The sequence below is a fragment of the Oncorhynchus masou genome, chromosome 31 (genome assembly GCF_036934945.1).
Source record: "Oncorhynchus masou masou isolate Uvic2021 chromosome 31, UVic_Omas_1.1, whole genome shotgun sequence".
Classification (NCBI taxonomy): Eukaryota; Metazoa; Chordata; class Actinopteri; order Salmoniformes; family Salmonidae; genus Oncorhynchus; species Oncorhynchus masou.
Genome location: NC_088242.1, coordinates 51,263,233 through 51,335,321, shown reverse-complemented (window position 1 = coordinate 51,335,321; position 72,089 = coordinate 51,263,233). Strand labels below are relative to the sequence as shown.

Sequence of the window (72,089 nt, the reverse complement as noted above, 5' to 3'; positions counted from 1 at the left end):
GAACAGAACACCCAGGTTGGAGACGGGGGAGAGAAAGAAAAAAAAAGAAAAGGGAAAATGTGTAGGACAAGAGATCCCGGGAGCATAAAGACAGAGAAACATAAACAACACTTATATTACTTCCTCCCTCTCTCTCTCCTCCATCCATCCACCCATCCATCCATCCCCAGTCTCTGACTCCTGTAGAGGAATGCCAAACACACGCCTGCTCTGCGTCACTAATAGCTGCCTACCTGATGCCCTGCGGGCTCCTTGAAAGTCACATTTTGACATGTAAACATTCGCTTTTGAATGTGAATTCAACATTTGTGGGTTCCCAGAAAGGCTTTATTTTCTTCCCATTTTCCACCCCTGTGATAGGCTTGCATCTGGGTCTTGGGGTCTACAGAGACTATAGGACCTGCTCTCCCAATCACAATCCCTCCTCCATCCTTCACACCTCATTGGCTCTCAACACACAGTATTGTTACAGTAAAAGGTTGAATAGGGGTCACATCCTTAAAGGGACTTTTAGGTTTAAGAATGACCCAGAGCATGTGGTAACTTAAAGGATATTGATGAAATCCAAAAGACCCTCAGACTACTACTGCTCTTACTCTAAGTGCATGTCACTCACTACCTCATCATCCTTAGCTAACTAGCTGAACTAGCATATCCCTGAGCTGGCCTTCTCCGCACGTCATTGTAAATAAGAAGTTGTGTACATGAATTCCCCCAATGTATACGCTCTAGAGGATGCTAGGAGACATCAGTGTTTTCCCACGGTAGTAGGAGAATCATCCAGTCATCCTCTATGACCCCAGACCCCTGACCCCTGATGCTCCAGAGACACCTCAGACTGTCCCCTCGTGAGAGCCATTCACTGATAACAACCGCTACTTGATTTACACTGACCCAATGCCGCAAGCCCCATAGCCCCCAGAGTAGTCCTTTGAAGCTCTGATAGCTAGAGTATTTAGGCTCTCAACAGCTGATAGTGCCGGTGGAAACGCAAGGTGCCACTGGCATGAGACAGGGTGTTGTGGCTTTGTTGTGTTGGTGTTTCTCTCGAGATGTTTGTCACTATCATGGTGAGACTCTGGAGGTGTGACATTATTGGAAAGCTGGAGCAGTGGGTACAGTAGGAGATGCAAGGGGCGCAATGTTGATTTTAGAAGTGGGGGGTGGCATCTAAAGCTAAATTCCTGCATTTCTTCACAATCTAATATGACCCATGGCCCTTCTAGCCTTCTCTATTTTCGAAAAACAAAAAGGAAGCAAAAAATGCCCACAGTCACGAAGCTAGGTTAGGAGAACGTTATTAAATATGTCTAAGTGATTGATAAGACTGAACTAGATCGCAGATCAAAAAAACGATTCTTGCGTTGCAGATTTAACCAATCGCCTAACAAATGAACAACTCTTACAAATAAAGTACAAATACTGTTGATTGTCTTTATTAAGAAATCCTCTCATCAAATGTCATTTCAGACTGCCTAGTCAATACATTAACTCTCTCCCCAATACAACTTCCTTCCCATCTTTTTTTTTATTTTTATGTGTCAAGGGAAATGTTTGGAAAACAGAAGTTGAATAAAAACAGACATGCACCTACACATTAACACACCGAAACAGTACACCCTCCATATAATTCATAGCCCTAATAGTACCGTAGAGCTTGTTTCACTTGCACACAATATAGCTGGGTCAACTCGTCCTGACCCAAGGGGTCCACCGACACACCACACTCTGCTTTAGGATCCGAGTGAAACATTCATTATGGGTTTCAGTGTGTTAGGCAAAGGCTGGAGTGGCAACCAACAATACAGCAGACCCCCAGGGCCAGAACTGAGCAGCCCAGCAGCTAGGGATTGCCTAAATCGTTTTTTTTGCTTGATGTGGGCATGTTTTCAATACTGACTCCTTTTGTCGTACAGTAGTCCACATAAGGCATCCAGATCTTATGAAATATACCCTTCATCTTGTAATATCTTGTAATAAATCAAATCTAGTGATACATTTCTTCCATCCATTGTGGGGGGATAAGCAACCTTCCAATTAATGGCAATGCATTTCTTACCCGCAATAAAAGGTAGGTTACACAGATTCTTCTGATAAGAGTCTCCAGTATCAACATTTCCAAGCAAACAAAAACAGGGGGAAGGGAGAATCTGTAGACATGCTGAGATGAAAGAACATTCTCTTTGCCAGAATTCAGCCAGCCTTCACAAGACCATAACATATGCAAATATGTTCCCTTTTGTGTTTTACATCTCCAACAGAAGAATTACATTTCTGAGTGCATGATATTCAGTTTCACTGGCATATACAGTAGTACATTTTATAGATGGACTTAAACTGCAGTAATTTATGTCTGATATATTCTGAACATGACTGGGCATTCTAACATATCTGTATCCATTCATCATCATCATCAATAGCGTCTCCCAGGTCTTCCTCACATTTTTGTTTTGCATGTTTTGTGTCATTGGGAAAAGCCTCTATCAACCCTTGATAAAGTTTGGAAATCAAATTCAGAGGTTTGTCAGACTGCCTTAAAATAGTTTACATCTTTGAAGCGTCTTGTTTGTCCAGTGTTTGCTGCACAGAGAGAATAAAGTGTTGCAAAAGTTCACCTCTGCGCTGTCACAGACTGGTCTTCCCTTGCTGCCTGACCCTGCTGAGACCCCTGTCAACATTTGAATCTGCTCAGGTGAAGCATGACAAATAACTACCTTGGTGTACATTGATATATTATATTTTCCATGAATAGAATCAATGATTCAATAATTTAAATTACCATTATTCCCAGATCCTAGACTATAGCTTACCCATCAACTCAAGATGGAACTTTGTATCCATTCACTGATTCACTATAGCTCAACTGGCTGTGGATGCTACTAGCTACTAGATACTAGCTACTAGTTCATTCACTTCAGTCAAGAGGGGATGAAACATTAGCTAACGTAACATATCAGTTACACTACTAGATCAGCACTGGGAATAAATACTTATTTTTTCTGTCAAACAGCAACTAGATCTAGATCAGTCAACTAGAGCCAGCTAGATCAGTCAACTAGAGAGTAGCCAGTTTCTGCTCTGCTTGCTTTTAAAACGCTGAGAAAAAGCGCAATACAGACAGCAGCTGCCTCTGTTCATCTCTCTCATGCTGGTCCTATACAGCAACCTTTCAAAAGCTTTGCCTTCACATAGCCTGTCCGCACGCTCTGCTCTCCCCATGTGGTTCTAAATCCAGCAGGCTGAAACTGGAAAACAGCCTACCTATCCACTTTTAGGGGTCCGCATGGTCCTAAAGCACACCGGTGCAGTGTTTTGTATCACAGTGCAACGATAACATTTCAGAATGTGTGTGTGTGCCGGTGGGGGGGGGGGGGGGTTCATGTCCCCTTCATCCCCAGTGAAAGTTGTGCCCTGGGAGCTGCTATAACATGTTGGCATACCTATGTCAAAACTATTATAAGGGGAAAAGGATATGAATGTGATAATCAACAATGACGGAAGTTGTGCTAGTTGTGCTAATTGATGTGACATTGAAACCTGTAACGTATATAAACTATAAACACTCATCTAATTTGAACATACTATAAACCCCAAAATAATCAAACACGAAACAATCAATAAATCAATAATCAATATTACTATACATAATGGGGGACTTAAGCAAAAACTTACATAACTGATTTAAAGTCTGTCAGAGGTCTTTCAAGACCCTATCAAGACAACACATGCCCTTTCAAGGGATGCCATATGACATACAAACCAGGTCTCTTTTAAAGAGCCCAAACAGCATTACTGTCAAACTCTCTGTTTACACTGTGTGTTTTAAAGACCTCAAAGTTTCCCCACATGTGAGGCAGAGAGCGGCACTGAGGGGAAGTCGGGCCAACTTTATGGGCGTCTCTCATGACAGGAGCGCTGCTGTGTGTCCCAAGTGCCACCCTATTCCCCATTAAGCACACTTATTTTGACTATAGGCCCTGGTCAAAAGAAGTGCACTATGTAGGGAATAGGGTGCCATTCGGGACCCGGTCCTGGTTGGCCCATTAGGGGCTGTTAGCTGTTAAGTCAACATGGTGGTTTTTAGGGTCCTGACATCCAGGTTGACCCAGACTAACCCTTTAACTGGACACAGTCATCATGCCCAGGAAACCCTTGTCTGTTTTAAGGTTAGACTGAGATTGCTTCAGCATGGGACTGTGTGTGTACACTGGCCACTTACTTACTATGGCCTGAATGAGGGAATGTCCATCTCAGAGAATTCAACAGCAACAGCAACATCAGGGACAGTAGGATGATGCTGTGTTGATCCTCTCTGTGTCAAAGTCGCCCTTGTAACCTCGAGGGTCTATCCTGGTTTCATGGATGTCCCTTCTCCATGTTCTAGACTCCCATGGGACTAAGAGTTTCAGCCAGAGAATGTTGCGCCTTATCTAGCACCATTTGTAGAGGCCATCAACTTGGACTAAGCTTGTAACCTATGCCTACACAGAGGGTTGAGGGGGCGTGTAACCTAGCTATGCTTACAAGGAGGGTAGCCTTTCTTCAGGTCTCCTCCTTCTTCAGGATTTTATTATGACATCTGTCCCCCATCACATTCCTAAACACTTTCTCCACCTTCTTTCCTGTGTCAGAGAGGGTGTGTGTGTGTGTGTGAGTGCCTGAGTGTGTGTGTGTGTGTGTACTTTGGGATACTATGAGAAGTGAAAGTACTTCACACTTCTTTATTGACCGTAACATTGTTTCAATGTTCGTTCTCATTTGGCCTCAACCTTTGGATCCTAAATCTTAGGATCCCCCAGGCAAGGAATAGGTTCCTCAGTAAAAAGTCACATATGTTGTTCCATTTGCTGAATCTCACTCATCTAGATTCAAACAATGTCATATGCAATGAAAGCATGACTGACAGTGGTGATAAATGGGACTCTGCAGAGGGTCCGCTCTGGAGGACTCCGTCGACCGAAACCGTTACACAGGCTGCTTGAGGACCACTCCCTCCCTCCCTTTTACCTCTGACTGTCACCCACTGCTGCCACTCCATCATCCAGCGGACACACACACACACACACACACACACACACACACACACACACACACACACACACACACACACACACACACACACACACACACACACACACACACACACACACACACACACACACACACACACACACACACACACACACACACACACACACACACACACACACACACACACACACACACACACACACACACACACACACACACACACAAACACGGGGTAGAGGTGAGGTCCTAATACTTAATACTTACACATAATATTCTGCTGTCTTTCATTTTCTAATTCCACCCGATGCTTTCTTCGTTGTATTACAGAGATACAGTGTATTGGCTAAAAGTGCTAAATTCATGCGCAGGATAGTGCAATAAGCATAAGTCCAACATTACACAATCCCAGAGAGAAATGACTCACAGATGACTCATATTTCTTTATTTATTTTTTCTTTGTTATTGATTATTGCATTGTCGGGTTTTGAGTTTGCAAGAACGGCATTTCACCTCACTTGCGCGTGTGACGTTAAAACTTGAGTTTCTGACAGACACCTTGTCAGCAAATGAAACTCAGTCAAGTACGTAAGCGGCAGAGATCAACATTTTGTGTGTAATGAGTCACTTGGGATTACTAATATTACTTACTTTTCCAGAGATGCAGGAGCTGTAACAGTGAGGATGTGTGATTCTGAGCATATCATAATATATAATATAATATATCCCATTTAGCATATCATGAACGGACAAGAAACTTGTGCTGTACTGTCAAAATGTTAGGACTGGGGGGGTGGAGATAAACCCAAGCCATACACCCAATTCAGCCAAGACTCTCTCTCTCTCTCTCTCTCTCTCTCTCTCTCTCTCTCTCTCTCTCTCTCTCTCTCTCTCTCTCTCTCTCTCTCTCTCTCTCTCTCTCTCGAGCCTTTTAACAATGACAGCTTTGTCAAAGGAACTCAAAGGAGGCAAAAAAGAAGTCTGTATACCCCTGTCCCGGTTTCTGAAGTGTGCCTCACCCCCCATTTCCTCTCCTCCTCTCACACTCTTTCTAAGTCTTCCTTCTTCTCTTTCTTCGTCAGCATTGACGTAATCTCGAAACAAGCCACAGAGGCAGCTGCTCCTCGAGGCACTTCTCCCTCTCCCTCTCTCTCTCTCTCTCTCTCTCTCTCTCTCTCTCTCTCTCGCTATATCTGTCTTACTCACTTTCCCTGCCCACTCCATCTTACACTTTCTGTAGCTTTTCTCTCATTCATTTCATAGATGTATACATTTCCCATGGCCTCACAAAGACCATCTTATTCACATTATTACACATCACGTTATGACCCCTGTTTTGTTTTGGGACTGACTCTTATAGTCTAGACAGATGGTAGATGGAAATGTACCCAATGTACTGAGAAACCCAGCAGAATTCTCTCCTGTCCACTAACACTGTAGATACGATAGATAGATAGATAGATAGATAGATAGATAGATAGATAGATAGATAGATAGATAGATAGATAGATAGATAGATAGATAGATAGATAGATACAATAGATAGATACAATAGATAGATACAATAGATAGATAGTTTAAAAACGTATTTCCATTGTGGTCCTCTACACAGTGGACCTAGCATTCTAGGCATACTTTGGTTACACATAACTAATAACAAAACAAAGGAAAGGATGACATTGTCACAGCCTCGAGCATTGCATACAGACATGAAAAAAAGTACCAGTCAAAAATTTGGACACACCTACTCATTCAAGTTCTCTTCAAAACGAAGAAATAACACATATGGAATCACGTAGTAAGTAAAAAAAAGTGTTAAACAAATAGATATTTTAGGTTTGAGATTCATCAAAGTAGCCACCGTTTGTGTTATGTGTTTGTGTTATGACAAGGTAGGGGTGGTATACAGAAGATATCCCTATTTGGATAAATGACCAAGTCCATATTATGTCAAGTGCAGTCGCAAAGACCAAGAAAGCGCTAGGATGAAACTGGCTCTCATGAGGACCACCACAGGAAAGGAAGACCCAGAGTTACCTCTGCTGCAGAGTGTAAGTTGATTAGAGTTAACTGCACCTCAGATTGCAGCCCAAATAAATGCTTCACAGAGGTCAAGTAACAGACATATGTCAACATCAATTGTTCAGAGGACACTGCGTGAATCAGGCCTTCATGGTTGATTTACTGCAAAGAAACCACTACTAAAGGACACCAATAAGAAGAAGAGACTTGATTGGGCCAAGAAACACGAGCAATGGACATTAGAATGGTGGAAATCTGTATTTTTGTCAGATGAGTCCAAATTTGAGATTTGGACTCATCAGAGACGCAGAGTAGGTGAATAGATGATCTTCGCATGTGTGGTTCCCACCATGAAGCACGGAGGAGGTGTGATGGTGCTTTGCTTGTGACATTGTCAGTGATTTATTTACAATTAAAAGGCAGCAGCATGGCCAGCATGGCTACCAGCAAGGCTACAACAGCATTCTGCAGCCATACCATTTTGGTTTGTGCTTAGTGGGACTATCATTTGTTTTTAACGGGACAATGACCCAAAACACACCTCCACGCTGTGTAAGGGCTATTTGATCAAAACGAGAATTATGGAGTGCTGCATCAGATGACCTGGCCTCCACAATCACACGACCTCAACCCAATTGAGATGGTTTTGGATGACTGAAGGAAAAGCAGCCAACAAGTGCTCAGCATATGTGGGAACTCCTTCAAGACTGTTGGAAAAACATTCCATGTGAAGCTGGTTGAGAGAATGCCAAGCATAAGCTGTAATCAAGGTAATGGGTGGCTATTTTGAAGAATCTAAAATACACAATTCATTTGGATTTGTTTAACACTTTTTTTGGTTACTACAGGTGCATTCCATATGTGTTTTTTCATATTTTTTATGTCTTCAAAATGTAGAAAATATAAAAAATAACAAGAACCCTTGAGTGAGTAGGTGTGTCCAAACGTTTGACTGGTACTGTACATTCAAAATTACTGTCCAGACTTTTTCGTCATTTTGTTGCGTTACAGCCTTGTTGTTTTTTTCCCCTCATCAATCTACACACAATACCCCATAATGACAAAGAAAAAACAGGTTCTTACCAGATAGATTCTTACATTAAAAACACTCAATATCAGAGTCTCTGGAACTGGTTTTGTATTGGTGAACATTTAATATACAGTGTAAGTAAAACAATGTGATAGGTACCTGAGGGCTGAGTAAGTAACAATTCTATGGACCAGACCAAGCTTTCCTCTACAGATAGCCAGCCTGATTAAAATGCTCGACCTCCAGAAGAGTACGAGGGGGAGTTTAAGTCCAATTCTCAGCAGCTTGTTTTGGCTGGTCTGTAGCTTATTCTTTAAATGACACTGAACTAGCACTCCTGCCAATGTCTTTAGGGTGTCACTATCAAGATATTTTGAGGTCTGAGTTAGGAATGAAAAGTGTTGCTTTACCTTTGTTAAAAGCCTTTAGGGACATAGTCTCACCAGTGGCTTGTGAAAGTACTCACCCCCCTTGGCATTTTTCTTTTTTGTTGCCTTACAACCTGGAATTAAAATTGAATTTGGGGGGGATTGTATCATTTGATTTACACAACAGGCCTACCACTTGGAAGATGCAAAACATTTTTGTTGTGAAACAAACAAGAAATAAGACAAAACAACTGAAAACTTGAGCATGCATAACTAACTATACACCCCCCAAAGTCAATCCTTTGTAGAGCCACATTTTGCAGCAATTACAGCTGCAAGTCTCTTGGGGTATGTCTCTACAAGCTTGGCACATCTAGCCACTGGGATTGTTGCCCATTCTTCAATGCAAAACTGCCTTCAAGTTGGATGGGTTCCGCTGGTGTGCAGCAATCTTTAAGTTATACCACAGATTCTCAAATGGATTGTGGTCTGGGCTTTGACTAGGCCAGTCCAAGACATTTAAATGTGTCCCCTTAAACCACTCGAGTGTTGCTTTAGCAGTATCCTTAGGGTTATTGCCCTGCTGGAAGGTGAACCTCCGTCCCTGTCTCAAATCTTTGGAAGTCTGAAACAGGTTTCCCTCAAGAATTTTCCTATATTTAGCGCCATCCATCATTCCTCCAATTCTGACCAGTTTCCCAGTCCCCGCCGATGAAAATTAGGGATGTTGTTCTACGGGTGATGAGAGGTGTTGGGTTTGCGCCAGACATAGCATTTTCTTTGATGGCCAAAAAGCTCAATTTTATTCTCTTCTGACCAGAGTACCTTCTTCCATATGTTTAAGGAGGCAATGGCTTTTTTCTGGCCACTCTTCCGTAAAGCCTAGCTCTGTGGAGTGTGCGGCTTAAAGTGGTCCTATGGACAGATACTCCAATCTCTGTTGTGGAGCTTTGCACCAGATCTTATTTGGGGTCTTTTTTTCATTTCACTTCACCAATTTGGACTATTTTGTAAATGTCGATTAAATGAAATCCAAATAAAAATCTATTTAAATTACAGGTTATAATGAAACAGAATATGAAAAACACCAAGGGGGTGAATACTTTTGCAAGGCACTGTACCTATCCAATTCACACCCAAGGCAGCTGACTGAGGTTTTTTGTGTAACCCCTGAGTTGCCCACTTTGACACTAAAACCGGGGAACCAAATTTTTCTGCATTTTTCCAAGATGCAGAGAAACGTTTGTTATATGAAAGCCATTTACTGATATTGGATAAGTAATGATCAGTAATGATCTCTTCTACTGAGACTTTATTCTTATGGGACACAGTAGAGCCGAGCTATCCGTATACAAAAACAAATACGAGAGCAGGCTGATTTCATATCGTTAATGTACAGTAGGAAGAAAAGTGGGCCAAGGACGCTCCCTTGCGGGACCCCACAAATAATCCCCTTTGCACTAGAATGTTTTCCATTAGTATCCACCATTTGGTCTCTACCTGTTAAATAGGATTTACTTCAGTCAATAACCCTGCTGTTAAAACCAAGGATAGCGTCTTCTGTTCCCATGATTCCATAGGGTATTGGGGCAGTGGACCACACACAGGGGACTCTAGATACATCATTGTCTGGGTCAGGCTGGTCCATACAGACAATGTGACTACGTTTGACATCCGTCACAAAGACAGGGTGTGAAGTCATTGTTTCTCCCATCATAATTGAGTCCTGACATGATTTTCGATGCACTGCTAAAGCCTCATTATAGTCCAGTCTGTCATAGTGCCGGGGCAGCAAGCTCATATTCAGGTTCATAATAAAAGAAAAATGTTCTCCAAACAACAATTGGGGAAGATTGAGGAAGAGCTGAGCACTTTGATCACAATGCCCATCCCTGGCTTGTTCTCTGGGAACAATAGCGAGCTACTGATGGTAGAGGAAGGAGGGTGGGTGCTGCCACAGAAATCAATAGAACATTATAGTGTATCTCAGTGGGGGCACTCCTCTCTGTGATCTATAGATGGAGACCTTTGTGGCCAAGGTCGGGACAGACAGCATTTGGGGACACTGCCTTTCAAATGGTACCGTCAATCATTGCAAAGTTTTTAAGCTGTCATAGCTAATTACAGATCCCATGGCACGCAGCTGTTGCAAGGGTAGTGGTATTATTCCCTGGATAAATCCTCAAATTGATCAACATACTACAAGCTGCATAGTACCAGTGTTGGTGGTAATGCATTACAAATGAACGTGTTACAGTAATAATATTACTTTTTGCGGTAACTAACAATATGACCGAGTTACTGTTCCAAATTGATTAACAATATTACAGTTACTGTTATCATCCCCTTCCTATTACAGTTATTGATCCAAATAGATATTTGTGATGATTATTATTCCCTCTCTGTTGGCACAATATTTAAAATCCCCCACCCCACCCCAGATTCTGATTGTTTTTGTCCTCTTACCAAGTTCCTGCTTACGGACGCAGAAATACTAACTACTTTAGTGAGGGAGATGAAAAATGGTGGAAGCGTCATTGACTTTCTCTGTTCTCCCAATACTTTGATAGGACAAAATGACAAGAATATAACTGTAAAATATCAACTGTGCCCACTGCTCAGGCGATTAAAAAACCCTCTCCACTGCAAGAAACACGGCTTCCTACGAAGGCAACACACCAGCACAAAACCCAGAGACCTGACCACTGCTGCTTAAGATGTCGGTAGGCCTACCTCGTCCAAACAACCAAGCCTTGATTTTAATCGTTCAGGAGGACAGGCTGTAACCCAGGGAGAGCTGAACAAGCGTGTAGCTGGGTATGTAGTAGAGGAAATGCTGCCCTTATCCATGGTAGAATCGCCCTATTTTTGTGTCTGTCGTTATTAGGCTACTTGTGTTGGTGTATAGGCCTATTTAACGTAACTTTGACATTGTTTAGGACAGGTGTAATGCAAAAGTAATATAACAAGTAGTGTAACTAATTACTTTAAGTAATTTTGTTATTGTTGAAAGAAGTAACAAGTAATAGGCAATATATATTTTTTAAATTGTAACGACCCCAACACTGAATTGTACATACTACATAGGCTACCAAATAAGCTACCAATGGGCTAATTTGCATTGTTCCACTCTAAAATCACAAAATAGTTAGTTATTACATATATAGAAAATGAAAGTCTCAACTAAAGAGTGGGGTGACTATAAGTTGCAGATGACAACAAGGGAAGAAGGGGTGTGTGGGGGGTAGAAGAGAGGGAATGGGGAACCTGAAGAAGGGGTGCTTGTGGTGGGGTTGAGGGGGAATGGAAACGGGAGCATCAAATAGCTGGCGCCAGCGGCTGCTGATGCCTGCATGCCTCGAGAAGATTTAGTGTTGAAGCAGGGGGAGGCCGAGCATGAGCCCATTGGGCCTGTGAATGTGGGGCTGTTCATGGCTGATTTCATGCCTGGTTGATCAGAGGCTGCCGGGCCAGGCCTCACGACAGCTGCAGGGCCCGCTGGCCGCCCGCGCCACAGCCCGGCACAAAGGCAGCACAGCACACAGCACAAGAATGGTTGACAGGCTGTTGTTAACGACGGCAACTGTGTGAGGTATGTATATCAGGTCGCTAAATACTGGCAGTGTTAATCAGGCAAAGCGAGGGGAGAGGGAGCAGAGGGAAAGAGAGAGGGGGTGAGATGATGCCCCCTATCTGAAGCGTTGTTTTACTGCAAGGATTGTACTACACAGAGGTTTCATTGATGGAATAATATGACGTTCTCAATAAAATATACAAGTGTTTTTATTTTGTCTCCCAATATTTTATCCACCACCTGATATTATCATATTAAACCATCCCTTTCACAAGACCGAATAGAATAGGCCTAATTCTCACATTCATAGTCTGCGTGCGCCTTGAAGTCGGCAGCAATAGGGTGAACTTTCGGGTGTGATGTATTGAGTTTTATTGGACTGAAGGAGGTTTTACAAGTGACTGGAAGTCTGAGACAAGGCCATGTTGTCCATCTGGTCAGGAGTTTATAAGGACAGTGCTCAGAGAGAAGAGGTAGGATTCTGAATGCCAAGCCACAGAACCACAAAACCTTGACCCTGACACCTTGACCACTCGTCTCCCCCACGGTGAACACAGGCCAGAGGAATGTGTGGTTCCAGGGGGATGTGTGCACAGTGGGCCAGTCTGGATGGCTCTTAGGGGAGCTATTTCAGGTCTTCTATATGCCTCACCAGTCACTGCTACAGGGGGTGTGTCAGCCAGAGCGATGGACACAGCAGCATGATTAGCATTCTGCCGGTCGGGAAATCTTTAGGTCAGAGACGGCCATCCCTTTTCAGGCCCTCTGTCTGCAAGCCTCTCCACTTCCTGGGTCCTACACTCTTAGGAATAAGGGTTCCAAAATGTTTTTTTGGCCATCCCTGTTTTTTTGGCCATCCCCATAAGAGAACCCTTTTTGGTTCTACGTAGAACTCCATCTGTTGAAAGGGTTCTAAATGGAACTCAAAAAGGTTCTACCTGGAACCAACAGGGTTCTAACTAGAACCATAAATGTGCGATTAAATGGGTTTTCCTATGGGGAAAGACAAAGGGCCCTTTAGGTTCTAGATAACACTTTTTTACACTGAGCTGAAATTATTATCATCTCTATAACTAAAGCAGACAATCTGACCAGTCTGATAAGAATCACACCAATTACTCCTCATGATATAATTGAGATAATCAGATAAGATAATAGCATTCATTACTATACTTCTCTACAACGTTCTCATGCAACACAAGCATACCAGATGAGCTAAATGACTTCAAGGCAAGCAACACTGAAGCATGCATGAGAGCACCAGCTGTTCTGGACGACTGTATGGTCACGCTCTCCGTAACCGATGTGAGTAAGACCTTTAAACAGGTTAACATTACCAGAATGTGTACTCAGAGGATGCGCTGACCAACTTTTCAACCTGTCCCTGACCGAGTCTGTGATGTACTGGGCCATACACACTACTATCTGTAGTTCGGCCTTTAGTCAGAGGCCGCACAATTGCCATACCAGGCGGTGATGCAACCAGTCAGGATGCTCTCGATGGTGCAGCTGTAGAACTTTTCTTATTCATCTGCATTGCTTGCTGTTTGTGGTTTTAGGCTGAGTTTCTGTATAGCAATTTGTGACATCTGCTGATGTAAAAAAAGTCTTTATAAAAACATTTGATTGATCGAATTTGATTGTTTATTATCTATGCATAGTCACTTTACCCCTACCTAGACTGTCACGTTCTGACCTTAGTTCCTTTGTTATGTCTTTTGTTTTAGTATGGTCAGGGCGTGAGTTGGGTGGGTTGTCTATGTTAGTTTGTCTATGATTTTCTATTTCTGTGTTTGGCCTGGTATGGTTCTCAATCAGAGGCAGCTGTCAATCGCTGTCCCTGACTGAGAACCATATTTAGATGATATTTAGCCTGTTTTCCATTGTGTTTTGTGGGTGGTTATTTTCTGTTTAGTGTTGTGTTGCACCTTACAGGACTGTTCGTTGGTTGTTTATTGTTTTGTTTTCAGTGTTCATTAAAAGATTTAAAATATGAACACTTACCACGCTGCACCTTGGTCCTCCTCTCCTTCCCCAGACGACAAGCGTTACATACACGTACAAATTACCTCAATTACCTCGACTAACCTGTACAGCCACACATTGAATCAGTACCGGTACCCCCTGTATACAGCCTCATTATTGATATTTTATTATTACTTTTTAAAATGTTTTACTTTAGTTTATTTGGTAAATATTTTCTTAACTCTTATTTTTCTTAAAACTGCATTGCTGGTTAAGAGCTTGTAAGTAAGCATTTCACAGTAAGGCAACACCTGTTGTATTCGGCGCATGTGACAAATCAAATTTGATTTGAAATCTTCAGTCTCAAATGCATTCTTGTGTCACACTGCAGCTGATTGTCATCAGGTGCTACACTTTCCCACCATTGCCATGACATCAATTTGACACATCTTGCTTCTAATCAGTGTGCACATGTTTAGGAGAACATCCCATTCTCAAAATAAAGAGTGTGAAATCTTTAAACGTGAACGTTCAGACAGACCTGTGTTGTGTGTTGCACTGTCAGTGACACAGCAGGCTACTGTCCAAGCCGGGGTGGGATTAGGATAAGGAATTAGCAGGAACGTCATGGCACGATATTATCCAAATACTTAGGTGACGATACAATATTTATTGCGATTCTCACGATTCTACATCCGATCCCTGGTTGCCATGGTGCCGTAAGACAGCCTAAACAGAGAGCTCTGTAAATATTGTTCATATTTTAGATGTTTTTTTACGTGTTTTTTTTTTCAAATTTGTTGTTGATTGAATATATCTGGTGGTTTTTACCCACAGAGTTGTAGGACTGGTGGCGGGTTGACTTGTCTGGTTTGGCTAGCTAGCTAGCTAGCTAATGTTCGCATTTAAAAGATGCGTCTCAGAACTGGCTGCTTCTTAATCAATGAGACCTGACTGCATTATGGAAATGTCAGAGAGCGCGGAGTGAGGATGACTGCTGCTCTGGACTGATGTGAGGTGTGCTTTCCTGCACTGTAGCGGCAGCAAACCCATCACCCAAGTGGGTGCTACATGTGACTTGTGGAGGAGCATGAAGTCCAGGCTACAGAGAGGCTGACCTGAGGATGACATCAGGGCCAGCAAGCCAACTCGGTCACCATCACTTGGCATTACCACCATCAAACCATCATCTAACTCAGTTTAGGAGCCTGAGATCGCTTATCTACTGAGGGAGTCCTGCTCAATGGCTATGACAATGTCGTCTTGTCCTTTGGTATGCTAAGTGTTATATGTGTAACCAAAGTCTGCCTAGTAGGTTTGGCCTACTGTGTAGCCTGGGACTACTATGCTTATGTTTGTCCATTTTTTTACTATTTATTTAAGAGGACCAAAATCAAAATGCATCTTAAAACTTTTTTTGTGTGTGTGTCATCCTCAATGATTTTAAATGTATATCCGCATGTGTTGTATTTCAAATTATCATATAAATCTATCAATCTGTATGTCTTGCGATTCGATACTGCAATTCTTTTTTTGCAATTTTATGTTCCAAACATATTTTTCATTAGATGTCTGCTGCAGAGAGACAAGAGAGAGCATGAGAAAATGGGTTTCGATCAGTCAGGGAAATAACAGTGCTGAAAACATGTTGGCTCAGTATTTAAACAGATGTTGGAGAACAAGCTGTAGGAGGAAAAATCACATAGTTTTGGTGTAGGTACAGCTGACCAGCTGAGAAGCTGTACCCCCCAATCGATTCTTGGGAATCAAAATATAGATATAATACCGTCAAAAATCATATGTACGGGGAGCACGTGATGCCGCAGAGCTGAGCAGACGTTGACAAACCGAGCTCTTCAAAGTTATTCTATTTTTACCTAAATAACAACGTTGAAACAATATTCTAACATCGGCTGATAAATTGTCAAGTACTTACCTTCCCAAAGAGCCATGGACCTCCGACCGAGAGGCAAGAAGGACGACCAAAACGTCGTTGATTCCCAAGATAACGATAACGCTACAGCTAGCAAGATTTGCATTAGCCCCCATAACTCAGACGACAGTTCCAGACTGTTGCTCTCAGCAGCCTCTTGCGAGCCTGCCGACATGCTGGCTACTCCCCTCCGGGAAATTCAGGATGGTAACAGAGGTCTTTCTCTGAAAATCGAAAAGAAATCGGCTGAACTCCATTCCTCCATTGACGACCTGAAATCCTCCATGAAAGATCTCCTTTTGAGAACGACTGAGGCAGAGTTGCGCATTAGCACAGTTGAAGATACCATCGCTAGACATGACCAGGTCTTGACACAACTGCAAAAGGACAATGCCTACCTCAAAAACAAAGTAGATCAGATGGAAAACCAGAGTAGACGTAGTAATATCCGTGTGGTGGGATTGAATGAGGACAGCGAGGGCCGTGACCCGGTCCGTTTCTTCACTCAATGGATCCCGGAGGTCCTAGGCATAATCAACTTCACCAAACCGCTGGAAATTGAACGCGCCCACAGAACATCAGCGCCGAAACCCCGGCCAGATGAGCCCCCACGAGCCGTCCTGATCAGGTTCCTCCGTTTCCAAGACAGAGAGAAGATACTTCAACTCGCAAAAGCCAAAGGGGACATCAGCATCGATGGAAAGAGGGTCAGCCTTTTCCCAGATATGAGCGCGGATCTCGCCAGACGCCGCAAGCAGTTCAGACCGGCCGCCAAAGCACTGAAGGAGAAGAACATCACCGGCTACCTCATCCACCCTGCGCGGATGAAAGTTCAGTACAAAGGCCGAAGCCATCTCTTCAACACACCGGGAGAAGTGCACACTTTTCTCAAAGAACTGAGCAACGTCTGAGCCAGGACGGTCTCTCTGGGGGATAAAACGCAGTTTGTTTGTTTTCTCTTATCCGGATTGAACTGCTGGTATCTCCCGGTCACTTTAATTGATTTGTACATTTTCAACTAACCGTATCTTCCTGGGGTGAGTTCTATTACATCTACAGGAGAGTATATTTTGGTTTAGTCCATATCTACTGGGCAAAGCAATAAGTGGGCTTAGGCCCACTGCTTTCCCCCTCATTTATGTTAATCTTTCGTAAAGAGACTCAAGCATCTCTTACCGTGGGCAGTAAATATTCAGCCATAAATATCTATTCACAACGTTTGTTTTCAATTTAGAGAGCTCGCAGGTTTTAGTTTACGCCAAGGTTTAGCTAGTAAGAGCAAGATGGAAAGCGAGCAGCAACGTATCTCTACAAGTGTATTCATGTTTGATTGTTGGGACTGTTGTTCTAGTCTGACAATCGGGGTGGGTGGGATTTTTATTATTTTTTCTTCCTTTTTTCTATGTTTATTGTTTCCTTCCTAAAGAGACACACAGGTCACTTTTGTGCTCAAACCAAAGTTGAAACATTTCCTAATTATCTGCATATGATAGATTTCTATTCAGTTACATATTTGAAACCCAACCTATGCTTAACCCACTAAAATATGTCACATTCAATGTAAAAGGTCTTAACAGCCCGATTAAAAGGAAAAGAGTCTATACATACCTTAAGAAATTAAAGGCTGACATTGTGTTTTTACAAGAAACACATCTTACAGCCAGTGAACACAAGAAATTGAAGAGGGAATGGGTAGGACAAGTTTTTGCATCCTCTTTTAACTCCAAAGCAAGAGGAACTGCAATTTTGATAAGTAGACACATCCCCTTCTGCGTCAACAACACCATCTCTGATCCCTCTGGCAGGTTTGTTTTGGTGCAGGGGCATATATGTTTTCAGAGTCTTGGACCCTATTGAATATTTATGCTCCTAACTTCGATGACCATATGTTTATTCAGAATGTCTTCCTTCAGGTTGCTCAAGCACCACCAGGATGGCTACTGGTTGGAGGAGATTTTAATTTTTGCTTAGATACAGTTCTTGATAGGTCTTCTGATAAACCCTCACTTCTTACCAAAGCCGGCAAGCTCACCATGTCATTCATGAAAGATCTCAATTTACTAGACATCTGGAGACAGTTGCACCCACATGATAGGGACTACTCTTTTTATTCACACCCACACAAGACACACACACGCATAGATAACTTTTTACTTTCGACACAACTGTTTCATAGAGTGTTAGATGTCGAGTATCTCTCCAGATTGCTTAGTGACCATTCTCCTCTGGTATTATCAATCTCCATTCCTACCAAGGTAAATGGAGCATATAGATGGAGACTAAATCCTACACTTCTAAAGCAACCTGAATTTTGTGCATTCATCAAAGAGCAGATCAATATTTTTACTTTGACAAACAAACCCTCTGCTCCTGACAGCTTCATTCTTTGGGACACATTGAAGACCTATCTGAAGGGACAGATTATTTCCTATACTAAAGGGCTGAAGAAAAAACATGGTGCGGAACTTATTGCCCTTGAATCTGAAATCTCCGAGCTAGAGAAAACCTACCAAAGAGGCCCGACTAAAGATCTATACAGGCTTTTGGCAAATAAAAAAATTAAATATAATATTCTGAACACATATCAAGCTGAGAGGGCCATCACTAAATCAAAACAGCGTTATTATGAGCTTGGAGAGAAAGCTCACAAAGTATTGGCATGGTAACTGAAAGCAGAGGAAAGTAAGAGGACAATTAATGCCATAGAAACTCTTACTAAAGAGATATCCTTCGACCCTACTGAAATGAATAATACTTTTAAGAAATACTATGAAGACCTCTACACTTCCCAATCAAGCGATGATCTATCAGAGATAGACTCCTTTCTCTCCTCTCTCAACCTCCCATGCCTGTCAGGGGAAGACAGCGAGCGCCTGAGTGAACACTTCTCAGTTCCTGAATTGTTGGAGGCCATTAAATCCCTACCTTCCAATAAATCTCCTGGGGAGGATGGCTTCCCTCCAGAGTTCTATAAAGAATTTGGGGAGCTGTTGGTCCCCTACCTTATGGAGGTACTTAAAAAAGCCAGAGAAGACAACTGCTTTCCAGAGTCCTTCTCTCAAGCAGTGATTACTGTAATTCACAAGAAAGGGAAAAACCCGCTAAAGTGCGCCTCCTATAGACCAATCTCTCTCCTTAACACAGATTGTAAACTGGTCACCAAGATGCTATCTAAGAGACTGGAGTCATGTCTTCCCCTGTTGGTCAACCCAGATCAGACTGGCTTCATAATTAATAGATTGTCCTCCAACAATCTCAGAAGGTTGTTTGATATAATTCATATTGCTAACAAAAACAAAATACCTAGTGTCGCAGTCTCCCTCAACGCTGAAAAGGCCTTTGATAGGGTTGAATGGCCTTACCTCTTTCGCGTCTTGGAAAAGTTTGGTTTAGGTACCGTGTTTGTAAATTTGATAAAATCACTCTACAAATCTCCTAAAGCTAGGATTGCTACCAATGGGATTACTTCCTCCTCTTTCCCTCTTTATAGGGGGAACAGACAAGGTTGCCCAATTAGCCCCCACCTCTTTGCCCTCGCCATCGAACCGTTGGCTGAGGCTATTAGAACGTGCCCTGACATACATGGCTTTGAGGTGGGCCCCCATACCCATAAATTATCACTCTTTGCGGACGACCTTGTCTTATTTCTAACAAACCCAGAACACTCCCTCTCTCACTTGCAGATCCTACTACAGTGTTATAGTTCTTTCTCGGGATATAAGGTCAATCTTGATAAAAGCGAAATCTTACCGTTGTCTGTATTTGACCATCATACCATCAAGCACAAGTTTCCTTTCAGATGGTCGCCTATGGGCTTCACATATTTGGGCATAATGGTGGATGGTAATCTGAACAATCTCTATAAACTCAATCTGGCCAGTTTGTTGCAAAAGGTGGAGGTTGACCTTTGTAAATGGATGGACTTACCTCTCACTCTACTGGGTAGAATCAATGTAATTAAAATGAATGTCCTGCCCAGGTTTCTATATCTGTTTCAATCTCTCCCTATCCCTGTTCCTGTATCATTTTTTTCCTCTCTCGACAAGCTGACCAGACGGTTTATCTGGCACGGCAAAACCCCTAGGGTTGGCCTGGATAAACTGACCCTTGATTACAGTCAAGGGGGCTTAAACCTCCCCAATTTTAGAATGTACTACTGGGCTGCACAGTCTAGGTTTCTGGCTCAGAGGTTTGACAAGGGTCCCTCTCCCTCATGGTTGAACATGAAAAGCTTGAGGTAAATGATGACACTGGGGCAGATTTGTTTTACAAATGGGACAGAAAATCTATAAAAACCATCACAGACAACCCTTTAATCATACATTCTGTCCTGGCATGGTGCAAACTGCATGAGCTGTTCGGACGAGGGGGATTCCTTTCCCCTAAAACCCCTTTATGGAACAATAGATTGATCCCTATGTTTTTCCAGAATAGTAACTTTAGACCATGGTCTGATAAGGGGATCACTCTTCTGGAACATTGTTACGAGGAGGGAGTTCTTATGTCTTTTGATCAGCTGAAACAGAAATACCACTTGCCTAACAGGGACTTCTTTAGCTAACTACAACTACGAAACTTTATTAGGGTGACTCTCAAGGGACAATGGAACCTACCTAAGATGTCACCTATTGAACAACTCTTCCACGCAGACCAACCACTGTTCAAGACCATTTCCCGTGTTTACAATGCTCTTATGTCAGGACTAACACTGCCTGGGCTAGATAAACCCCGACTTAGATGGGAGAAAGATCTGGGTATTGATCTTGATGAGGATCTATGGAGTGACCTATGCAGGGATGGGGTTACATCCACATTGAACTCCAGATACAGACTGATCCAGTTTAATTTCCTCCATCAGCTCTATATCACCCCATCTAGCCTGCACAAGTTCAACCCAGATATCTCCTCCCTATGTTTTAGATGTGGCTCAGATGAAGGAACATTTCTCTATTCCACTTGGCAGTGTTCAAAACTACACGGTTTCTGGCAGGGGGTATGCGATACCATATCCTCAATTCACGGGGTTGCATTCCCTTTAGACCCGGAGGTCTGTCTACTGGGTGTCTTTACTAACACCAATCTTAGGCAAAGCCATACTATAAAGCTAACTGAAATATTGCTATCGAATGCCAAGAAATGTATTGCCTTGAAATGGAAATTGGATTCCTCCCTGACAGTTGCAATGTGGCTTTCGGAAGTTAATAGTTGTATCCCTTTGGAGAAAATCACCTACTGCTTGAGGAATAAGTTAAAGACATTTTACAGAATTTGGCAACCTTTTATTGACTATATGGAGAATCTCCCCCCACATCTCATTGATTGAATCTATATATAATCCTCACATAATGTTTCACACGTAATGTATAATATGTAGCCTACGGCAGGTGATCCAATGTCTCGTTATTTTTTTTATTATTTTTTTTAATTATTTTTATTATTGTATGTTTGTTTATATAATTATTATTATAATTAATTTTTGTTACTGTCACGTTCTGACCATCATTCTTGTGTGTTTTCCTTGTTTTAGTGTTGGTCAGGACGTGAGCTGGGTGGGCATTCTATGTTGTGTGTCTGGTTTGTCCATTTCTATGTTAGGCCTGATATGGTTCTCAATCAGAGGCAGGTGTTAGTCATTGTCTCTGATTGGGAACCATATTTAGGTAGCCTGGGTTTCACTGTGTGTTTGTGGGTGATTGTTCCTGTCTCTGTGTTTTGCACCAGATAGGGCTGTTTTTGGTTTTCCACGTTTGTTGTTTTGTAGTGTTCATGTTTATCTGTTTTAATTAAACATGAATCAATATAACCTCGCCGCGTTTTGGTCCTCCTCTACTTCACCACAGGAAAACCCTTACAGTTACGTTCGTCTGTTACTGTCACTTTGTCCTATCGTTGTCTAATATCTTTTCACTTTTGTTTTGAATGTTCTTAATTGGAAAATGCAAAAAAAAAAAAAAAAATCATATGTACACTACCGTTCAAACGTTTGGGGTCAATTAGAAATGTCCTTGTTGTTGAAAGGAAAGCACATTTTTTTTGTCCATTCAAATAACATCAAATGGATCAGATATACAGTGTAGACATTGTTAATGTTGTAAATTACTATTGTAGCTGGAAACAGCAGATTTTTTTTTTTAATGGATTATCTACATAGGCGTACAGAGGTCCATTATCAGCAACCATCACTCCTGTGTTCCAATGAAACGTTGTGTTAGCTAATCCAAGTTCATAATTTTAAAAGGCTAATTGATCATTAGAAAACCCTTTTGCAAATATGTTAGCACAGCTGAAAACTGTTGTCCTGATTAATGAATCAGTAAAACTGGCCTTTAGACTAGCTAGAGTGTCCAGTTTGAGAAACAGACGCATCACAAGTCCTCAACTGGCAGCTTCATTCAATAGTAGGCGACTCCGGGATGCTAGCCTTCTAGGCAGAGTTGCAAAGAAAAAGCCATATCTCAGACTGGCCAATAAAAAGAAAAGACTAAGATGGGCAAAAGAACACAGATACTGGACAGAGGAACTCTGCCTAGAAGGCCAGCATCCCGGAGTCGCCTCTTCACTGTTGAAATTTAGACTGGTGTTTTGCCGGTACTATTTAATCAAGTTGCCAGTTGAGGACTTGTGAGGCGTCTGTTTCTCAAACTAGACACTCTAATGTACTTGTCCTCTTGCTCAGTTGTGCACCGGGGGCCTCCCACTCCTCTTTCTATTCTGGTTAGAGTCAGTTTGCACTGTTCTGTGAAGGGAGTAGTACACAGCGCTATACAAGATCTTCAGTTTCTTGGCAATTTCTCGTATTGAATAGCCTTCATTTACCAGAACAATAATAGAGTTTCGGAAGAAAGTTAGTTGTTTCTGGCCATTTTGAGCCTGTAATCGAACCCACAAATGCTGATGATCCAGATACTCAACTAGTCTAATGTCCAGGTTTATTGCTTCTTTAATCAGGACAACAGTTTTCAGCTGTACTAATATAATTACAAAATAGTTTTCTAATGATCAATTAGCCTTTTTAAAATGATAAACTGGGATTAGCTAACACAACGTGTCATTGGAACACAGGAGTCATGGTAGCTGATCATGGGCCTCTGTACGCCTATGTCGATATTCCATAAAAAAATCAGCTGTTTCCAGCTACAATAGTCATTTACAACATGAACAATATCTACACTGTATTTCTGATCTATTTGATGTTATTTGAATGGCCAAAAAATGTGCTGATTTTTTCAAAAACAAGAACATTTCTAAGTGACCCCAAACTTTTGAACGGTTGTGTAACTGTATTGTTTTTTCCCCCATACCTAGGTGAGACTTGACCCAATAACCTCTTGTGACCCGTATTCTCATGGGTACAGCTGAACTGTCATGATTTCTATATTGATACAGACTGACAGCCATACTGACGAATCCATCAAAGCCGGCCTCAAGCCCTCTTTGGGACCATCAGGCATGTTACATTACAGTAGCTGCTGTTAATACCATGTTATAGGCTTTTTAAAGATCATCTGATATTTTAACCAGAGGTAAGGACCATTCCTGTACATGATATTAACACCAGCTACAGTAAAATAACAGAACCCCTACCGTCACAGAGATCAGCTAAGACTGGGAAGGGAAATTGAGGCTTTGTGGAGGAAGTAAGGAGAAAATGCATTAACTTTGTGCCATGAAACAGTGATAGCGTCTACCCTTGTAGGTCAGGAACAGCCTGCCAGTCGTCTTAATATGGGAAACGAGAAGGGAACTTTCCCCAACACTGTTTAAACCACCACGAGCCCCAAGTTAATGATGCCCCCAGGTTAAGTCGTAGCGTGTGAACCACGTCCCCTCACACAGATTACCTTTCTGTATCTCTGGGCTCCCTGATCGCCTCACCATTCAACCCTTTGTCCCTCTGACATAGAGATTGACTGCTATTTTCACCCTAGTTTGTGTGAAGTATAGTAAGATGCATGTACCAGGTAGAGTCCCTGCCACAGGCTAATAGCATCACGAGAAAGAAGGTCTTTCCCACAATAAGGGATACTGTATGTATTGTGGGAAAGAGGCTGTAAAGAGCCATCGGAAAGTATTCAGACCCCTTGACTTTTTCCACATTTTGTTACGTTACAGCCTTATGAAATTGATTAAATTTAAAAAAAAAGATCCTCAGCAATCTACACACAATACATGATGGCAAATCAAAAACATGTTTTTAGATTTTTTTTCTAATTTATTAAAAATAAAAAACAGAAGTACCTTATTTACATAAGTATTCAGACCCTTTGCTAAGAGCCTCGAAATTGAGCTCAAGTGCATCCTGTTTCCATTGATGTAAATGGGAGAACTTTCCAGAAGGACAACCATCTCCGCAGCACTCCACTAATCAGGCCTTTATGTTAGAGTGGCCGGACAAAAGCCACTGCTCAGTAAAATACACAGAGTTGGAGTTTGCCAAAAGGCACCTAAAGACTCAGACCATGAGAAACCAGATTCTCTGGTCTGATTAAACCAAGATTGAACTCTTTGGCCTGAATGCCAAGCGTCACGTCTGGAGGAAACCTGGCACCATCCCTACGGTGAAGCATGGTGGTGGCAGCATCATGCAGTGGGGATGTTTTTCAGTGGCTGGGACTGGAAGGCTAGTCAGGATCGAGGTAAGGATGAACGGAGCAAAGTACAGAGAAATTCTTGATGAAAACCTGTTCCAGAGTGCTCAGGACCACAGACCGAGGCAAAGGTTAACCTTCCAACAGGACAACGACCCTAACCACACTACCAAGACAAGGCAGGAGTGGCTTCGGGACAAGTCTTTGAATGGCCTTGGCCTAGCCAGAACCCCGACTTGAACCTGATCGAACATCTCTGGAGCGAGCTGAAAATAGCTGTGCAGCAATGCTCCCCATCCAACCTTACAGAGCTTGAGAGGATCTGCAGAGAAGATTGGGAGAAACTCCTCGAATACAGGTGTGCCAAGCTTGTAGCGTCATACCTAAGAAGACTCTAATCGCTGCCAAAGGTGCTTCGACAAACTACTGAGTAAAGGGTCTGAATAAGGATTTGTCCTAACGAAAAATGCTCCTTAGATATTAATTTAGAATCCTCCAATCCTCTAAATCTTATTATTGGCTGAGAGTCACGTCATTGAAAAATAAAATCTAAATGCTATAGGCCTACCGTAGGCGACATGTGTTGAGTAATGTCCTGTTTAAAGTGGTGTAGGTCTTAGTTATTTATTTATTTAGAAAGCATATTGAAGTTAGAAGCAATAGGACTTTAAGCAGTAGCCTACTCGCTGTGGTCAACTATTTGAGCACCATTTCGCGCTGCTCAGAGACAAGCATGGGGACTGGTCTTGATAAATCAATTAGATTTTTATTTTCACTGAATCTCAGTTTGGGCATTGGTTAGACTATAATTAGGATGTGGACATGTTATGCTCTTAGTACTGTAGCCTACTCCCGACCGTCACGTTGTACAGCACCATATTTTCCGTCCCATCCATAATATTCATCTAATTAATTAAGCAAAATGTATCAAATCAATCATGTATAATATGTTCTTACAAAAAAAAGTGTTAAATTCTCTAGTATAACCAATATTGAAGGCTATCAAATTCTTCTCAAAGATGCCCTCTGGTGGTCAAATTTTCATTAACGCGCATTAATGGTAACAATGGCTGACAGTTAAATAACGTGCCATAGAATTCTGCGGCAGCAAGGTGTGCTGCAGCATGACGCAACTTTTAAAGGAAGAACCCCTGTACTTATGTAAAGGTGATATTTCCGTTAAAAAAAATATTTAAAAAACCATCCAAAATGTTCTAAAACTGATTTTGCTTCGTCATTATGGGGTGGTGTGTTTGTTTGATGCGGAAAATGCAATCCATAGGATAAGACTGTAACATGACAAAATGTGTAAAAAGTCAAGGGGTCTGAATACTTTCAGAATGCACTGTATGTAGACTAATGTCCTATACTGGATTAGTATCCAATATATAAACTATAACTATAACTATAAAAGGATAAATGCAAAATTATTTCCTGAAAACTACTAATTTATCAGTCATACAGAAAATCATCATAACCACAATATAAGAAAAATAAAGTGATTTTGCTCCCTTGGGATCCAACAAAGGCATTTTCTCCTCCACCCTATCAACATTTACAGCAGGACAATCCCATCATGTGATGAGAGAAAATATGTTGGATCACCTCCAAAGCCAAAAGGTTGAGAGAGAGAGAGAGAGAGAGAGAGAGAGAGAGAGAGAGAGAGAGAGAGAGAGAGAGAGAGAGAGAGAGAGAGAGAGAGAGAGAGAGAGAGAGAGAGAGAGAGAGAGAGAGAGAGAGAGAGAGAGAGAGAGAGAGAGAGAGAGAGAGAGAGAAGCAAGGCTATCTGCACACCGCCCACAAAATGAGGTGGAATCTGAGGTGCATTTTCTAACCTCCTACCAAATGTATATTAGAGACACATATTTCCCTCAGATTACACAGACCCACAAAGAATTTGAAAACAAACCCAATTTTGATTAACTCCCATATCTACTGGGTGAAATACCCCAGTGTGCCATCACAGCAGCAAGATTTGTGACCTGTTGCCACAAGAAAAGGGCAACCAGTGAAGAACAAACACCATTGTAAATACAACCCATGTTTATGTTTATTTATCTTCCCTTTTGTACTTTAATTCTTTGCACATAATATGACATTTGACATGTCTTTATTCTTTCTGAACTTTTGTGAGTGCAGTGTTTACTATTCATTTGTATAGTTTACTTCACTTTTGTTTATTATTTACACCACTTGCGTTTGGCAATGTTGACATATGTTTTCCATGCCAATGAAGCCCTTGAATTGAATTGAATCGAATTGAGAGAGAGGACAGGGAGGGAGTGAGGTGAGCAAGAGATGGTAGAGAACTACGTTCCACTCAGCCAAGACCGGGTACATTGTCCAGCCACTGTGGGAAACTCTGAAGTCTTCCTTCCAGTGATTACCAGGAAACTGTGGATGAGTGTGAGTGACCCGTATGAGTGACCCTGCTGCCTTTCACTTTAGCTGCATGAGCAAAAACATTTACAATGTGGCGATGCATTACTGCCATGTGAGATTACTCTGATAAACTCTCTCTACCTCCCTGCCCCTCTCTCTCCATCACCTTATCTGTGAATGAAGGAATGTCTGGCCTTCATCCTAAAGTGGTCATGTTTTATGGGAAAGCAGTATTCCATTCTTAGAGATTCTTAGATTAGGCAAGAGATTCTTAAATTCTTGGAGACAGGACATTCTTAGATTCTTAGAGACAGGACATTCTTATATTCTTAGAGTCAGGACATTCTTATATTCTTAGAGGCAGGACATTCTTAGATTCTTAGAGACAGGACATTCTTAGATTCTTAGAGGCAGGACATTCTTAGATTCTTGGAGACAGGACATTCTTAGATTCTTAGAGACAGGACATTCTTATATTCTTAGAGTCAGGACATTCTTAGATTCTTAGATAGAGGACATTCTTAGATTCTTAGAGACAGGACATTCTTAGATTCTTAGAGACAGGACATTCTTAGATTCTTGGAGTCAGGACATTCTTAGATTCTTAGAGACAGGACATTCTTAGATTCTTAGAGACAGGACATTCTTAGATTCTTAGAGACAGGACATTCTTAGATTCTTGGAGTCCGGACATTCTTAGATTCTTTTAGACAGGACATTCTTAGATTCTTGGAGTCACGACATTCTTAGATTCTTAGAGACAGGACATTCTTAGATTCTTAGAGACAGGACATTCTTAGATTCTTAGAGTCAGGACATTCTTAGTCAGGAAATGATTTGATTCTTAGAGTCAGCTCCAACAATTGATCACATTCAGACAGGAAATAAGACTTATTTCAAAAAGACAAAGGCTATTAAATTTAGGACCAAAATATGAATGTCTCACTTGTCTGTTTGCACCTGTCACAATACTCTCACACAACTGATGTGCAATTGTGCATACACTGTGCTCAGTTAAGCTGCCTCAGTTAATACGTGAATGTTACAGTGAAAACAGAGATGTGATGTGTTTCTGTAGACTAGAGGGACATCTAATGGACAGTGGTCACCTCTCATGCTGTCCTATAACATCACACCATCACTATACAGTACATATCTAACCCTGTCCTTTCAACAACAACAACAGTTCTTAGGTGTGCCAAACATAACACTACTGACCTAAAATGCCTTTATTCATTTCACAATACAGCACCTACAGTAGGCCTAATCTGAACACAACCCCTGGTGTCTTGCCCGACCAACCCTCCACCTTGGCCCCACAAACCTTACAGACCCTGATACAGTCACGAGTCATGGTTGCTCTCGCCTCTATGCAAATCTACATGTGGTTTATACAGAGGAGATGCAGTGATAACAATCTAATGTTATCAAGGCCTACCTTTCCTTGACACCCACACATTGCACTTTAACCACAGGTTAATTGTCTACAGGTGAACTGAACTAGGCTAGGCTGGCTGGGCGGAAGGTTCTGTCATGAGATCTCTTTGAACTGGACAGCCCCAGAGCAGAGCGGCACTTTGTGATGTGACTGTGGCACTCACTCACGCACACATGCACAGCCTTAGCACAACAGTGCTCAGGAGGCTACGGTCCTTTGAAGGGTTCAATGATTATGTGATTGACATGTACTGTATACTGTGTTATAAACTGCCTTGAATAAATCATTCTAATCACACAAATAAATCACACACAAGTCACAACCAAGTAAAAAGTCACCTTTTCCGTAGCAGACCCACCTCCTCCTCGATCAGCAGGCTAATCAACCTCTCACACATAAACACACACACAGAACCAGCTGTGGTACAGAGGTCCACCTGGCAGACAGGTGTTGAGGGCTGGGCTGGAGGGTCAGAGGGCACAGATTAGTGGTCCGCCCCCGCCATGCAGCCACTCTTTTAGTCAGGTAGAAGGGTGTGGTGACTGGATGTGCATCCCAAACGGCACACTATTCCATGTATAGGGCTCTGGTCAAAAGTAATGCACTATATAGATAATAGGGTGTCATTTGAGATGCAGACTAGGACAGGTGCAGGCAGCATTTTAAACTGAGGACAGACATTAGGTCTGTTATCGAATTGGCCTGTCGGCCAGAAGAAAAGAGCCCCAAAAAGAAACATAATTACAGTGTTTCCAGGGTTGGGTAGTAATGGATTACATGTAATGGGGAGTACATAATCCAATAAAAATATGAAGAAACTGTAATCCGACCAGATTACTTGAAAAAAGATGTCATCGGATTACTACGGAAGTCCAGAGAGGACATGTGAATAAAAAAACTATTCCCTCGTTATGTCGTGATCATGAGATAAATAAAAAGTTGTTTTGTTGAGATCACAATATCATTTTCTTATAAGGGCACAAGGCAAGACCTAGATGCAGACATGGGAAGCGGATGGTTTGAGTCTTGATATTTATTAAACAATCCAAAAGGGGTAGGCAAGGGAGTGGTCGTGGACAGGCAAAATGTCAAAACCAGTTCAGAGTCCAAGAGGTACAGAGTGGCAGGCAGGCTCGAGGTCAGGGCAGGCAGACTGTTCAGGCAGGTGGGTACAGAGTCCAGAAAACAGGCAAGGGTCAAAAACCGGGAAGACTAGCAAAAGAGAATAGAAGCTGGAGTACGGGGAAACCGCTGTTTGACTTGAAAAACATACAAGACGAACTGGCACAGGGATAAATACACTGGGGAAAATAAGCGACACCTGGAGGTGGTGGAGACCATCACAAGACAGGTGAAACAGATCAGGGTGTGACATTTTTCATGATCATGACATAACAAAGGTTGTTTTGTTGAGATCACGAGATAAACTCTATAAATAGGAATGGCCGTTTTGATGATAGATTGACAGTATGGCTGAGGCGACAGAGCCCACGGTGGATCAGCACATATGTTTTTATTTTTATTGGTACACTTAGGCATGGTACTTTTCATGCTAACATCATGTTTTCATTTGCGTTTGGAGTTCATTATGAGTTTCTAAATTGGAATTTTTAGCAAGCTAAATATCCCTTAACTTGAGCTAAGAGCTGGTGGGGGAGCTAAGTCCTCGTGAGGAATTTAAGCCCTGACAGGCAACACTGTGCATGCAAGCAACAACGCAGCTTACTTGGCTAGTCTTTTGAGCTAGCGAGCGAGCTAGCTAGTTAGCTAGGTAGTCTTATTAGCTCGATAGCTAGCGTGTTATCTATGCTGGTTTTTATTTTGCATGACTGATATATGTATAATTGTAAGGGACACTTCATGTTTTATGGATAATATTTACATTTACGGAGTGTGTAAGCGCCATTCCTGACAGGCTGATCAGTTTCAGCCTCAGGGCTTTATCAGATTCAATAGCAGCCTCAAAGGCTGATAAATCAGGATGCTGCCTTGTAGGCTGTCTGCAAGGAGCCTTACACATGAAACAGCCTACAAGGCACATGTCCTGATTTATCAGCCTCTAAGGCTGTTATTTAATCTGATCCGCCTGCCAGGAATAGAGTTCACCCACTCTGGATTATATGAATCTGACAGCTAATCTGACTGCAAGGCGCTTTACTTACTAAACAACCTAGAAGGCAGCAACCTGGCATCAGCCTCTGAGACTGAAATTTAATCTGATCAGCCTGCCTGGAATAGAGCTCACCCCCTAAAATATGCATCTGCCTATAAATCAGTTTGACAACTAATCTGCCTGCAAGCAACTTACCTATAAAACATCCTACAAGGCAGCATCCTGATTTAGGAGCCTCTGAGGTTGCTATTGAATATGATCAGTCTGTCAGGAATGGAGCTCTCCCCCTGTAATATAAATATGATCCATAATAGCTAAGCTACAGCACTTTCGCTTGCACAAACGGTAATATGTTCTGGCATTTATCATATGGCATTGATGAGTTTCACATCATTCACCAGCTTCATTATATGAATCGACGACGTCGTTCCCACAGTGTCCGTACGTACATATCCCAACCAGAAGCCATGGATTACAGGCAACATCTGCACTGAGCTAGAGGCTAGCACTGCCACTTTCAAGGAGCGGAACACTAATCCGTCTGCTTATAAGAAATCCTGCTATTCCGTCCGACGAATCATCCAACAGGCAAAGTGTCAATACAGGACAAAGATCGAATCATACTACACCAACTCTGACGCTCGTCATATGTAGCAGGGCTTGCAAACTATCACGGATTACAAAAGGGAACCCGGATGAGAGCTGCCCAGTGATGCGAGCCTACCAGATGAGCTAAATGCCCTCTATGCTTGCTTTCGAGGCAAACAACACTGAACCATCTGTGAGAGCACCAGCTGTTCCGGAAGACTGTATAATCATGCTCTCCATAGCCGATGTGATAAAGACCTTTAATAAACAGGTTAACATTAACAAGGTGGATTACCAGGACACATACTCAGAGCATGAGCTGACCAGCTGGAAAGTGTCTTCACTGACATGTTTTACCTCTCCCTGACACAGTTTGTAATACCTACATGCTTCAAGCAAAACACCATAGTCCCTGTTTCCAAGAAGGCCAAGGTAACCTGTTCAAATGACTACTACCCCATATCACTCACATATGTAGCCATGAAATGCTTTGAAAGGCTAGTCATGGCTCACATCAACACAATCATTCCAGAAACCCTGGACCCACTCCAATTCGCATTCTGCCCCAACAGATCCACAGATGACACAATCTCTATTGCACTACACACTGCCCTTTCCCACATTAACAAAAGGACCACATTTGTGAGAATAGCTGTTCATTGACTACAGCTCAGTGTTCCACTTCATTATGCCCTCCAAGCTCATCATTTAGCTAAGGACACTGGGACCTCCCTCTGCATCTGGATCCTGGACTTCCTGACGGGCCACCCAGGTGGTGAGGGTAGGCAACAACACATCTGCCACTCTGACCCTCAACACAGTGGCAACACCATCATTAAGGGTGAGTGCTCATGTCCTTATTCAGAGACCAGGCAGTATGTACCTCTCCCTCAATGTGGGCAAGACAAAAGATCCTATTGACCCACGACATCGATGGGGCTGTAGTGGATGGATCCTTGGTGTCTGCATTTTACATTTACATTTAATCCAACACCATCATTAAGACATCCATTTGATAACTAACACGATAGACACTATAGACACAATGCAGTGGTAGGCTTGATCACCGATGTCAATGTTAAAAAATAGACACTTATAAAGAGGAGGTCAGAGACCCACCGTGGCAATGTAGATAACACTAAAGACACAATGGTGCCAAGAAAACAACCTCTCCCTCAATGTGGGCAAGACAAAAGATCCTATCGTGGACTACAGGAAATGAGGGGCTGGACACGCACACTTACATCGATGGGGCTGTAGTGGACTGGGTTGACAGCTTCAAGATCCTTGGTGTCTGCATCACTAAGGACCGATGATGATCCAAACACACAAACACAATCGTGAAGAGGGGACGACAATGCCTCTTCCCCCTCAGGAGCCTGAAAAAATTTGGCATGGGCCATCACATCCACAAAAAGTTATACAGCTGCACTATTGAGAGCATCTTGACTGCCTTGGTATGGCAACTAATCGGCATCCGATGCAAGGCAGAGGGTAGTGCATGCGGCCCAAGACTATACTATACTATACTATTCTATACTATAAAGTGAATTACTCAGTGGTGTATCTGGCATATATATTCTGAAAGACATTCCAGTTGTTCAACAGGAGAACCAGAGCAGACCGAGAATTTAAAGATGTCCAGACTATAACACCATTCCATGACTGAAAATACAAGGTGTTTTACAATCGGAGATCTTTTGAATCTTTTTATTATTTTATTTATTGATACAGTTGAAGTCAGAAGTTTATATACACTCAGGTTGGAGTCATGAAAACTTGTTTTTTAACCACTCCACAAATGTCTTGTTAACAAACTATAGTTTTGGCAAGTCGGTTAGGACACTGTGCATGAGACAAGTATTTTTGTTGTTGTTTACAGACAGATTATTTCACTTAAAATTCACTGTATCACAAGTGGGTCAGAAGTTCCAGTGGGTCAGAAGTTTACATACACTAAGTTGATTGTGCCTTTAAGCTGCTTGTACAATTCCAGAAAATTATATCATGACTTCGGAAGCTTCTGATAGGCTAATTTACATCATTTGTGTCAATTGGAGAAGTACCTGTGGATGTCTTTCAAGGCCTATGGATCAAATCAAATCAATCCCAGAACAACAGCAAAGGACCCTGTGAAGATGCTGGAGGAAACAGGTACAAAAGCTATAGCCACAGTAAAACGAGGCTTGCAAGCTGAAGAACACCATCCCAACAGTGAAGCACGGGGGTGGCAGCATCATGTTATGGGGTTTCTTTGCTGCAGGAGGGACTGGTGCACTTCACAAAATAGATGGCATCATGAGGTAGGAGGTAGGAAAATTATGTTGCTATATTGAAGCAACATCTCAAGACATCAGTCGCAAATGGGTCTTCCAAATGGACAATGACCCCAAGCATACTTCCAAAGTTGTGGCAAAATGGCTTAAGGACAACAAAGTCAAGGTATTGGAGTGGCTATCACAAAGCCCTGACCTCAATCCTATAGAAAATATGTGGGCAGAACTGAAAAAGCATGTGTGAGCAAGGAGGCCTACAAACCTGACTCAGTTACACCTGCTCTGTCAGGAGGATTGGGCCAAATTTCACCCACTTATCTTTGGAAGCTTGTGGAAGGCTACTCCAAATGTTTGACCCAAGTTAAACAATTTAAAGGCAATGCTATCAAATACTAATTGAGTGTATAAACTTCTGACACACTGGGAATGTGATGAAAGAAATAAAAGCTTAAATAAATCATTCTCCCTACTATTATTCTGACATTTCACATTCTTAAAATAAAGTGGTGATCCTATCTGACCTAAGACAGGGAATTTTTACTACGATTACATGTCAGTAATTGTGAAAAACTGAGTTGAAATGTATTTGGCTAAGGTGTATGGAAACTTCCGACTTCAGCTGTTTTTATTTCTCGGGGGTAGATCAGCTTTAATATTGCAGATAGATTGTAGCTTCCATCAATGTAATTGTCTGCATCATTTCCAATCCTCCATATATATTTTTATATACAGTGCCTTGCGAAAGTATTCGGCCCCCTTGAACTTTGCGACCTTTTGCCACATTTCAGGCTTCAAACATAAAGATATAAAACTGTATTTTTTGTGAAGAATCAACAACAAGTGGGACACAATCATGAAGTGGAACAACATTTATTGGATATTTCAAACTTTTTTAACAAATCAAAAGCTGAAAAATTGGGCGTGCAAAATTATTCAGCCCCTTTACTTTCAGTGCAGCAAACTCTCTCCAGAAGTTCAGTGAGGATCTCTGGATGATCCAATGTTGACCTAAATGACTAATGATGATAAATACAATCCACATGTGTGTAATCAAGTCTCCGTATAAATGCACCTGCACTGTGATAGTCTCAGAGGTCCGTTAAAAGCGCAGAGAGCATCATGAAGAACAAGGAACACACCAGGCAGGTCCGAGATACTGTTGTGAAGAAGTTTAAAGCCGGATTTGGATACAAAAAGATTTCCCAAGCTTTAAACATCCCAAGGAGCACTGTGCAAGCGATAATATTGAAATGGAAGGAGTATCAGACCACTGCAAATCTACCAAGACCTGGCCGTCCCTCTAAACTTTCAGCTCATACAAGGAGAAGACTGATCAGAGATGCAGCCAAGAGGCCCATGATCACTCTGGATGAACTGCAGAGATCTACAGCTGAGGTGGGAGACGCTGTCCATAGGACAACAATCAGTCGTGTATTGCACAAATCTGGTCTTTATGGAAGAGTGACAAGAAGAAAGCCATTTCTTAAAGATATTCATAAAAAGTGTTGTTTAAAGTTTGCCACAAGCCACCTGGGAGACACACCAAACATGTGGAAGAAGGTGCTCTGGTCAGATGAAACCAAAATGTAACTTTTTGGCAACAATGCAAAATGTTATGTTTGGCGTAAAAGCAACACAGACCATCACCCTGAACACACCATCCCCACTGTCAAACATGGTGGTGGCAGCATCATGGTTTGGGCATGCTTTTCTTCAGCAGGGACAGGGAAGATGGTTAAAATTGATGGGAAGATGGATGGAGCCAAATACAGGACCATTCTGGAAGAAAACTTGATGGAGTCTGCAAAAGACCTGAGACTGGGACGGAGATTTGTCTTCCAACAAGACAATGATCCAAAACATAAAGCAAAATCTACAATGGAATGGTTCAAAAATAAACATATCCAGGTGTTAGAATGGCCAAGTCAAAGTGAAGATCTGAATCCAATCGAGAATCTGTGGAAAGAACTAAAAACTGCTGTTCACAAATGCTCTCCATCCAACCTCACTGAGCTCGAGCTGTTTTGCAAGGAGGAATGGGAAAAAATTTCAGTCTCTCAATGTGCAAAACTGATAGAGACATACCCCAAGCGACTTAACAGCTGTAATCGCAGCAAAAGGTGGCGCTAAAAAGTATTAACTTAAGGGGGCTGAATAATTTTGCACTCCCAATTTTTCAGTTTTTGATTTGTTAAAAAAGTTTGAAATATCCAATAAATGTCGTTCCACTTCATGATTGTGTCCCACTTGTTGTTGATTCTTCACAAAAAAATACAGTTTTATATCTTTATGTTTGAAGCCTGAAATGTGGCAAAAGGTCGCAAAGTTCAAGGGGGCCGAATACTTTCGCAAGGCACTGTATATAGGAAGCTTGGCCCCAGTGATGTACTGGGCTATATGCACTACCCTCTGAAGCGCTTTACGGTCAGATGCTGAGCAGTTGCCATACCAGGCGGTGATGCAACCAGTCAGGATGTTCTCAAGGGTGCAGCAATATTATGTAAATAAGGTATTTCTGTTTCAATTTTTTTTACATTTACAAAATGTATTTAAAAAAAAGTTCTCTCTTTGTCATTATGGGGTTTTGTGTGTATGAAGAAAAAACATATTTAATCCATTTTAGAATCAGGTTGTAACATAACATGTGGAAGAAGTCAAAGTGTCTGAATTCTTTCCGAATAAACTGTATCGTCTCATTTATCTGACGTAGTGTTTTCTTTAGGTCTGAACCTGTCTGTATTGATGACTCGGTATACACAGTATACAAACCCTCCCTGGATTTTGTGTTAAACGCTCTACAACAAAGCTTTCTCAGCTTTCCCACATCCCCGCAGAAGGCCTTTTTGCCTTTTGGTAGGCCATCATTGTAAATAAGAATTTGTTATTAACTGACTTGCCTAGTTAATTGAAGGTTAAATAAAATAAATAAATAAAAACATGATTACCATTTAATGTCAGTGAAGTCACAGTTTCACTGAGGACATTCCTCAGATTTCACACATACCTGACGTCAGTGACAGGGGTAGAAGGTAGTAGAGTTTAAAATCTATGTGTAATATTTACTTTAACACGGCTCGTTGGTCTAGGGGTATGATTCTCGCTTTGGGTGCGAGAGGTCCCGGGTTCAAATCCCGGACGAGCCCACATTTTGAGGAAATAAATTGCCTTTATTCAGTTTGTGAACATGTCGAGCCAATGAAAACGGGGAGAATATTAGATATCAGGTGGGATTATTTCAGTCCGGTTTGTTGGTGGCTAAAGACTGTGTCCAGGCTCTCCACGTTACGTCGTGTGGAACAGCCTTTGCCGTACTATATTGGCCAAATACCACACCTCCTCGGGCATGATTGCTTAACTATAGTATTATAAGGGCTGTCAACAACAGGCAAGGCTACTTTATAAATCATCTTATCTGTCAACCGCTGTGAAAATTCGATGTTTTTTTTTACCTGTAACACTATAGTCATGCATAGTTCTCAATTTCCACAATACAAACGATAACAGGCAAGTCTACAGTTCTTCATAAACATGTCAGTCACAAAGGTTTTGTTTGCAAATCTGACGATGTATGTAAAACTTCCAAAACAGTGTTTGTGACTACCACCAGAGGGCAGTCTAACAGTAGAATTGTACTCAGAAAAAAATTGCCACATCACACACTGGAATTTAACACAGATTTATGAGGAGGAGGAAGAGACGAAAGTTTAACTGTAGGACAAGAATCTTGTTCATGGCTCGTTGGTCTAGGGGTATGATTCTCGCTTAGGGTGCGAGAGGTCCCGGGTTCAAATCCCGGACGAGCCCAACTTTTGGTGGAAAAGGTTGCTTATATTTAGGGTTGATGTGGTTATTTTAATAATTGAAAAGTCACGGATAAAGTGATGAGTAATATTGTAAAAATGGTAGCTTGTAAAGAAATAAACTACAACTACACTATACTATATTCAAGTTGTAAAATATTTGGTTTCGACTTTCTATTTATAGTACTTTATGAATAGATAAGACAGCATTAGAAGAAAGGATAATTAGCTAAATACTAAATATACGAAAGTGGAACACAACATCGTAGGGATAAAAACACAGCAAACTTTTTCCACATTTTGTTACGTTACAGCCTTATTCTAAAATTGATTCAATTGTATTTTTTTCCTCGTTAATCTACACACAATATCCCATAATAACAAAGTAAAAACTGTTTTTTGACATTTCGGTCAGGGATGTGACCAAGAACCTGATGGAGCTCCAGAGATCATCTGTGGAGATGGGAGAACCTCCAGAAGGACAATCATCTCTGCAACACTCCACCAATCAGGCCTTTATGGTAGAGTGGCCAGACAGAAGCCACTCCTCAGTAAAAAGGCGCATGAAAGCCCATTTGGAGTTTGCCAAAAAACACCTAAAGAAATAGGATTCTCTGGTCTGATGAAACCAAGATTGAACTCTTTGGCCTGAAAGTCAACATCTGGTGGAAACCTGGCACCATCCAAGCTTCCTGCCATCCAGGACCTCTATACCAGGTGTTGTCAGAGGACGGCCCTAAACATTGCCAAAGACTCCAGCCACCCTAGTCATAGACTATTGTCTCTGCTACCGCACGGCAAGCGGTACCGGAGCGCCAAGTCTAGGTCCAAGAGGCTTCTTAACAGCTTCTAACCCCAAGCCATAAGACTCCTGAACAGCTAATCAAATGGCTACCCAGACTTTTGCATCCCCCGCCTTACGCTGCTGCTACTCTCTGTTATTATCTATGCAAATCCACTTTAATAACTCTACCTACATGTACATAATTTCCTCAATTAACTCGACACCGGTGCCCCCTGTATATAACCCAGCTGTTGTTATTCACTGCTGCTCTTGAATGATTTGTTATTTCTTGAAAAAATGTAGGTATTTTCTTAAAACTGCATTGTTGGTTAAGGGCTTGTAAGTAAACATTTCACTGTAAGGTCTACACCTGTTGTATTTGGCGCAGGGAGCGAATACATTTAATTCATAAATGAACAATACAAGAAACACAAACCGTGCACCGACATGAAACAGGAACAATGACGACTGGGGAAGAAACCAAAGGGAGTGACATATTAAGGGCAGGTAATCAAGGAGGTGATGGAGTCCAGTAGAGTGTCATTATGCACGTACCGCTGGTGACAGGTGTAGCCAGCCTGGTGACCTAGAGGCCGGAGAGGGAGCGCACGTGACAAACATAGTTCCAGCAGATCACCTTATTGTATGGGCCATTTTTAAATGTGCCTGTAAAGGCCATGCAATTCAGTACTCATCTCTAAAACAGAAGAAATTTCGGTCAAAAGAGTCCACATTAATAAAGGAAATGAAAGGACTAACTGTACAGATAGATAGCAATAGAAACTTTACCATAGAGGCACAGAAGAAGTCAGAGGAAAAACTAAAAGAAATGGAGGAACGTATTCAAGAAAGATAAAGTGTAATAATGTTATACAAATAAAGCAAACTGGATGGAATATGGGGGGAAAATACGGCAATTTCTTTTTTAATCTTCAACATAGAAATGCTACCAAAAATTATTTACTAAAACTAAAATTAGAATGAATTGAGTGAAACTGTTAAAAGACAAACGTTTACAGCATATTGAATATATTACGCTATTGTTAGCATAAAATTAGCATCAACATACATTATTGTTTAATTTAATTAAACATACATTGAAAAGTCACTTAAAAGTGTCCTTGTTTTTGAAAGAAAAAGTGGCCTTCTTTAGACGAGTTGAATATCTGGAGCATCAGCATTTGTGGGTTTGATTACAGGCTCAAAATGGTCAGAAACAAAGAACTTTCTTCTGAAACTCCTGTCTATTCTTGTTCTGAGAAATGAAGGCTATTCCATGCAAGAAATTGCCAAGAAACTGAAAATCTCACACAATGCTGTGTACTACTCCCTTCACAGAACAGAGCAAACTGGCTGTAACCAGAATAGAAAGAGGAGTGGGAGGCCCACGTGCACAACTGAGCAAGAGGACAAGTACATTAGAGTGTCTAGTTAGAGAAACAGACGCCTCACAAGTCCTCAACTGGCAGCTTCATTAAATAGTACCCGCAAAACACCAGCCTAGGCGTCAACCGTGAAGAGGCGACTCCGGGATGCTGGCCTACTAGGGTAGTAATATTTTGTTTTAACCGTAATGCATAATAAGCATCATCAACAGGGGGAACATATTGGGTGTATGGTAATAAAAATGTATATATTCTTTCTACAGCTTAAGACTTGTTCATAGAAAATATACTTGTTCATAAAAGGGCCTGAGATCAAAGTAAATATTCCGACCACTAGGGGTCAATGTTTTTAAACAGGACATCCAGTAGGCATCCTTCTGTAGTAGTAGAATCTTGATGTTAAATCCTCTCCTTGGTAGAGCAACATACTCAATGCCTGTGCATTTGAGGGAGGAGATGGGATGGTTAGCGTCAACAAAGTGAGCTGCTACTGGATAGTCAGTGTTCTTACACCCAATTGAGCAGCGGTGTTCAGCTATGCGTTGTCTTTTCATTTGTCCTACGTAGGATTTCCCACATGAACAGGTGATGAGATTTGTCTTGCATGAGATGAGACCCCTAACAGGGATTTTTCTACCTGTATGTGGGTGTCTGAAGAAGGATGTTCTTGTCATGCTATTGCACTGTGTGCATGAGCAATATTTGTAGTTTTCATTTGGAATGGGCGTCAAGAGTGTCTGAGTGGGCTCAGGGAGCAGATCAGATCTCACTAAGCTATCTCCAATATTGCGACCACACTTATAGACCACTAGTGGTGGTTCCTTGAAGAGGTGTGCGATTTTTTTGTCTGATTGAAGAATATGCCAGTGCTTTTTCAGGATTTCTTTCATTTTCTCCGAACACTTGATGTGCTTAGTGCAAAAAACTGTTTTTCTTCTTTGGTTTAGTTTTTTAGCAATTCCTCTCTTGGTTTTTGAGATATTTGCATCACTGCAGCATCAACAGTTTTGTCCATGTAGCCTCTCATTTAGTGTCTAAGTCTGTATGTAATGCATCATTCTCTTTGATGATTCAAAAGTCAAGGTAGATTATTTTTCTCTCATCAGTATGTTTGATGATTTTCAGATATTCAGAGATCTCGTTTAGCAGAGTTTGGAATGAATTAATTCCTGCTGACTTCCTTCCCAGAGCACAAAGACATAATCTATGTATCTATTCCATATGAGGATTTTAGAAAGTAGGGGGTGTGTCTCTGTTTGTGAATGAGTGCTTCCTCAAATTGTCTCACATACAGGTTTGCATAGTTGGGGGCAAAGGGGAGCCCATAGTTACACTCCAAAATTGAAGGAAAAAGTCTGACTCAAAGATGAAGTCGTTTTTGGATAATTCCAGCTCAGTGAGTTGCAAGATGCAATCATTGGATGGAGCAAGGGTAGGGTCTTTCTGCTGAAGGAAGTGTTACAGCGCCTGCAAGCCTCCAGTATGTGGGATGTTAGTGTACAAGCTCAACACAGCAAAGGTGGCCAGCAGGGTGCCCTCTGGTAAGCCCTCTTATCAATCAGATCATGTGACAAGTGTCTTTGACATAAGATGGGGAGATTCTCAACCATCGGTTCAGTGTGGTGGTCCACAAACTTAGAAATGTTGGAAGTCACAGAGTCAATTGCTGCTACAGTGGGTCAACCTAGGAGAGGAGACACTTGTTTGTGGAATTATACTTTGAAGCTATTTCATCGCCCCCAGAAACCTCCCTTTACTCTCTGTTCCAATTCTCATTGCTTTTAGCCGTACCCTTATCCTACTCCTCCTCTTTTCCTCTGGTGATGTAGAGGTGAATCTAGGCCCTGCAGTGCCTAGCTCCACTCCTATTCCCCAGGCGCTCTCTTTTGATGACTTCTGTAACCGTAATAGCCTTGGTTTCATGCATGTTAACATTAGAAGCCTCCTCCATAAGTTTGTTTTATTCACTGCTTTAGCACACTCTGCCAACCTGGATGTTCTAGCTGAGTCTGAATCCTGGCTTAGGAAGACCACCAAAAATGTTCATCCCTAACTACAACATTTTCAGACAAGATATAACTGCCAAAGGGGGCGGTGTTGCAATCTACTGCAAAGATAGCCTGCAAAGTTCTGTCTTACTATCCAGGTCTGTACCGAAACCATTTGAACTTCTATTTTTAAAAATCCACCTCTCTAAAGACAAGTCTCTCACCGTTGTCGCCTGCTATAGACCACCCTCTGCCCCCAGCTGTGCTCTGGACACCATAAGTGAACTGATTGCCCCCCATCTATCTTCAGAGCTCGTGCTACTAGGTGACCTAAACTGGAACATGCTTAACACCCCAGCCATCCTACAATCTAAGCTTGATGCCCTCAATCTCACACAAATTATCAATGACCCTACCAGGTACCTCCCCAAAGCCGTAAACACGGGCACCCTCATGGATATCAGCCTAACCAACTTTCCCTCTAAATACACCTCTGCTGTCTTCAACCAAGATCTCAGCGATCACTGCCTCATTGGCTGCATCCGTAATGGGACAGCGGTCAAACAACCTCCACTCATCACTATCAAACGCTCCCTGAAACACTTCAGCGAGCAGGCCTTTCTAATCGACTTGGCTGGGGTATCCTGGAAGGATATTGATCTCATCCCGTCAGTAGAGGATGCCTGGTTATTTTTTTTGAATGCCTTCCTAACCATCTTAAATAAACATACCCCATTCAAGAAATTTAGAACCAGGAAAATTTGCTTCCTGCAACATTAACTCAAAATTGTATTTACTTTGCCACCATGGCCTTTTTTTTGCCTTGACCTCCCTTATCTCACCTCATTTGCTCACATCATATATAGACTTGTTTCTATAGTATGTTTGTTTTACTCCATGTGTAACTCTGTGTTGTTGTATGTGTCGAGCTGCTTTGCATTATCTTGGCCAGGTCGCAATTGTAAATGAGAACTTGTTCTCAACTTGCCTACCTGGTTAAATAAAGGTGGAATAAAGGTGATGGTCGTGCAGAGATGGTCGTGCTTCTGGAAGGTTCTCCCATCTCCACAGAGGCACTCTGGAGCTCTATCAGAGTGACCACCGGGTTCTTGGTCACCTCCCTGACCAAGGCCCTTCTCCCCTAAATGTTCAGAGTGGCTGGGTGGCTAGATCTAGGAAGAGTCTTTGTGGTTCCAAACTTCTTCCATTTAAGAAATATGGCGGCACTGTGTTCTTGGGGAACTTCAATGCAGCAGAAATGTTTTAGTACCCTCCCCAGATCTGTACTTCGACACAATCCTGTCCTGGAGCTCTAGGGACAATTCCTTCAACCTCATGGCTTGGTTTATGCACTGAAATGCATTGTCAACTGTGGGACCTTATATAGACAGGTGTGTGCCTTTCCAAATCATGATCAATGGAAACAGGATGCACCTGAGCTCAATTTTGAGTTTCATAACAAAAAATACTTATGTAAATAAGGTATTTCTGTATTTGTTTTTGCAAACATTACTAAAAACCTGTTTTTTGCTTTGGCATTATGGGGTATTGGGTGCTGATTGATGAGTGATTTTTTTGTTATTCAATAAAGTTTAGAATCAGGCTGTAGTGTATGAAAATGTGGAAAAATTAAAGGAGTCTGAATACTTTCTGAATGCACAGGTTCATAACTTTTGTGAAACAGCAAAGTTTAAAATATATGGCAAATAATAAGTCTTCAGATATAAATGGGAAGGGTTTATGTATTTTATATGTATGTACGTGTATATATATATAAACTCATAAAATCTAAATAACTTCACAGATCTTCATTGTAAAGGGATTAAACACTGTTTCCCATGCTTGTTCAATGAACCATAAACAATTAATGAACATGCACCTGTGGAACAGCTTACAGACGGTAGGTAATTGAGGTCACAGTTATGAAAACTTAGGACACTAAAGAGGCCTTTCTACTGACTCTGAAAAACACCAAAAGAAAGATGCCCAGGGTCACTGCTCATCTGCGTGAACGTGCCTTAGGCATGCTGCAAGGAGGCATGAGGACTGCAGATGTGGCCAGGGCAATAAATTGCAATGTCCATACTGTGAGACGCCTAAGACAGGGAGACAAGACGGACAGCTGATCGTCCTCGCTGTTGCAGGCCACGTGTAACAACACCTGCACGGGATCGGTACATCCGAACATCACACCTGCGGGACAGATACAGGATGGCAATTACAAATTCCCGAGTTACACCAGGAACGCATAATCCATCCATCAGTGCTCAGACTGTCCGCAATAGGCTGAAAGAGGCTGGACTGAGGGTTTGTAGGTCTGTTGTAAGGCAGGTCATACTGCTCGTTCTGTGTGTGATTTCCTGTAAGACAGGAATGTCAGTGTTCTGCCATGACCAGCGAAGAGCCCGGATCTTAATCCCATTGAGCACGTCTGGGACCTGTTGGATTGGAGGGTGAGGGCTAGGGCCATTCCCCCCAGAAATTTCTGGGAACTTGCAGGTGCCTTGGTAGAAGAATGGGGTAAAAACTCACAGCAAGAACTGGCACATCTGGTGCAGTACACAAGGAGGAGTTGCACTGCAGTACTTAAAGCAGCTGGTGGCCACACCAGATACTGACGGTTTCTTTTGATTTTGAACCCCCCTTTGTTCAGGGACACATTATTCCACTTCTGTTAGTCACCTGTCTGTGGAACTTGTTCAGTTTATGTCTCAGTTGTTGAATCTTGTTGTATTCATACAAACATTTACTCATGTTAAGCTCGCTGAAAATCAACGCATTTGACAGTGAGAGGACGTTTCTTTTCGTGCTGAGTTTATATTTACAAAAAAATATATATAATGGGGCATTGGAATTTATGCAGACAATTATATTTATGGAAGCTACAGTCTATCTGCAATAATAAAGCTGACCTACCACCAAAAAGAAGAATACAAAAAAAACATATTATAATAAAATGGTGTTCTGTAAGTAGCAAGTATGAATACCTGTAGACCCTTTTATAAAAAAAAGAGATTAAACAATATCCAATGAGTGTGGAATATAACTTACAATGTCAACAAGTGACTTTGATTTGTGTGACAGTAATATACGTACATTTAGATAGAATCTTCAGCTGTATTATCCTCACTAACTTTGTAATTGAACTGCAACTTGCCAGAAAGAGAACTGTGAGAGTGCCGTCATAAATATGTTACCTCCCCTATTAGGACACAAATCCCTTCCCAGCCAAATGGAACCATCTTCAGCAGGTGGTAGAGGATGAAGAAACGGTCGAGCGTCTTGATATCATCTATCAATCTCATGGAGGCATAGACACGCATGGCCCCACACCAGCTACATCGAAATTAATCACTTATGTGAGAAACGGAGTAGGTGAAGTAAATACTGTCCTTGTGCCACATAAAATGGTCCTTGAATTGCCTAGTGGTCCTTCCGTTCAGTGTCTTCTCACAGTCAATCACCAGGATAATCTTGATGAATACTGATGAAAGTTAAATGAATATACTGTACAGTACATGTTTTTTTGTATCTGAACTACAACTATACCTCCCTCATGGGACACTTTACTGAACGAAATGGGACCTGGCCTTTTCAATATCTGACGATGTTTGTGCAGTGCTTATAGGAACCACTAGATGGCCGTCTCTGAGCGGTTTTACTGAGCATGCAACAGCATGACCTAAGAAGAATTCCACATACATGTGGCAGGCAGTAGAATTTAAACTCTGGGTTGTTAAACCTTATTACAAGGTTGTTGGTTTAAGGGTATGATTCTTGATTAAAGTGCAAGAGCTCCCAACTTTTAAGAACTTAAATTACTTTTAGTATATTTAACTAGGCAAGTCAGTTAAGAACAAACTCTTATTTACAATGACAGCTCTGACACAGTGGGTTACATTGTCTTGTTCAGGGGCAGAACAGCTTTTTACCTTGTCAGCTCTGGGATTTTATCTAGCAATCTTTCGGTTGCTGGCCCAACGCTCTAACCACTAGGCTACCTGCGCCTCTCAGTATAAATACATAGTGAACGAAGTATTTGTGTATTCACCCAAGTACCTATATTACTGTAAATAAGTAGACTGGAATCCAAACTGATGAACTTTGTTTCCAAACAATGGTGAAATGGAGCATATCACATTGGATTACAGACTAGTGAATACTCCGTGAGGATCAAGCAGAAACACAAAGAAACTAACCTTTTACATGTGTGGGAATTGGCCTATAAGGCATGTGCAACATAAGACAACATAATTACAAGGGTTTGAGTGAGAGGCCACACACCTGTCCAAAGTGTGCACAGTTTCTACTCATTTCAATACACTTTTATGACTCAAAGAAGAGTCTTCGACTATAAAGGTGTTTTATTTTGTTGCTCTTCCAGCTGTGCCGTTGAGGAACTAGAGCAAGCACACTTGTAGTTGTTTCCTTTGGAACACAACCTTGCGTCCCCGCCATCACACAATTATAATTGCTGTCTGTTCTATTGCCAACATGACTAGCGAAGTTATAAAATACGACATTAGTGTTAGGCTTTCACGATGTAATTCAGGGAAATAAACCATTTTGGTCCACGTAAAAAAAAAATAATAAAAAAAAAAAAGAGTCACGAGCGCATTCAGGCGCGTGTGCCGTGGAAAATGTTCTTTAAGTGATAAATGCCCTCAAAGCCGGTGTTTGGAGGATATATTGACACGGATGTTGTTCGTCTCTGGTCAGCAAACTATGCCAATATCCTTCAAACACCGGCTTTGAGGGCATTATAACTTTTATACAACGGGTTACCAACACATTCAAATAATGATTTACATATTCTCATAAAAAAAATGTGATTAATTTATTCATACTATTTCATAAAATATAGTCCGGACACAAATCTAGGGTTGCTACCAAATCCGGCTGGTTGTTCGTTCAAAACGGTTCGGTTGCCAGAGACACGACCCAGTCGTTAAGTCTTTTTGGTTCTGTATCTATGGACGCGACCCAGTCGTTCGTTCTAAATGTTCTATTGCCATACTGTCTGGCAACGTTCTTATCCCTTGCTTGCTAGCTAGTCAACTACGGCTAACTTACAGTCACGTCAAACAGTGCAGACAGAATAACAACAGTAGCTGCATTTGTATTTGTTTAAGCTGTTTTTTGTCGTGACATTTATTTGGATACATCCATAACAATAAACTAATGAGGTGCGATTTCGCCTGGCATAGAACATGTGCTCTCTCATCAGGACACTGTTGTTCAGAGGAGCTAGTCAACAACATAACTACACAATAACTTCAAACTGAAGCTGGAAAGACTGCAAACTAGCTGCACTTCGTTTCATTTGACCTTTTTTTAAATGGACTTTTCTTTGTATATATCCATACAAATAATGCCAGCTGATCCATGATTTCAACTGGCTGAGAAACATTGCCCGCCTGTCTCTCTCATCCCGATTCCCAACACATACATTATAACAGCTGGAGATCGATTATGAATATTGAATCGATGTTGCAAATGTCGGAGAGACAGACCGCAACGTTTATACAAATCTCCCCTGTTGAAAATGTAATGTTAGTCAAAAAAAATGTGCGATAATGTGTAGATGCTGTTTATAGTGGCGATCAAGTTCCCACTAGGCAGGTAGCCTAGTGGTTAGAGTGTTGGGCCAGTAACCGAAAGGTTGCTCGATCAAATCCACTGAGCTGACAAGGTAAAAATCTGTTGTTCTGCCCCTGAGCAAGGCAGTTAACCCACTGTTCCTAAGCCGTCATTGTAAATTAGAATTTGTTCTTAACTGACTTGCCTGGTTAAACAAAGTGCTTGGCTGATGAGACAGTGGATTGTGTAGTCAAATGGAACAGAGTTAATAGGCATTTTAACATCAAAGATTTAGCCGATGGTAATTTGTGGAATAGACACTAGCTGGAATGCAGTTTTAACCAATCAGCATTCAGGATTAGACCCACCCGTTGTAAAATTCACAATAGACACACGGGTTCATTCTGTTCAGAACAACCCATCATGTAAACATGCAGCAAACATAGTGACCATAAATGTTGACACTGTACATGACCCGATTTTTATGATGGAAATGTCAAGTGCACATTTGGATGGGTGTTTGGCTTGCTTGTACGACATCAAAGCGGTATTTTATTATAATCCTCGTCTATCGAAATACATAGAGTCCTCTTAATTTATAACATTTCCCCGAACTCAGACAACAAAAAATTAGCAGAAGGGATGGGGGGGCAACTTCCTGTCATGCGAGGAACTCAAGTTCAGAACAGCTGTCAGTCAAAACCCATACAGGGATGTGAACCGTTCAGCTAGAGCTCTGACACCATGTATAGCATGTTGCTGTACAGCCTCTGCGTTCCACTTTAGCCGTTTATCAGTGCCCAAATTTGCCCTTTTCGACCCGTATATGGGTACGATTGTAAAGGCTACTTCATACCGTATTGTAACATTGTGAACTTGTGACATTGTGAACTCATACAGATGCTGACATCGTTGGCCAGGTCCACTGCATTCCCCACCACAATGACATAATGCTGACTGAAGATAAGCTGAACCTTCTGCAGGAACTTAGATTGGTATTCAGGCAATGGAGGACGCTACAAAAAAATGAATTTTATAAGCTGTGACATTTACTTTAAAGTATCTTTTCAGGTTTGTTTGTTTATCATAGAACAAGTCATATTATTTCTTCCAGGAAGTGCAAGCACAAGGGCAAATGATAAAGGTATGAATGCTGTTAGCAAGTGCCTTGCGAAAGTATTCGGCCCCCTTGAACTTTGCGACCTTTTGCCACATTTCAGGCTTCAAACATAAAGATATAAAACTGTAGTTTTTTGTGAAGAATCAACAACAAGTGGGACACAATCATGAAGTGGAACGACATTTATTGGATATTTCAAACTTTTTTAACAAATCAAAAACTGAAAAATTGGGCGTGCAAAATTATTCAGCCCCCATAAGTTAATACTTTGTAGCGCCACCTTTTGCTGCGATTACAGCTGTAAGTTGCTTGGGGTATGTCTATCAGTTTTGCACATTGAGAGACTGACATTTTTTCCCATTCCTCCTTGCAAAACAGCTCGAGCTCAGTGAGGTTGGATGGAGAGCATTTGTGAACAGCAGTTTTCAGTTCTTTCCACAGATTCTCGATTGGATTCAGGTCTGGACTTTGACTTGGCCATTCTAACACCTGGATATCTTTATTTTTCAACCATTCCATTGTAGATTTTGCTTTATGTTTTGGATTATTGTCTTGTTGGAAGACAAATCTCCGTCCCAGTCTCAGGTCTTTTGCAGACTCCATCAGGTTTTCTTCCAGAATGGTCCTGTATTTGGCTCCATCCATCTTCCCATCAATTTTAACCATCTTCCCTGTCCCTGCTGAAGAAAAGCAGGCCCAAACCATGATGCTGCCACCACCATGTTTGACAGTGGGGATGGTGTGTTCAAGGTGATGAGCTGTGTTGCTTTTACGCCAAACATAACGTTTTGCAGTGTTGCCAAAAAGTTCAATTTTGGTTTCATCTGACCAGAGCACCTTCTTCCACATGTTTGGTGTGTCTCCCAGGTGGCTTGTGGCAAACTTTAAACAACACTTTTTATGGATATCTTTAAGAAATGGCTTTCTTCTTGCCACTCTTCCATAAAGGCCAGATTTGTGCAATATACGACTGATTGTTGTCCTATGGACAGAGTCTCCCACCTCAGCTGTAGATCTCTGCAGTTCATCCAGAGTGATCATGGGCCTCTTGGCTGCATCCTCTGATCAGTCTTCTCCTTGTAGGAGCTGAAAGTTTAGAGGGACGGCCAGGTCTTGGTAGATTTGCAGTGGTCTGATACTCCTTCCATTTCAATATTATCGCTTGCACAGTGCTCCTTGGGATGTTTAAAGCTTGGGAAATCTTTTTGTATCCAAATCTGGCTTTAAACTTCTTCACAACAGTATCTCAGACCTGCCTGGTGTGTTCCTTGTTCTTCATGATGCTCTCTGCGCTTTTAACGGACCTCTGAGACTATCACAGTGCAGGTGCATTTATACGGAGACTTGATTACACACAGGTGGATTGTATTTATCATCATTAGTCATTTAGGTCAACATTGGATCATTCAGAGATCCTCACTGAACTTCTGGAGAGTTTGCTGCACTGAAAGTAAAGGGGCTGAATAATTTTGCACGCCCAATTTTTCAGTTTTTGATTTGTTAAAAAAGTTTGAAATATCCAATAAATGTCGTTCCACTTCATGATTGTGTCCCACTTGTTGTTGATTCTTCACAAAAAAATACAGTTTTATACCTTTATGTTTGAAGCCTGAAATGTGGCAAAAGGTCGCAAAGTTCAAGGGGGCCGAATACTTTCGCAAGGCACTGTACATATTGTGGTAGAGATGTAAAAATATATTTTTGATTCTTCTAGACATATACTATATACACTACAGTACATATAAATACAGTATATATCTCCATCTGTAGATCTAAATACATACCTGGTTGATCCTGTCCTTGTGTAGCTCATCAAACAGTCTCTGGAAAGCCTCGCTGGGGAAGTAGTCACTGTATGACTGGCACGCATACAGTAGAATTCACACTTTTAGAATCTCTGTGTGTTCTGGAATACCAAAAGTGCAAGTACTGTACACCTTTCAGATGATCTGGGGCCAGCTCTGATTACATGTGTGGGTATAGATGTGGGTACACAGACCCACGAGCCATTATGACACACTATGCCACTGACCTTGTTTTGAATGATCGGGAGTTGTAGCGATGAGACAAGATAGTAGCTACTACTACTACTGAGAGATATCGGGACAGAGCGTTCTAAGGACATTACGAAACAAGCTCACCCAGTCCTGTATACTCAATATAGAATAGAATATCATAGAAAATATGATTACATTATCAATCATGTGTTTTGGTTTCAGAGGAGAGAGTAGATATACGACTTGGCTCTGGGATAATGTCCTGTCAATGACAGACACTGAGATGACCACAATGTAGCCCACCAGCCATTTTGCTATTTCAAAAATTCCTCACGCCCAATCAGGTAACTCCATGAAAGATGAATCACTTCCAAATAATAGGCTTCTCATCCTTACAGTAACATGTGAAAAGGTTGTGTATGATGACGTGCTTCCTACACTATGAAATTGATTGAGAAATGTATGCAAGTAGTGTGTGATCCTAGCCTGGTCCCAGATCTGTTTGTACTGTCTTGCCAACTCCTACTGTCATTGTCAAGACAGCACAAGCAGATGTGGGACCAAAGTAGCATAATCTTGGGGTTGCACATCAACAGCTATCTACACATCAGAAGTAGGTTTTGGGTTTCTTAGCTTGACAATGGGGTCGAGATCGAAGAGGAGTAGGCAGATGATCTCGATGCCCTCAGTGAGGCCACAGGTAGATTCCCAGAGTGTGTTTAGAATGCAGGTCAGAGGTCGCAGACGGAGATGAGGGCCTTTCGATGAAGGGCCAAATATCACCACATGCAGGTCCCGGATGACACACACAGGAAAAAAAAATGGTTATGAGTCATAAGTAACTCGTATTAAACAATGTGAAGAAAATAAAGGAAAGGAAAGCTAAGGGCATCATCCTGAAGCCTTCTCTGCAAGTTCATTTGCCTATCATAATCACATCGAAATCAATAATACTACTCAGGACTCGCTTACAATTTCAGCATTATTAATAGGACTCTGACTATTCTGATAATGGTAGGCCTATGCCTCCAAACAAATAAAGTGATCATGACATGAGAAACTGTATGAAGTTCTGAGCTCAGAGTTTGTTCATCTTGCCAGTTTCCCATCAATCCAGGCGACTTGGAGGAGCAATTAGGGTTAAGTGGCTTGCTCAAAGGCACATAAACAGAGTCTTATCAGCTCAGGGTACAAACCAGAAACCTTTCAGTTACTGGCCCAACGCTCTAACTGCTAGGCTACCTACCGTCCATATCCATTTGTTTTTCTGCTGGTAAAAAACTGACAGTGCAATACTGTAACGAACCTCATCCTCCTCTTCTGAGGAGGAGAAGCGAGAAGGATCGGAGGACCAAAACGCAGCGTGGTAAGTGTCCATAATGTTTATTTTAAAACATAAACTGAATACTACGAAATACAAAATAATAAACTTGAAATGACCGAAACAGTCCCGTGTGGCGACAAACACTGACACGGAAGACAAACACCCACAAACACCCACAAACACACCAAAACTGAAACTCAGGCTACCTAAGTATGATTCTCAATCAGGGACAACAATTGACAGCTGCCTCTGACTGAGAACCATACTAGGCCGAACTCAAAAACCAACATAGAAAAACAAACATAGACTGCCCACCCAACTCACTCCCTGACCATACTAAAGCAAAGATAAAATAACAGAACTATGGTCAGAACGTGACAGATACACTTCATTTGACATGATGTAGATACATTGGTCACTGACTAATCAGAGAAACTCATCGAAGTGCAATAAATGCATGCATTGCATACCTCCCCCGTAAAAGAAAATTCAGTTGCTCAGGGCCTCACCTCAGGGTTATGTCCATGCTGCTTGCTGTTGTTCTGTAACGTGTCTAAGCATTTCTCTGCGAATTTCTCCCAAGGAGCATCATCTTCTTCTGTGTAGGTGCAGAACAGGATCCTACCAAATAATAACATGTCCATAGCCATTTACCGGAACTGAACACACAAATCCCACGTGCTATGCGGTAAACGTGCAATCCTTCGCTAATCTTATACCCATTTTTTTTTGTTCCACGGACCAGAATGAAGGAGTAAAGATAAGATTGTGTCATATCTGCATTGTGCATACAGCTATCGGTAAAAGCCCGGTACTAAACATACAGTACGGGTGGACCGGGAACATAATAATAATAAACATGCCATTATAGAAACATGGAAAAGTGGAATCAAGATGCCGCATTGATGGCACTGCAGGCCCACAATAAAATTAAAAAAGGTTAATGGTCGCCGTCGTTACGAAATATGAAAGCTGTGACTTGTGTTCCGGTAGTCTAAGTTGCATTTCCGTGCAATTTGACAGTGTTAAGTGCTAACATAGAACTTGAGGTGATGTCATGGTTTTTCATGACACTGGCGGCCTGTTATGGTGAATGTAGCAGGGACATGCGATCACATTGTTCAACAATATCATAGGAATCCCGTGTGATTTTCTGAGAGGTGGGTAGCATAATGTTTATGTCGAGAGTGACAGTGTGTCAAGTAACTGTCAGTTCAGCAACTCAGCAACTGTCAGCTTGAGCCTTCTGTTCTATTCTATATATTCAGTGCACGTATTAAGCATTTGTGTACTTCATAATGCTGTTGTTAGGGATTATGATGTCATAGTTTTGGGACACGTGACAGAAAGACTATAGCCGTTTCCTCACTTGACGTTGGCCAAAATATATGTTTTATTATAGGCATAATGACTAGCAGGAGGAAGCCAAGAAAAGCCAAGCAATAAGAAGAGAAACTAGATGCCTGAGGTTGAGCCTTTCCCCCATACTACCATCCCATGCCCTGCTCTGCTCTTCTCTACGGAGGCCATCGCCTGGGCAACCGATCCCATGCTGATCCCATCCCCTCTTTAGTCAAAAATCCTAGCTTCCCACACTTGAAATTCCCTATTTATCTGCAAAGTTGTTCTCTTTCTTTCCCGTAGCCTATAATTCCCAGCTGTTCATTCAGAGAGTTATTAGCTTGTATGTGAAAGGCTGGTGTTTGTAGGAAGGTTAACAGTGAAAGCCCAAATCCTAACATTTTTATGTAAGTATGTCTGATCAGAATTTAAAAATAATATAGCTCCATCTCATAAGGGCACCTTAGCGGCTTAGCCGAGTATCCTCTTCTGCTCACAAACTGTGCCCTTCACAACTAGTCTCTCTAGACCAGGGATGGGCAACTGGCAGCTCTAAAACATTTTTCTCTCTCCGCTATCAAGACGGGGACCGCTAAAAATGTTTTGATCACAAGGTGGCAGGGCCCCCTAACAACATTTCACTTAGGGCCCCCCAAAAGGCTGGGGTTGGCTCTGACTGAATGTGGGTGTGGGTACACAGACTCGCAAGTCACAATGCACCTCATTTTTTTATTTTATTTTGCCTTTATTTAGCTAGGCAAGTCAGTTAAGAACAAATTCTTATTTTCAATGACAGCCTAGGAACAGTGGGTTAACTGCCTGTTCAGGGGCAGAACGACAGATTTGTAACTTGTCAGCTCGGGGGTTTGAACTTGCAACCTTCCGGTTAAAAAAATGAGTTTGATGAGTTTTTATTTTTTGTATTTTTTTTGTGGCCCCCACCCCCATCAAAGTTGCCCATTCCTGCCTTAGACATCCCAGTTGCCTCCCACAATATTACCAATGTTCCATCATGTTGCCATGGTCTAAGATTTCCTAAACTACTTGACAACAGACACTACTCTGCAAATATGTTTTCAATCATATGGCCGCTACTGGCATGTGACTTTGAAATAGGCCTAATTCAGTTAAATTGGATTGAAGGCAAAGCAGACACAATACAACTGTCTATTCACCCCATGGAAGATTCCATACTTATTAACTGATTCACATAGTTTAAAGAGGCCTGTTTTATTAGTCTTTTCTAAGAAAGTTACATCACAGAGATGATCCACCAAGCAACAGCAGTCAGCCCTTCCTAGACCTCTGTGGGATGTATCTATTGACATAATAGGATTAAGTCTTCTGAGAAACACATAGGATTTGATGAGCCTTGAAGGCTCTGGAATCTGTCTAAATTGCTCTCATCTGATCCAATAGCTTCAGCCTTGACACCTGTCTCTTTTTGCCCTCTTTCCAACTCCTTATTGTATTGTCATGGCAAACATTGTTTGGCGTTACAATGACTGACAATGAGTTGGCTAGATAGCACAAACTGGTCTGGTACCAGGCTATTTGAGCTTTCTGAAGCACAACAAAGGGCTGGTCTCGTACTAATGCCTACTGTAGGTATACTGTACTATAAATCATCTCCGGAAGTGTTCCATATGATCTAGTTTTTTGGCGGAAGATGAAAAGTGACCGATCATCCTTTTGGCAGCATTTCAAAAAATAAGTCACCTTCCTCATACCTTTACATCACAGTTCATTGCAATGACAAAATAAGAAAAACGCTCTCAGGCATCACTGGAACATAAGGCCTAAACTATACAGTACTGTATGCTAGTTCACAATGGACTATGTATTAGGTTACTAGCTGTTTAGTTTTGAAATGTTCTGTTGAAGCTTCCAGAAGCATTTCCTTTTCCTTTGCCTCCCCCTAGATGACTCGGTGATTATTCTTTAACACAGATGAAGAGGATGAGAGAGAGGTCCAGTTTTCATGCGTGCTGAACTATTTCACCGGTTTCGTCATTAGTCAGCGAGGCATTGGAATAGTTGGCTTTTGAGCGATACTGTTTGCTCGCAATCTAGATGATTTAGAAAGGAGATTTGAGTTTTTGTAACAGTGTCCATGTTTCATTGAAATCCACCATACTCCATAGAGTATACTAGAACTTACAGTAGGCAGGTCAGTATCACCCATCCTAACCCTCTTTTCCATCTTTCATCTCTTTCTTCTTGCATGCCTGTGTATTAGGAGGGGAATGGTAGTGTTTTAGTAGATTTTAAGTTGATCTCTAAAAGAAATTAAATTCTTAATGATGTATTTAGACATTTGGCATAGGCCAAATGTAAGTGTTTTGCTTATGTGACTTTGTAACGGCTTTCTTCCTGGGAAGGAGAGGCGGACCAAAACGCAGCGTGGTTATAGTTCACGGTTCTTTAATAAGTGACATTTAACATGAACTAACTACAAAACAATAAACGTGAAAACCGAAACAGTCCTAACTGGTGCAGAAAACACAAAGACAGGAAACAACCACCCACAAAATCCAACACAAAACAGGCTACCTAAATATGGTTCCCAATCAGAGACAATGACTAACACCTGCCTCTGATTGAGAACCATATCAGGCCAAACATAGAAATAGACAAACTAGACACACAACATAGAATGCCCACCCAGCTCATGTCCTGACCAACACTAAAACAAGGAAAACACACAAGAACTATGGTCAGAACGTGACAGACTTATTGTTATTGTATATATCAGCTCAGGACTGAAGGGTAGCTCATGACCGAGGGGTAGCTCAGGACCGAGAGGTGAAGGGAACGGCTCTGGCGGATCTGGCAGCTCTGGCAGATACACTTTGGGTTTCCATGTGACAAAAGATTAGCCTCTTAGTAGACGTAGAACATAGAACACTGTTTTCATGAGAGTCAACCTATTATTTATACATACATACATACATACATACATACATACATACATACATACATACATACATACATACATACATACATACATACATACATACATACATACATACATACATACATCTAAAACAAGAAGTAGTACACTCCCTGTGTGCCTAACCCTCACAGCCGTTTTTGTAAATATTTGAGTATATCTTTTCATGATCCTAAAACACATCATCCCATGACAACACTGAAGAAATGACACTTTGCATACAATGTGAAAACCGAAAAGTACAGTGTCAGCAATGACTTGTATTAACAGGCCAAACATGAAATAGACAAATTAGAATGCTGTCCCCTCAAAATGACAACTTATTGTTATTGTATATATCCACACACACAGCCATTGATGTCTAAACCACTGGCAACAAAATTGAGTACACCCCTAAGTGAAAATGTCCAAATTGGGCCCAAAGTGTCAATATTTTGTGTGGCCACCATCATTTTCCAGCATTGCCTTAACCCTCTTGGGCATGGAGTTCACCAGAGCTTCACAGGTTGCCACTGGAGTCCTCTTCCACTCCTCCATGACGACATCACAGAGCTGGTGGATGTTAGAGACATTGCACTCCTCCACCTTCCGTTTGAGGATGCCCCACAGATGCTCAATAGTGTTTAGGTCTGGAGACATGCTTGGCCAGTCCATCATCTTACCCTCAGCTTCTTTAGCAAGGCAGTGGTCGTCTTGAAGGTGTGTTTGGGATCGTCATCATGTTGGAATACTGCCCTGCGGCCCAGTCTCCCAAGGTATCTCACTTTTGTACTCACTTTGTTGCCAGCGGTTTAGACATCAATGGCTGTGTGTTGGGTTATTTTGAGGGGACAGCAAATTTACACTGTTATACAAGCTGTACACTCACTACTTTACATTGTAGCAAAGTGTCATTTCTTCAGTGTTGTCACATGAAAAGATATACTCAAATATTTACAAAAAATGTGAGGGGTCTACTCACTTTTGTGATATACTGTATATATATATTTTTTTTTATACATAAAACACCGTAAAAACACCAGGATATCTGCTCCAAGTTATTTTAATTTTGAAAATCTGTTCCCAACTATTCCCACGCATAGTAAAGAGACGTGATTGTATACAAATGTAAGCAAGGTTTAAAATGATTATGTTTTAGTCAAATATTATATCTGTTTGTGCTTCTTGTGGTCAATTTGCAGTCTTTTAATTGTTTGTAATTACTGTATTTTTCCCACCCCCCAAACCATTCGCTCAAAAATAATTGGCTTGCGGCTGAATCTAGTTGATGATCCCTGATATCGGAAATAGGGTGCCATTGGGGATGCAACCACTATCTGTCTGTGTTGAGTTTATTTCAGTTTGGAGAACCTGTTAAACTCCTTGACAACCAGTTACATGTACCATTTGGGATGCACACAAAATTTGCTGCCTGATGTCTCTCCTCTGTCCCTTCTGATGTACCTTCTGATGTCCCCTCTGACCCCAGCCATGAGCTGTTCACTCCCTTACTGTCGGGCAGACGGCATGAGGACTGATACCAACAGGCTCAGAGACAGATTATATCTGTAAGCCATCAGACTGCTGGACACTTGAGCTGGACTGACCACCTGCACTGACTCTACACACCTTAGCACACATGCACTCACTCACACACTAACGCACGCACACAACCACACAGATATACAGTACCGGTCAAAAGTTTGGACACACCTACTCATTCCAGGGTTTTTATTTATTCGTACTAAGTATCTGTGTGGGTGGACCATTTCAGTTTGTCAGTGATGTGAACGCCGAGGAACTTGAAGCTTTCCACCTCCACTTCTCCAGCCAGCTGGTGTGCTCATGCTCTGAGGACTCGGCTAGAGATGCTGTCTGAGCCAGCAGCCTTGCGAGGGTTAACACGCTTAAATGTCTTACGTCACCAACAGAGAAGGAGTGCCCACAGTCCTTGGTAGCGGGCAGCGTCGGTGGCACTGTGTTATCCTCAAAGCGGGCGAATAAGGTTTTTAGCTTGTCCAGAAGCAAGACGTTGGTCTTCACGACAAGGCTTGTTTTCCCTTTGTAGTCCGTGATCGTCTGTAGACCCTACAACATATGTCTTGTGTCTGAGCCGTTGAATTGCGACTCCACTTTGTCTCTATACTGATGTTTTGCCTGTTTGATTGTTTTACGGAGGGAATAACTACACTGTTTGTATTCGGCCATATTCCCAGTCACCTTGCCATGGTTAAATGTGATGGTTCGCGCTTTCAGTTTTGTGCGAATGCTGCCATCTATCCACGGTTTCTTGTTAGGATGGGTTTTAATAGTCACAGCGGGTACAACATCTCCTATACACTTCCTGATAAACTCAGTCACTGTATCAGTGTATTCATCAATATTATTCTCGGAGGCTATCTGGAACATATCCCAGTCGGTGTGATCAAAACAATCTTGAAGCGTAGATTCGAATGGTCAGACCAGCGTTGAATAGTCCTTAGCACGGGTATCTCCAGTTTGAGTTTCTGCCTATAGGAAGGTAGGAGCAAAATGGAGTCGTGATCAGATTTGCCAAAGGGAGGGCCTTGTAGGCATCCCGGAAGTTGGAGTAGCAGTGGTCGAGTGCTTTAGCAGCGCGAGTACTACAGTCAATATGTTGATTGAACATCGGCAGCGTTTTTCCCCTAAAATTTGCTTTGTTAAATTCCCCAGCTACAATAAATGCGGCGTCAGGATATGTGGTTTCCAGTTTGCATAAAGTCCAGTGAAGTTCTTTGAGGGCCGTCAAGGGTATCGGCTTGAGGGGGAATACTCACGGGTGTGACTATGGCCGAAGAGAATTCTCATGGGAGGTAATACGGTTGTCATTTGATTGTGAGGTATTCTAGGTCAGGTGAAAAAGAGGACTTGAGTAGTTAATCATGAAGAATATACCCCTGCCCTTCTTCTTCCCAGAGAGGTATGAACTGAGAACCCAACTGGCTGTACGGACTCAGACAGTATATCCAGAGAAAGCCATGTTTCTGTGAAACAGAGTATGTTACAATCCCTGATGTCTCTCTGGAAGGAAATGCCCGCAATATACTTGGAAGCGGTGGGTGGTGTGCTTCACAGAGTTCAAGTAACAGACACATCTCAACTGTTCAGAGGAGACTGTGTGAATCAGGCCTTCATGGTCAAATTGCTGCAAAGAAACCTCTACTAAAGGACACCAAAAAGAAGAAGAGACTTGATTGGGCCAAGAAACAAGAGCAATGGACATTAGACCGATGGAAATCTGTCCTTTGGTCTGATGAGTCCAAATTTGAGATTTTTGGTTACAACCGATGTATCTTTGTGAGAACGAATGATCTCCGCATGTGTGGTTCCCACCATGAAACATGGAGGAGGAGGTGTGATGGCGTGGGGGTGCTTTGCTGTTGACACTGTCAGTGATTTATTTAGAATTCAAGGCACACTTAAACAACATGGCTACCACAGCATTCTGGAGCGATACGCCATCCCACTTGGTTTACGCTTAGTGGGACTGTCATTTGTTTTTCAACAAGATAATGACCCAACACACTTCCAGGCTGTGTAAGGTCTATTTGACCAAGAAGAAGAGTGATGGAGTGTTGCATCAGATGACCTGGTCTCCACAATCACCCGACCTCAACCCAATTGAGATGATTTGGGATGAGTTGGACCGCAGAGTGAAGGAAAAGCAGCCAACAAGTGCTCAGCATATGTGGGAACTCCTTCAAGACTGTGGGAAAAGCATTCCAGGTGAAGCCGGTTGAGACAATGCCAAGAGTGTGCAAAGCTGTCATCAAGGCAAATGCTGGCTGCTTTGAAGAATCTCAAATATAAAATATATTTTGATTTGTTTAACACTTTTTTGTTTACTACATGATTCCATGTGTGTTATTCGTGTTGATGTATTCACTATTATTCTACAAAATAGAAAACAGTCAATATAAAGAAAAACCCTTGAATGAGTAGGTGTGTCAACTTTTCTACTGGTACTGTACGTACACACACGTTCGGGGTAAACACACATCAGAACTGCTGCTACCAGACACTTATTATTATTGCTAAATCCTGAACAATGTAAACACTTGTCCCCAAAATATTGGACTACAAATTGTGCCTTCCCGTACTGTACGTATGCTAAAATGTTTGTTATATTCTACTGAGACGTTTACTTTATGTATTTACATTTACTTTTTTGTATTCTTATCTTTTATTAAATCTTATGGTTGTTGCATTGTCGAGAAGGAACCTGCAAGTAAGCATTTTGTTGGACAGTGTATACCATGGGTATCCGGTACATATGACTAATACCACTTGTAATATTCACAGATCACAGGGTAGCTTGGTAGCTTTGATTCTGACTTGGTCTGTTTTACATAGTTGTAGTAAACCCAAACTGAGGACTTTCTGGGATTTAAAACCCAATGCAGAATTAGCAAAAGACCATCCTAAACACCTATTCCCCACTGATGTTGAACCTCATGACAATAACACATTTTCTCTTCGAGAGGGTGAAAGGCCTTTGTTGAATGCTGGCAAGGGACTGGACTGAAGTATTTACCAAGCACCCCATTCCCATAGAAACCGTCAGTAGTGCTGACATACCTGCATACTGAGTTGTCTAGTCATGCTGTTGCTTGCGTCCCGTCCTCAGAGGTTGGGGGAGCTAGCGCTGGGCTTCCTGGAGCGAGACTTCCAACCCTCCTGCCAGCTGTACTGTCTGGAGACCATCCGCATCCTGTGTCGGGTGTAAAAACAACTTCATCACACACACCTCTATGCATACCCTTAGCCAAGGGTATGCCAAGGGTATGCACTTAGAAATGTCCTTGTTTTTGAAAGAAGAGTACATTTGTTGTCCATTAAAAGAACATAAAATTGATCAGAAATGCAGGTTAGACATGGTTAATGTTTGAAATGACTATTGTAGCTGGAAATGGCAGAGGGCATACAGAGACCCATTATCAGCAACCATCACACCTATGGTCCAATGGCACGTTGTGTTCGCTAATCCAAGTTTATCATTTTAAAAGGCTAATTGATCATTAGAAAACCATTTTGCAATTATGTTAGCAGAGCTGAAAACTGTTGTGCTGATTTAAAGAAGCAATAAAACTGTCCTTCTTTAGACTAGCTGAGTATCTGGAGCGTCAACATTTGTGGGTTTGATTACAGGCTCAAAATAACCAGAAACAACGACCTTTCTTCTGAAACTCGTCAGTCTATTCTTGTTCTGAGAAATGAAGGCTATTCTATGTGAGACATTACCAAGAAACTGAAGATCTCGTACAACACTGTGCATTACTCTCTTTATAGATTAGAGCAAATTGGCTCTAACCAGAATTTTAAAAAGGAGTGGGAAGCCCCAGTGCACAACTGAGCAAGAGGACAAGTACATTAGAGTGTCTAGTTTGAGAAGCAGACGCATCACAAATGCAGGGCAGCCTGGCATCCTCAAGCGCCGGGGGGGGGGGGAGCAGACGTGACAGTTCTACCCCCCCCTCCCCGGGGGCTCCGGGTCCTACCTGGGCAAATCGGCCGAGACATGGGCGCTGGGAAAGCCGGTTGGGGCGTGGAAGCCCGGCGAACCGAAAGGAGCGTGGGAGCCTGGCGAGCCGGCATGGGAGCCTGACATCCGGCTGAGGAAAGACGCCTGTCAATCCCGCTGCAGAGAGGGAGCCCGACAATCCAGCGGAGTGTGACGTGGGATGGAAACCTGCCGAGCCAACCGAGGCAACGAAACCTCTTGAGCCAGCCAGGGCGTGGACGACCGACGGGCTGGTTTAGGCTTCCCTGGTTCCATCGGCGGCGGAAACGACCCCGACGTCCCAATCCTGGTCCCGGGGACACAAAGGTGTGCACATCTTTGGTTTTCCCAAGCTAGCATTAACACAGCAGATTCAACAAAATGTTTGATTTTTAGTTGATTAGTTGAATCAAGTGGGTTAGTGCTAGGATTGGGAAACACTGTACATAACCTGTATGGTAGAAACATTATTATTGATAGTAAAAGCTGCCCTCTGGTGGTTGATGCAATGTGATGGTAAGTGTTCATTGGGGAGAATGCCAAACCTTTTTCTAAAGTGATATAGTTTTGTTTACGTCCTTTCAAGTATACAACATGTTCATGTCACAAATGGATAGTTTATATAACATTTTACTGCAGTGGGCTTAATCAGGGTCACACAGAGCGTTTCTTGGTAGTCTGAAACAAATCTACTTTGAAACAAAAGTATACACCTCACACACATGGTTATGGGCTTAATAATAAAGACACCTGTACCATGTCAGATATAGAGTTGAAATGTGTTCAATTTGAGTTTCCATCCCAAAATTACACCTTATATACAGTTGAAGTTGGAAGTTTACATACGCCTTAGCCAAATACATTTAAACTCAGTTTTTCACAATTCCTGACATTTAATCCTAGTAAAAATTCCCTGTCTTAGGTCAGTTAGGATAACTACTTTATGTTAAGAATGTGAAATGTCAGAAATATAGTAGAGAGAATTATTTATTTCAGCTTTTATTTATATCATCACATTCCCAGTGGATCAGAAGTTTACATACACTCAATTAGCCACAACGTTGGAAGTATCCTTGGGGTCATTGTCCATTTGGAAGACCCATTTGCGACCAAGCTAACTTCCTGACTGATATCTTGAGATGTTGCTTCAATATACAGTATCCACATAATTTTCCTACTTCATGATGCGATCTATTTTGTGAAGTGCACCAGTCCCTCCTGCAGCAAAGCACACCCACAACATGATGCTGCCACCGTCGTGCTTCACAGTTGGGATGGTGTTCTTTGGCTTGCAAGCCCCTACCCCTTTTTCCACCAAACATAACGATGGTAATTAAGGCCAAACAGTTCTATTTTTGTTTCATCAGATCAGAGGACATTTCTCCAAAAAGTACAATCTTTGTCCCCATGTGCAGTTGCAAACCGTAGTCTGGCTTGTTTATGGCAGTTCTGGAGCAGTGGCTTCTTCCTTGCTGAGCAGACATTCAGGTTATGTCGATATAGGACTTGTTTTACTGTGGATATAGATACTTTTGTACATGTTTCCTCCAGCGACTTCACAAGGTCCTTTGAACGTGTCTCCTTCCTGAGCGGTATGATGGCTGCGTGGTCCCATGGTGTTTATGCTTGCAAACAATTGTTTGTACAGATGAACATGGTTCCTTCATGTATTTGGAATTTACACCAGACTTGTGGAGGTCTCCATTTTTTTCTGAGGCCTTGGCTGATTTCTTTTGATTTTCCCATGATGTCAAGCAAAGAGGCACTGAGTTTGAAGGTAGGCCTTGAAATACATCCACAGGTACACCTCCAAATGATGTCAAATAACCCATCAGAAGCTTCTAAGCCATGAGATTTTCTGGAATTTTCCAAGCTGTTTAAAGGCACAGTCAACTTAGTGTATGTTAACTTCTGACCCACTGGAATTGTGATACAATTAATTATAAGTGAAATAATCTGTCTGTAAACAATTGTTGGAAAAATTACTGGTGTCAGGCACAAAGTAGATGTCCTAACCGACTTGCCAAAACTATAGTTTGTTAACAAGAAATTTGTGGAGTGGTTGTGGACTGGTTCACAGAAGACTCAACTATAACAAAACTGTTTGACATGGAAACACTGGATTTTCCTCGTTTAAAAAAAATAATGTTTATTAATGATGAAATTATGAAAAGTAGTAATAACATTCCACCCATGAGGTCAAGAGGAGCACTTTTGTTCACTGACTGCAGTAAAGGGCTACATCTATATTCTTGGCCATGCTGAATGAATAGGCCTACCCTGAATGAATAGGCCTATACTGAAGGAATATGCCTACCCTGAAGGAATAGGCCTAACCTGAAGGAATAGGCTTACCCTGAAGGAATAGGCCTACCCTGAATGAATAGGCCTAACCTGAATTAATAGGCCTAACCTGAATTAATAGGCCTAACCTGCAATTCTTCCCATTATGCATTACTAATTAACTTGTTTGCTGGCAGTGCCTCAATTTTCGTTACTCTATAATCCACTTGCGTATTGGCAATACCACAATAGTCTAATCATCACATTTACTGCAGAGTGCGCCCCTTTTTAAAGACCGAATGGAATGGTTCTTAAATAGGGCTGAGTCACAGGTCTCGCATTACTGAAAAATGCTGTATAACCCATATACTATTTGTTGTGAGGCAAAACCACACATATATAAATGCACTACAAGACAGTTCGCTATCAGAATAGAATATATACGTGGTCTATTTTTGTGAGAAACCGAAATCAATCTTCTGCCCACCTTATCTGCTTAAAAATGTAGGTGCTCTAAAAAGTAAATGCAATGTGATTGTTTAGATCTCAAGATGACGCATTCATGGTGCTGGGGCATTTCATTTATTGGTACATTCATTAATAGAATCGTCACTCATAAAAAGGGTTTTTAGGAGACTTCAGGAGACGTCATCGGGAGTAATGCACAGGTGAGGTTGCCTGGGGGCCAGCCAGGACAGGTCCACTTAGGAGTGGTGCTTGTAGTCCTCCAGGTGAGCCAGGACATAACCAGAGGGCCCCAGGATGGTGATGAAAAAGGCCGTCATAGCAATGGCTTGCTCCTGGATGAAAACAACACATGACACATGTTAAGACCTGTAACAATTTCATCTTGGAAAACATAACCACATATTGTGTTCTCTGGCCATTCAGTCTCAAGAGACATTAATAACAGCTGTCAGGCCAAGAAGGGCATTTATTGGTTTCATTGCACATGCACGCCTTTGCACTCTTATACAACATCAAAAAACTATTGGCATATTAAAGCAATTGGCAGATTCATTTAAATTAGAATTGGATTATTCTAGCAAAATACAGGATACAGTCCAGTGAGTGACAGTGGTGAGCCATTTCTGTTTCCTTCACAAAGTCATTGCGGAGCTAGTTTTAAATCGAACTGGGCACAATCTGGTAAAGTTTTACAAGGTCACACTATTGGCACAATCTCAAGTGGGCTCCATGCACATGAGCTAGACCACAAGGCGGGGGATGTGAGCAGTATAGTTATCGATGCCAAACAATCTTTAAAATTAAGAACTTGAAATAGTCACGCGTACAACAGGCTACTAGCCTACGTGAATGGATTTACAGTGATAATGTCGTTTTGCGCACTTCCCCCATTAAACCAGCTGACGTTGATATAGCCTCACAAGGCAAACCAAAGTCTGAAATTGACATAAATAACACGGATTCGTAACGAAAGGGCGAACTCTAGAAAGGGAAAGTGCGCAGCAACCTTCCGCATGTAGCCGACTTACCCCCACGGATAAGTGGTGTTTCGCAGGCTTGTGCGACAGTGTGGCTTTGGAGACGATCTGCGACCTCACTGCGACCCTTAGCAAATTGACAGAACCTCTGATCCCCGACATGATTCCTCTTTCGTGTATTTTTTACCCCAACCCAATAGTCGTGGTGACTCTTTCTGTCTTGTGCCCGGGAGAATGTATTCAATATCCCAAAAGTAGCCGTTGATTTGTGTTGTCCACCTGCCAAGTGTAACATAAGGTCATAGCAAATTTAAAAAAGAGTCGACGTATTTGAAGACCCCTCCTGCTGAAACAGCCTCCGGGTATTTAATTGGTCAGATCAACAGCGTTTAAGGCTCGGCTCCACAGACAGGCTGGCTGGCTGGGACCAGTTGATAGGCTGTACTCATGTTACCCTGCCGGAACTTCTACTGCAATGCGAGGCAAATGTGAGGCAAATGAACGCAAGAACAACTGTGTCCCCCACTAACAGAATTAAACTAGTTTATATGCGCAATCTTCAAACAGGGTATGTTCGGAACTTCGGGTAAAGTATGTGGAACTATTGCTATTATTGTTGCAATGAACAAAAATAAAAACGTGTGTGTGTGTGTGTGTGTGTGTGTGTCATGCGTATAACTGACCCTGCTGTATAGTGTAATGTTATTGAGGCATTTTACAGGGCTGTCACAGCTCTAGTCTACTGAACTTGTCCCCAGACCATTGCACACAGAATTCTGGTGCATGAAACTGCAGCTATATTAACCGTAATTATAACGGATCACCGTAGGGCCATATATTTTTTCTTTTTTTATGTTATAGAAGGGACCAGACACTATTTTTGCGATTTCACTTGTTTTTGATCAACTTATCCCAACCAGTGATTAATTTCCTCATCCTCGTTGTGCAGTACGGGGATCTAAAAAAACACTAAGAACAAATCCTCCAAAAACACCTAAATACGTCCTTTTAGAAACGGGAAAGCTCTCAGTATAGTGATGCAGGTCTTTAGACGTTGTACACATGAAATTGTGTCATTACATGATATTATATATTATTATTTTAAAAAACGTGTGTGAACCCTTCTATAACATGCCATTTACTGATTCTTTGTTGTTGATTTGGTTGTTTAAAAAAAGCAAACTTCTCCTTTAAAGTCAGGTGATAGCCACTGTGAACCATACACTGTATTTTCTGCTGTCCTTCAGATTACTATTATATCCAGCAGATGATGCTGTGGTGCTTGTTGTCACATAAAATAAATCACCATCACCTTACCTTAGAAATGGCTTGTTACTCTTCATCGTTTCTTAACGTGATAATATCTGGTAGTGGCCACGTATCACTGGGCTGTGTGTTGATCAAACACAATAGAACGGGACCTTGAGGAGTGCTGAACGGACTGCCTGTATACAAACATTCATTTGTACATTAAACTGTTTGTCATTTAGCAAACACTCTTATCCAGAGCAATTTACAGTAGCGAGTGCAATTAATTCCGTCGGAATTCATCCTAATGCCTAATACAATGTAGTGGGTGATGACAAATAGTAAGTGGACAACATCCTTCTTTTACAGATTTCTATGGAAACCTCGACCTCCACACAGTGGGTGAAGTTCATTGAAACGCATGACATTTCCACTCTTACAAACAGAGACACGGATTGGTGATGTTGCAGCTCTTGTATTATGGTGGCAGAAAAGAAGGAAACAAACATCAGCCCTGTGAGTCTCATTTCTTCTGATGACAAGTGTGCGAGGGAACACAGCTGGATCGGTGGTTGTTGAACAATTAGTAGTGCAGTGCAGTTCAGGGTCCGTTTATCCCTGGTGTGTGCTAGACATACAGCAGCCTACATGACTTTGTGACACATCAGACGACGTCATTTTAGATTGTGAAGATATACTAAGTCATTGTTCACAAACAATGGAGTTAAACCACCTCTAATACAATAAATACAACACTTTATTTTTCTGTTTCGCTCAACTGATTACCATTGAACGCCACTAGATGGCGAATGGGCATCACAAAAAAATGTATGGGGATTTATTTCGGTGGGTTTATCCCGTGAAGACGACTAGCCTACTACCCTCCCAGTGTGAAAAAGGACTGTGGGAGATATAAAGAGGAGGTTGCATCTGTATATTAGAAATTGTTGCTTCAGTCCTGCTATTTAAAGTGTACCTGGTAATGTCCATTTGCTTTAAACTCAACACCCAAGAAACACACACACAAACAGACACACACCAGAAGGGGTTGGAAGTCAGGGTCAATTGCGGAGCAGCGAATCTGGAGCAGATTAAGCGGTTAAGTGCCTTGCCCAAGTGCACAACGGCAAGGGATTCCATGTAATTAGTAGTGGCTCTTTAGAACCAATGTCAGACCATGACAAGCAATAACTGCTTCACAATCAATTATAAAATACACACACGATTAGGACATTGCCAATTACTTTAAGCTCCAAGTAACCAATTGGCAACCTAGTCAACATGTATTATAGTGTATGTACAGTATACCAGATATGTGCCCATGCAGGGCTTTCGGAGAGGGAGTATTGTCACCTTTGACTATCAACGAGACAGACTGAACGAGGTCATTTTAAGGCATTGCGTTACATGTCTAAAGTGTCAATTTGTAACAGTTGCATATTATCTGTGGGGGAATTCCAGCTCTGGACTAAACAGAGTGTGGTAGCGCTTCACATGACTGTGTGAGTGTGTGTGTGTTCATGCGTGCCGCGTGTTGGTGTGTGTGTGCGTTGGGTTCATGAGCATGTACAGTACCAGCCAAAAGTTTGGTACCAGTCAAGGGTTATTTTTCCTATTTTCTACACCTCCTCCAAGCTTCACGGTGGGAACCAAACGTGGACATCATCCGTTCTACTCTCCTTCTCAGGAAGACACGGCAGTTGGAACCAACAATCTCAGATTTGGACTCATCAGACCAACGGGCAGAATTCCACTGGTCTAATGTTCATTGCTAGTGTTTCTTGCTTGTGTTTCTTCTTCTTATTGGTGTCCTTAAGTAGTGGTTTCTTTGCAGCAATTTGACCATGAAGGCCTGATTCACACAGTCTCCTCTGAACAGTTGATGTTTGAGATGTGTCTGTTACTTGAACTCTGTGAGGTGCAATCTGAGGTGCAGGTAATTGCCCATTTTTGAGGCTGGTAACTCTAATGAACTTATGCTATGCAGCAGAGGTAACTCTGGGTCTTCCTTTCCTGCAGCGGTCCTCATGAAAGCCAGTTTCATCATAGCGCTTGATGGTTTTTGCAACTCCACTTTCAAAGTTCTTGAAATTTCCGGATTGACTGACCTTCATGTCTTAAAGTAATGATTGACTGTCGTTTCTCTTTGCTTATCTGAGCTGTTCTTGCCATAATATGGACTTGGTCTTTTACCAAACAGGGCTATCTTCTGTATGCCATCTCCACCTTGTCAGAACAACTGATTGGCTCAAATGCCAAGGAAAATCCACAAATAAACTTTTTACACCTGTTAATTGAAATGCATACCTCATGAAGCTGGTTGAGAGAATGCCAAGGGTGTGCAAAGATGTTATCAAGGGTGGCTACTTTGAAGAACTTCAAATATGAAATGTATTTTGGATTTGTTTAACACTTTTTTGGTTACTACATGATTCCAATGTAGAAAATAACAACAACAAAAAAACTTGAATGAGTAGGTGTGTCCAAAATTTTGACTGGCACTCTATGTGTCTGCGTGCATACTTGTGTGTGCCTGCACGGTGGTGTGTGTTAGTGAGTGTATCTGCATGCATGCCTCTATGTATGTGTATGCACCACGTGTGCTTGTGTGTGTGTGTGTCATGCTCTACAAGATGGTGTTAGAACTGGCAAGGTCCCAACAAAAGGCTTCAGAGGGGAGACCGAGGTTAGTCGAGGTAATTTGTACATGTAGGTAGAGGGGTAAAGTGACTATGCATAGATAATAAACAGCGAGTAGCAGCAGTGTAAAAACAAAGGGGGGGGGGGTCAATGCAAATAGTGAAGGTGGCATTTTGATTAATTGTTCAGCAGTCATGTCTTGGGGGTAGAAGCTGTTAAGGAACCTTTTGGACCAAAACCTGAAGCTCCGGAACCGCTAGCCATGCAGTAGCAGAGAGAACATTCTATGACTTGGGTGACTGGAATCTAGTATATTGTTCCTGGATGGCAGGAAGCAGGAAGCTTGGCCATACGCACTACCCTCTGTAGAGCCTTACGGTCAGATGCCGAGCAGTTGCCATGCCAGGCAGTAATGCAACGATTCAGGATGCTCTCGATGGTTAAGATGTAGAACTTTTTGAGGATCTGGGGGACCCATACCAAATCTTTTCAGTCTCCTGAGGGGGAAAAGGCAGGCCCTCTTCACAACTTTCTTGGTGTGTATGGACCATGATACTCTCGACCCGCCCCACTACAGCCCCATCGATGTGAATGGGGGCATTTTCAGCCCTCCTTTTCCTGTAGTCCACGATCATCCCCTTTTGTCTTGCTCATGATGAGGGAGAGGTTGTTGTCCTGGCACCATACTGCCAGGTCTCTCACCTCCTCCTTCTAGGCTGTCTCATTGTTGTCAGTGATCAGGCAACCATTGTGTTGTCAGCAAATGTATTGATGGTGTTGGAGTCGTGCTTGGCAACGCAGTTGTGTGTAACAGAGAGTAAAGGATGGGACTAAGCACACATCCTTGAGGGGCCCCTGTGTTGAGGATCAGCTTGGCAGATGTGTTGTTGCCTACCCTTATCACCTGGGGGCGGCCCGTAAGGAAGTTCAGGATCCAGTTGCAGAAGGAGGTGTTAAGTCCCAGGGTCCTTAACTCAGTGATGAGCTTTGTGGGCACTATGATGTTGAATGCTGAGCTGTAATCAATGAACAGCATTCTCACAAAGGTGTTCCTTTTGTCCAGGTGGGAAAGGCCAGTGTGGAGTGCGATTGAGATTGTGTCATCTGTGGATCTGTCGGGTCAGTATGCGAATTGGAGTGCGTCTACGGTTTCCGTGATGATGATGTGAGACATGACCAGCCTTCCAAAGCGCTTCATGGCTACCGACGTTAGTGCGATGGGGTAGTAGTCATTAAGGCAGGTTACCTTTGCTTTCTTGAGCACAGGGACTATGGTGATCTAACATGTAGGCATTACAGACTCAGTTAGGGTGAGGTTGAAAATGTCAATGAAGATACTTGCCAGTTGGTCCATGCATACTCTGAATACGTGTCCTGGTAATCCGCCTGGCCCTCTGCCTTGTGAATGTTGACCTGTTTAAAGGTCTTGCTCACATCAGCTATGGAGAACGTGATCACAAAGTCATCTTGAACAGCTGGTGTGCTCATGCTTCAGCGTTTCTGGCCTCGAAGAAAGCATAAAAGGCATTGAGCCTGTCTGGTAGGCTTGCATCACTGGCATTGTGTTACATGTCTAACGAGCGTCAGAGCCAGTGTAGTAGGATTCAATCTTAGTCCTGTATTGACGCTTTGCCTGTTTGATGGTTCGTCTGAGGGCATAGCGGGATTTCTTATAAGTGTCCTGATTAGTGTCCCGCTCCTTGAGCCGTCTGTCTGTTACCGAGAACCACATACCAGATTTGTAAACAGGGTCATTCGCAATTGAGATTTAAGAATATTTATTGCGGCTACCTAGCTAAAATTCTAGAAGTTAGATTATAACAAGACTTTAACCATAACGTGACAATCGGATTTGCCTGATATTTGAAGTGTGTAAGGTGCAACAGTTTTTATTAAAAGTGTAATTTATCGCTCTCACATGCTCATTTCTGTCCATTAATAACCAATGATGTGCTACCTTTTTGTAGAATTTTCATATTTTTCTCAGTCAAATCTCAGAGTTCTCAAATACCGGGCCAGCAACTCGGTCACTCAGCAACTCAAGAACACAAACAGCTTGCCGACTGCACCAGCCAGGCAGCAGTCAGTTATGATAAGAAGTGGTTGAGGACAAACCTAGGCTACTATAGATAGCTATATGTTGATACTCAATCAATAAATGCATACAGATAAATTGTCCTACATGAAAAATGGGATGGTTGTTGTTAGTGAGCTGAATGTGGTTTTGAGAGCCTATCGAGCCCACTGAGTTCTGGGAGCCTATCGAGCCAGCTGAGGCATGGGAGTCTATCGAGCCGGATGAGGCATGGCAACCTATCGAACAGGCTGAGGCATGGCAGCCTGTCGAGCCAGCTGAGGCATAGGAGCGTATTGATCCTGCTAAGTTATGGAAACCCGTCGATGTGCGCTGGGAGTCAGGAAGCAAGTTCAGGGAGTGCATAATATAATAAACCAATGAACATGAACAAAACAAGAAACACAAACAACTCACAGACAGGAAACTGAAAGAGAAACAATGACACCTGGAGAAGTAACCAAAGGGAGTGACATATTTTGGGCAGGTGATCAAGGAGGTGATGGAGATCAGGTGAGTGTCATTATGTGCTGATCCACGTAACGATGGTGACAGGTGACCTAGAGGCCAGAGAGGGAGCACACGTGACATTTGCCTCTCAGAAGAAACATTTTGACCCTTCTCGTTAGCTTATAGTTTTGACACACAGTGCCCATTTGCATTTATTAGGTGGATCTTAGAAGAGCCTTTTGGATTCGTGGAGGGGCAGGCAAGTGGCAGTGAGTGTGGTGGTGTGTACTACTGCGTACGTCTTGCTAGAACAGAGGAGAGACCAGCTCATAGACACCCAAGGAAGAAAGATGGCGTTGCCCTAATCCACGAGAAGCACGCCATCCCCACAATCCTCCACTTTGCTTTATGGCAGAGTGGCGGATTGTGATCATGCATCTGTCACAGATAAATGCAAACTGGCCCATGTGGAACTGGCAAACAACTTATGCCAACGCTATCAATAATTCAAATGTATGTTCTGTTTCAAATCTGTGAGCACTCACAACTGTTTTCATATTATACTGCCATTTATAAATGAGGACGTGTGCTCTTTTACTGGACTTGGGCAGCTGTATACAGCATTATTTAGGACATTTGTAGCTGACGTTTTATATTCAAGGATCTAGAGCACCTATCCAATTTCAGAATTGTAAATATGGCTATACATTTTCTTCAGTGTTTTGCACTTGTATTTTAAAAGTGTTTCTCAGCAGTTTGTCATTTGCTGCAGTGTTTGCTTCCGGAGTTATTAAAATTGCTCTTGACGATCCACAGCGTTATGCAGGCTTTTCTGTTCAAGCCCAGTGCTACCACACCCGATTCTACTACTC

At 42.0% G+C, this 72,089-nt stretch overlaps 2 non-coding genes across 2 annotated transcripts; both read left to right on the top strand.

Moving 5' to 3' along the window:
* The first annotated feature begins 36,376 nt into the window (after nt 1-36,376).
* trnap-ugg (transfer RNA proline (anticodon UGG)) lies at nt 36,377-36,448 on the top strand. The gene has a single exon. It is a non-coding gene; the product is annotated as a tRNA-Pro (tRNA).
* Nucleotides 36,449-37,037: 589 nt separating this feature from the next.
* Nucleotides 37,038-37,109, top strand: trnap-agg (transfer RNA proline (anticodon AGG)). Its single transcript has one exon. It is a non-coding gene; the product is annotated as a tRNA-Pro (tRNA).
* The last annotated feature ends 34,980 nt before the right edge of the window (nt 37,110-72,089 follow it).